We start from the raw sequence: 72089 nt of genomic DNA on the forward strand, positions 1-72089 counted from the left end.
TGTTCGTTCTTCCCCATCATTTTAATTCCTTTCAGACTTCAAGCCAGATGACTAGCATACTCCTTGTGTCTACTAACAGCTCAAGCTGCACTCAGTAATCCCAGCAGCCTCTTTCAGAGAGATTTCTGAATTCTCTCAGTAATACAAATCACTTGTATGGTCATCTTTGCATCCTGTGCTTTCAAAACAAATAAGAGACCTCTTCACTCATCTATGATGTGTCAATTCATGAGCAATAAATATATATGTAATAAAACCACTTTACTGAGAAGAAAAGTCATTTGAACTCCTAACCCTCCTTACTTCCCTCTCATGTTCCTTCTTATTCTGTTCACTGTTCTTTTTCATCTAGTGTGTCTAGTGATCTTCCTACGGTTACTGGATAGTTTCAAAATGCACTTCTTGCCATCTACTTCATCCATTATTGCCTCTGATATCACTGTTTGAATCATGGTTTTGACTATTAGCCTGGAATGGAGATGCCTCTCTCCACTGATGTCTAGCTTTCTGTTCATTTCCCAAAGGATGTGCTAAACCTTTCTGTGGTGTATAGGCTCTTCTCAAGCAATTTGAGTTGTTTTCCTCGGAGACACTGTCAAAGAACTATAAATGACAGCTTATAATAAAAAGTCTTCCTTTTTCAAAACAGTTAGTTGGTTTACCAGGAACAGCTCAGGTGCCATATCAGAATTTCATATTATGAAAGTGTTTTATTAATATCAATCTCACTTATGGTATCTGTTATCTCTGAATATCTGCTATATTCTTTGATTTGTTTTGTTTCAGAATTTTGATTTGTTTCAGAATTTTAATTTCTACATCTCAGTACCCAATCATGAGTCCCAATGTGCTTCTAGGGCTTTTCACAATTGGCCCAGGTCTTCATGCAGGTAGAGCACATATTGATCCGCCAGAATATCCTGGTATTCTCCAAGTGAGTTTACCAGTTAAATTCCATCTTCATTACCCATATGTTATTTGTTTTTATCTCTCTCTTGTCTCCAAGGGGACATGTCTAACTTTGAAGTCATTCCTGCCCTCTAAAAGAATTCTAAAAGTCATATACAACCATTGATAAACTTGCTGAACCAACAAAGGTTAATATGAGATATAGGTCTTCTAGAGCCATGGTTAATTGGATGATGATATGGTTTTATTGTTAGAAGAACATAGAATTTAAAGAGTACTTTCATAGACATTATCTTATTTGATCTTTGCAAGAACACAGCAAACTGTACTTCAGTTTACAAGGGAAAATCTAAGAAAGGCTCTAAGAAGCTAAGTGACTTGTCTATAGTCACACTTCAAATGAGTGGAACAACTAGAGTTTCTCCTCAGGCTTTTTGTCTCACATTACTGAATAATTCAACTCCTAAGCCAGGTTTTTGGGCACTAGGCATTTTCTTTACTCATTCACAGATTTCTTATTTGAAACTAGACATATATTTTTAAATCAAATCATCGTTGTCCTGCTAAACTTATATTATCAATATTCTCCTAGAAATCAGGGAGGTTTAATTTAGCCCATAACCGCCTGCCTCTCCCCATCATATACGCATTTGTCTTGTCTTAATGACTCTACTCCTAAGCATTTCTTAAATTTATCTCTCCACATAGTACCCCTCCCTCCACTACTCTTGTTCAGAAGCTCATGACTCTTCATGTAAATTACTGCACTATCTCCCCAACTTGTCATGTTTTCTCCAAGGATTTCCTGTCACCTACAGAACATGGTCAAAGCTTGTTAAAATATATGCAAGACCACCTATCAATTGACACCTTTCTACCTCTCCAGTCTCATTATGTCTCATTACCTGCCTCATAGACTGATTTAGAAACCCTGAATTGCCTGCATTTTCCTGTTTACCTGATTCTCTTGGATCTGTGTTCTTTTCATCTATTTCTCTTTCTGTTTGAAAGGTTTCTTTTCTTTGTCTTCTTCACATGCTTCATTCCATTTTGTTCACCCACTGCTTTTCCTATGCAACTTTCACAAACCCTTTGAATACCCCTAGTTATTGTGTAAGGGACATTTTGGTGTTATTACAATGCCATAATACCCTGTCCATACACCTATGACTTCACTTAGAGCATTACTTGATACAATTTATATTACCTTTTAATTGACTTACATTGTGTATTTATTTCTGTATTTGATAACTAATTACATCAGGTATCTTGTCTGTTTACATGTTCTCTCTCATAATTAAACTGTAAGCTTTTTGAATCCTATTTTCTCTAGCATATTATAGGAACTCCTTTGTGGGGATAATATAAAACCACATATTTATTAACTATTGACCTCATCATATAATTTATAAAGAAGAACCATGATCATTACTGTATATATACATATATCCATAATAAATGCATGCATATATACATACATAAACATGCATCCATAATATGTACATGACACATATATACAAAAATATACACATGTATATGATATATATTTGTGTTCTCATTCAATATTTTGTTGTTTGACTTTTTATGTGTGGAATATAGAGATTTGTAGAGGTGTTTTATGCAAAATTGAATATCTGATTCTAAAATCAACACTACTCTAGAGATATGCTCATGTGGGTGAGTGAAAATGTGTGAATCAAGAGTTAGGTAGAATGGGAGGGTGTGGAGAGTCTGCACTTGTATCTCAACTTTTCTCTGATTAATATCTAGAGTTGTGTTGTTAGGTCAAGCTGTCTACAAGGTGACATGTGTTCTGTCATCTTCCCAACACTGATATATATTGCACAAATGTAAGTGAATCCAAGAAGTCTGGAAAGGCCAAATCATTAGAAAAATATCTGTAAATCATAAGTCTGTGCATTGGATAGGTGAAAGCATAGAAGCAAAATATAATTTGTTTCCAATATTGTAAGTAATTGTTACATGGTAACTACAAATATATTCATTAAAGAGTTTAGAGAGTATAAAGTAAATAAGCCATGGTGCTTCAACTACTTAATACTATGAAGAAATATTTTGTGGATTTTTTTCTGTGAATTTTAAAATAAAGGGTTAAAATATTTAGTATCTTAGAAAATTTGTTGGGCTTTTGGATAGGGTGTGACCACATTATTTTCCCCCATTTAAAATGAAACCATATAGATTTTCACTATCTGAAATTCTGCTGATATCTTTTGGGGAAAAAATTAGGTTTGGATATTCAAAGCAATACATGCATATATATACATATAATAATAATATCATGTATATGTTATATGTCATATATGTTATGTATATAATCATACAAGGTCATATATGCACTTCACATTTGTTGGAGTCATAACACAGTCCTATTGCTTTAATACTATTGTTTTGATTATAGAGTACAAATTATTTCACTGAAAGTTTCGGTACTTGTTAGAAGAACTTACATTAAGATATCATTCATTTTTTAAAAAGATTTTATTTATTTGACAGAGAGACACAGCAAGAGAGGGAATACAAGCAGGAGGAGTGAGAGAGGGAGAAGCAGGCTTCCCACTGAGCAGGGAGCCCGATGTGGGGCTCCATCCCAGCACCCTGGGTTTATGACCTGAGCCAAAGGCAGAAGCTTAATGACTGAACCACCCAGGTGCCCCTAGGATATCATTCTATTCTACTACTATATTATTAGGAAAAAATTATAAAAATAATTTTTATAATAAAAATATAAATATCTTTATAAATTTTATAAATAAATAAAAATATAATAAAATATAAAAAATAAATATTTTATAATATTTATTTTTATATTTTTATAAATATTTATAAATATTTTTATAATAAAAATATAAAAAATATATACACACGTATATATACACAATGTATACATGTATATACATTGTGTATATATGTATATATACATATATACATATATGTATATACATATACATACATATGGATATACACATGTATATACATATATACATATATACATATATACATATGTATATGTACATATATATTATGTATATATACACATATATACATATATACATAATGTATATATCCATATGTATGTATACATATACATATATGGAAATATATATTATGTATATATGTATATTATACATACACACACATATATGTATATATCCATATATGTGTATATATATAAAATATTCTGAATTTACATTTCTAATATCTCTGTATTAATCTTCTTAGTCTGCTGTAATAACAGTATTCATGATTAAATGTTGCTTTACTAATTATACATAAAATATCCAAAACACTGTCTTTCTGAGATTATTTTAAGTCTGCAGAGTGGGGTTTCATGTTTGGGAGAATGAAAGACTTAGTGTCCCTTATTGTCTTCTGTATATGCGTGGATGGGACCTGCATGGCCTCCCAGCTTTCTTTAAGAACAGAATAATGTATATCAAGTGTCATTTTCCCCAAGTCAAGATTCTCACTAAATGCCAAGTACCTCATCTGCTAATTAATGGCATCTGTAGATACCAAGTCTAGAATTTCCTTTGATCTATTTCATGTTCAGGCTTAAGCTGTTCTTTAGGGAAGTAAGTATCCTCATTTCATCAATCCTAATAAAGCTCAATTTATTCAAATCCCTTGCAAGAATTTGAGCATCTCACATTTAAAGCATAGTGAGTATTTCAAATCCTTGTTAGCAAATCACTATAACCATCATATTGTTAACTTCTAGAAGAGCATATTCAGAGGGGAGGAAATTCTTTTTCACTAAGTTGTATCATACTGTACTAGGCCAAAGTCTAGATCAGTGGTTCTCCTACCTATTCTATAAACAGAAGCATCAGAATCACCTGGGGGCTTAGAGGGAACATGGCCTTGGAGTAGGAGCACTGTAGGCTCACCTCATCCCATAAATAGAACCAGACAACTATCATATCATCCCAAATACCCCAGAAATTGATCTAGAGACTAGCAGAACAAACTCCACAACTAAAGATGGAGAAAAGACCATAGTGAAGAAGGTAGGGGAGACATGACTTGGGAGAGAAAAGGATTATTATGGCCACTGGAGTGGGGAGGGAGCAATGATTTTGGAGAAGGGGGAGAGACAAACTAGCACATATGGGAGCACACAGGGAACACAAATCTCCATAAAAATTGTCTTGGAAAGTGAGAGGGCCCAAATTTTGTGAGTTCTTTCAGCCAGCAGGGCTTAACGTCCAGAGTTTTAAAAGTCAGCATACTTGGCTCTGGGAGAGACCAGAGGATACTAGGACAGTTCTTGGAGAAAAGACAGCAGATAGCCCACAGACATACAGCAAGGAAACAACCATCTCAAGAGTGCCTGGGGCACACAGTGGAGAGGTCATTTGCTCCTGTTGGTGCACATAAAAAAGAGGCAGAATTCACAGACAGATCTCTTTGGAACAAAGGACCTAGCAGGCATCATTTCTCTCCCAGACCCCTCAGCATAAACTCAGAGCCACCTACAGGAATCAGTACAGCACCAACACTTGCTGCGTAACTTGCTTACACTAAGCTCCACTCCCCCAACACACTCTGGTGGAACCACCCTTCCCAGTCACACTTGCATCAGTCATAGTGCTATGGGCCCGTTGCCCCGGAAGACCAGCCGCAAACCCTGCCAACACTGCATCTCTTAACCTGGAATTTTTTCAAGGTCTTGGTTCCAGTTGCAGTGGTGAGAAGCCTCATTTCACAAGCAGACTAGAACACACCTAGTTCAAATGCACCATATTTAGGCCAGGGACCAAAACCTGCCCAAGCAGGCAAAGAAGGCCTCTGAATGACTGGCCTGAAGAATAAAGTGGCCAGAATACAACAGCAGAGCTCACGCAGCACACATTGAAGAAAACCTCAGGGGGTGATTAATTCCTTTTTTATCTTGATTGTGGTGAAGTTTTTACTTGTGTGTAAATTTGTTAAAACATATCAAATTATACATTTCAAATATGTGCAGCATATTGTTTAGAAATTATACCTCAATAAAGCTACTAAACAAAACAATTAAAAAAACAAAAACCATTATGATAGGGATCCTAGAGACACTTTCAAATTTTTTGTAAGGTCTTTGTTTAGAACACTAGAACATCATTCTCTCAAATCTATAAAAAAATTATTATTACAGATGTTTAATTTCATTCTACAGAGTAGTTTTGGTAGTACAACTTTCTGTGTTATAGTGGGGGTATTTTCAGGGAATATTCTATAATATTCTGTACTATATAGCCCTCTGTCTATAGAGAAGAGGGAACACAAGAAAGAGAGGGTAAAAAAGTTAATGTACACATTTAAAATTGACATATTATATTAGTAAAAATATATTATATATGTATATACAGACTCCATGCAATCGATAGGTAGATCTAGAGATACAGAGCACATGTATTTTGGGAGTGTAGAGATGAAGTAGTAGGACAGAAATCAGCTTGTTGTTTTGTAAACTCATGCAAAAATGCATATTAAAGACAAAGGTATAACCTAGTAATTAATGGTCCTTTAATAGGATAAAAATAATTACTTAATTGCAGATACAAAAATATTTACCATAAGACCCCATTTAACATTTCCCTCTCTAAAATAATGTTTACCATTAAAACACACATAGTCTGTGAAAATGACAATGTGTGCTATTAATGGAACAGTATGTTTCTCACCATTGAAGTCAATGAATACCATGCAGCATTCAAGCTTTTTCCCAAAGTTTTTATTAAAAGTTATATCCTGCAACATAGGTGCTATGAAGATAGCAAATAAAGAAAGGGAGAGAAATGGCTCTTTGGTCCTTTATACCTTCTTCCCTACCAAGACACTAATAGGCCAGTGGAAAGAATTTTAATTAAAAGTTGGATTGTGTGAATAACGAAATGTTCATTTTCTCTCCCTTCTGCACTGAGGCATGAGACATGCTTGTCTCACTGAGGTGTTTAACACTTTTCCTTTGTCAGTATGACAAAGGATACATGTTGAAATCTGGGGATCTGTCATGGATTAAGAAGGTGCAAACCAGTGTGTGTGGGAGGCAAAAGAAAATGTCAAACTCTAAAACCCTTATTCTCAAATCAATGTCCTTTTGTTACAGATACAGAAATAGAGATCTTGAGAAAAGACTCCTAAAATCAGAGTCACAGAGTACATTAGAAGGGCATGACAGATGGAATCTATGTTACCTCTTGGAATGCACCCAACTCAGTTAAACTAGGAGAGATCCCTCAACATCAGGTCATCCAATATTCTTATCCAGATAAATTAAAGAGAAAAATAAATGCCAAGCATGAGATCTTAGCCAATAGTTTTACTTTGGCATGTCCCAACAAATGTCTTTATTACAAAATCAAAAGGTTTGCTCAGGTTGGGAGGAAAGTGCTTTCAACTCCTCTCAGTGATTGGTGATTCCTGAAAAACATGTATTAGTAGGAGTTAAATATGGTTTCTCAACCTGGAGATTATTGATATTTAGGGCCAGATAGTTCTTTGTTACTGGGGTATGTCCTGGGTATGTAGGATGTTTAGCAGCATCCTTGGCCTCTACCTACTACATACCAGCATCAGCATCCTTGGCCTCTACCTACTACATACCAGCATCCCCTCATTCCTTTTGTGATAACCAAAAGTGCCTGTAGATATTGTTAAGTAGTACCCAAAGGTGGAGAATAGCCCCTAGTTAAAAATTAATAAAATAAGCCAGTTCTATGTATTTATTCCTGGTATTGCTTATTGGTTAAGCTTAGAAATACCTTTACTTATTCTGAGATCTTGTTTTTTCTAATCAATTTTTAAATGACTTGACTCTTTTTCTATATCTGAATTTAAATTTTGGATATAAACATAAAATATTTATTTCTCTTGATCATTGCTTTAAACTGTATTATGTCCTTACCTTCAGAAAAATGGATTGGTTAAGTTAATTGTTTAACTTGGTTAAATTGGTTAAGTGCAAACATATTTCATAGTTTTTTGGTAATTAAAAAAAAACAAGACTTTTTCTTAGACCATTTTACTACCGAATTGAGGGGAAAATACAGATATTTCCCGTATACTCCCTATCCCCTCACAAGGAGCTTCTTCCTCATTATCAACATTCCCTACCAGTGATACATCTGTTGTAAGTGATAAACCTACAGTGATACCTCACAATAACCCAAATCTGTAAATTACATTGAGGTTCATTGTTGGTGTTGCATATTCTAGGGACTTGGACAAATGTATAATGACATATATTCATTATTAGGGCAACATACAGAATATTTTCACTCCCTTGAAAATCCTCTGTTCTCCACCTATTGCTACTGCTCTTCTCCCAACCCCTGGAAATCACTGATCTTTTTACTGTCTCTATAGTTTTGCTTTTTCCAATGTCATACAGTTGGAATCATACTATAATAATGTATGTAACTTTGTCATATTGGCTTCTTTCACATTGATATTCATTAAAGTTTCCGCCATGTCTTTCTATGGCTTATTAGTTCATCTCTTTTTAGTGCTGAAAGATATCCCATTGTCTGGATGTGCCGCAGTTTATTGATCCTTTCACATACTGATGGACATTTTGGTTGCTTCCAGCTTTCAAGCTGGTATAAACATTCATGTAGAGGTTCTCACTTGGGCATAACTTTTTCTTTTTAAATATTTTGTATTTGAGAGAGACAAAGCATGAGTTGAGGGGGAAGTACAGAGGGAGAGTGAGAAGCAGACTTCCCGCTGCGTGGGGAGCCCAGCAGGGCTGAATCCTAGGACCCTGAAATTATGACCTGAGCCAAAGTCAGATGCTTAATCAACTGAGCCACCCAGGCACTACTTTTTTCAATTCCTTTGGGTAAATATCAAGAAATGCAATCATCGGATTGTATGATAAGGATATGGTTAGTTTTAATATAAGTCATCACACTGTCATCCCATGTGATTGTACCATTTTGCGTTCTCACCAGCAACGAATAAGAGTTCTTACTGCTCTACATCCTCACCAGCATTTGCTGTCAGTGTTCTGCATTTTGACTATTCTAATAGGTGTGTAGTAGAACCTTACTGTAGTTTTAATTTGCATTTCCTTAACAACATATAAGGGGAAACATATTGTCATATGCTTATATGTCATCTGTGTATCTTTAGGTTGAGGTGTCTAGTAAGGTCATTGGCTCATTTTTTAAAGTAGATTATTTCTTACTGTCCAGTTTTAAGAGCTCTTTGTATATTTTGGGTTATAGTCCTTTAACAGATGTGCCTTTTGAAAGTATTTTCTCCCAGTCTGTAAGTTTTCTTCAAATTTTCTTCACAGTGTATTTCACAGAGCAAAAGTTTTTGATTTTAATGAAATCTAGATTATTATTTCTTTTTTGGATTTTTCCTTTGATATTATATCAAAAAAGTCATCGCCACACCTGGGCCACCTAGATTTTTCTCCTATTTACCTTTCAGAAGTTTTATAGTTTAAATTTCACATTTTTGTTTGTGATACATTTTTAGTTAATTTTTGTGATGGGTGTAACATCTGCATCTAAATTTATTTATCTTTTTTGTTCATGGATGTCTGCTTGGTCTAGTACCATTTGTTCCCCAATTACTACTACATTGTCTTATTTACTGCACCTTTATATTAAGTCTTGAAATTGAGTAGTGTCTGTCCTCTAACTTTGTTCTTCCTCAATATTATGTTGACTATTCTGAATCTTTTTTCTCTCCATCAAAACATTAAAATAAATTTGTCAATATCATCATAACACAATTTGCTGAGATTTAGATTGAGAGTACAGTAAGCCTATAGATAAAGTTGGAAAAAAACTGACATCTTGACAATATTGAGTCTTTTTTTCCATGAATATGGAATATTTTCCCATTTATTTAGTTGATTTTGTTCATCAGAGTTATATAGTTTTCCTTATATAGATCTTGTTCATATTTTTTAGATTTACATCTAACTATTTAATTTGGGGGACGCTAATGTAAGCAATATTGTGTTTTAAATTCCAGATTCCACTTGTTATTTGCTGGTTCATTTTGTTTTGAATTCTGACTAATATTCAGTTTCTTTCTCATATCAGATTTAAAGCTCTTCTTTGTTATCCTCAGTTCTGCAAGTCTATGGTTCCAGTTGGATAAGAAGTTCAGGGGGAGGAGCATACACAGCACTCCTAGAGAAGGAGAAAAAAAAATGGCTACTTACTTGAACAAAGACTCACTCATCAGTTGCCATATTTATATCTCAAAGAGGTAAAATGTAGTCTTGTTTATGTGTCTTAATTTCAACAAGTAGTGGCCGATTGCCTTAGCCATTTTGGGTCCCTTGCTCCCTAAATGATTAAGCCCTACTTGTTCCTGAACCTCAGCTGCAGTCCCCTTCACCAGTGCACTGATTTTTGAGTTCTTGGCCCATCCATATAACTTTCTCAGCAGGTGTTTGGTTCACATTTCCATCTTCTCTCTTTGACTCTCAACTCAGAACTTGAGGGCATATAATAAATCCATCTTCTTAGAATGCTAGATATTTAAGGGATGGCCCTACTCCTCTCTATTTGGCAGTCTCACTAGGCATATTTCTCTGACCTCTTTCTCTAAGTCTTAGAAGCATTAGGCAAACTGCCATGTGAATGACTCAACAAATTTTAGATGGAGATTATTACGACTCTCTTTTTGACATTGAAGAGGCATTTTTGTACACCTCTAACATAGAAAGTAAGTTTCTCCCCTTATTCTCTCCTCTCATTTTTTTGGTAGGGCAGTTTGATGCTTTGTATTAGGATTCAAGAGGTATACAGCCATGTTTTAAGTCACGGAATCCCTATCTCTATCACTGTGATTACCATTCTTCAAATTATATTACAACTGATTATTTTTCTGTTCTGTCTTTCCCAATAGTTTGTGAGTTTCAGGGCGAAATTTGAGCCTCCAGCATCAAATGGAATTCCTAGAATATACTAAATTAATAATTATTGACCAAGTGAGTATATGAAAAAGTGTTTGGCAAAGTGATTTTATTAATGTATTTTCACAATATGTTTAAAAGCTTATTCCCTCCTGTAACTCCTTATTTTAATGTAAATGACTTCTTAATTTTTCTTGCTCTGTATTTTTAAGTGATATGTTATATGCTTTTATTGAGTTATAAAAGTAAGCAAAAATAAAAACAACATAAGGCAGATAAGATTTTGTAATTAAGGTTCATACTGATTACTGAGTGCTCACTATGTCCCAGGCCTTGTTCTGGGTACTTTGCACTCACTAATTTGGAACAAATACTAGTAAATCCTCATTTTACTGGTGTCTAAAGTTATAAAACTCACACATCAGAGATAGAATTCGAGTTCTCCTATAAGTAGCAAGAAATGTTGGGGCACCTGGGTGGCTCAGTGGGTTAAGACTCCACCTTCATCTCGGGTCATGATCTCAGGGTCCTGGGATCGCGCCCCACATTGGGCTCTCTGCTTCTCCCTCTCTCTCTGCCTGCCTCTCTGCCTACTTGTGATACCTCTCTCTGTCAAATAAATAAATAAAATATTTTTAAAAAAAGAAATGTAGCTTTAATCACTATGCTGTAAAATTTTGAATTCATTTAAATTTTTAAATAATTTAAGAATAAATAGTCTGTTTTTAACAACAATTCTTCCATCAAGGTACATTGAATCTATCTGCATTTGTTCAGTTTGAATCTTTTTATCTTTCTGTAGAATGTTCTTATTTTTTCATATAAATGCAACATGGTCATTGCCAAATTTACTTATATTTTTAATTGGCATGTGGAAAAGAATATCTTTCCTATATTTTTTATCTTCTATTTCATGCTCTATAGGAAAGGTTTTAATTTTTTACATTTACATTTTGTGTCATGTGATCTTAATGAAACATCATTTGTTGTGAAGATATTCAATATACAAATATCTTGTATTTATTTATTTTAAGCAGTTAGACATATTTGCTGAAAAGAATATGAATTTTAAAATATATTTCCTGATAGTCATCAATCTTATTAATTTTTATTTATAATAAATACATATTATAACATATTTTGATTACTATATTTGTAAAAAGTTAAAACAAAGAATGAGTTTTACATTTTATCAAATAAATATTCTGTAACTATCTTTAAATTATGGAGTACATTATCTTGATATATTTACATAAACCTCAATTTTAAAAAAAATAAACTAATATTTTCCTTAAAATGTTAGTCTTCTATTTCTGTTTTATTAATTGTGGAAAATGAAGGAAAATGCATGAGATAAAAACAAAACAAACTATAACACTAATGAATCCCAATCCCTAAAGAACCACTGCTAATATTTTTGTTTCCTGTCTTTTATGCATATTGTTCCTCTTCTTATTATTACTTGGTATCTTTATTGATCATTATTTTGCATAAAATATGTCCTGTTTTATTAATTATATACACCTCTAAATTTTACTTAACTATCCCTGTGGAATACATATTTTAGAAAGTGGGGGATAAGGAGAGAATGGAGAGCTAAAGTAAGGAATAAATACAATAGTCGTTAAATTTTATAATATATTTGGGAAGGAAGAAGTACTACAGAACAAAATTAGTGCAAGGATAAGGGGCTCAGCAGAACTGGAGTTTGTGCTGCATTTTTAAATTGGTTGCTAAGAGTAGCTATCAGAGCAAAGAGGAAGTAAGCACAGATAATATTCAAGGCAGAGGGAACTTCCTGGGCAAACAGCCTGAAGTGGAAGTATGTCTAGTATGTTTGTAGAACAGTAAGGAGGCCAGTGTAGTTGGATCTTAGAGACTAAGAGGGAAATGAAAAATAGAAAAGGCAAGTTCTAGTAGACTCAAATTCCAAGTGCCTTCTAAGCCATTGTAAGGACATGGGGGATAACCTTTCATTCTGGGAGAAATGAAGAGTCACTGGAGAATTTAGAGTAGAGCACTGACAGGTACCCTCTTATATAAGTCTTTGATCACACATTTAATTAATTCTTATGGAATAAGTATTATTAGGGGATTAGTGGGCCAATGGTATGAATATTTCCAGTACTATTTTACATATAATGTTCAACTAACTTCCTGTCAGGTTGTACAGCAATGAACAACTCCAAGGCCGTACACCAGGCTGTTCTACCTCACTACACATTCACCAGTACAAAGCAGTGTTTTTTAGGCTCCTGCAGCTGCCAGCACTTAAGAAATGAGCTTCACATCACAATCTAGTACATAAATACATATGCACATGTATCAATAGATACAGGCATGGATGGAGACAGACACAACAATTTCCAGTTAGTCTCAATGAGGGCAAGGTTTTGAAGGTATTTTTGTTTGTTTGTTTGTTTGTTTGTTTTTAGAGAGAATGTATGTGTATAAGTGGGAGTGAGAGGTGCAGAGGGAGAGACAGAGAGAATCCCCAGCAGGCTCCACACTCAGCACAGAGTCCCATGCAGGGCTGATCTCATGACACTGAAATCATGACCCCAGCGGAAATCTAAAGTCTGCAACTTAACCCGCTGAGCTTCCTGGGTGGCCCAAGAGCAGTGTATTTTTGTTTGTTTGTTCGTTTTTTTTTTTTTAATGTTTTCTATCTCATTTTTTCATTTATTTAAAAGATCTTTCCTGGAGCTGTTGAATAAATTTCAAAACATACTTTTGAGATCATATTTTCTAGCCACTCTCTTTTGAATATTAGAGATGATCTTAATCCTTTGAGTGAGTTTTTTTTGCATATTTGTGACAGTAACCATCTGTAATATCTGCCTGTTCATGTCGTTCTTGTTGACTTATGATAGTTATTTTATTTTTATATAAGAAAATTGATTAATTCTTTTACACAGTCCTTTAGTATTTAAAATTTTAGGCATATAGAGTTTTTTTAATTGGCTTTACAAATATTTGGATTCTATATCTAATTCTTTAATCAACAGGATTATACCTTTTTGCAGGCTTTCAGGTGAGGTCCGAATTTACTTTTTATTCCAAAGTAAGAAACCCACTTATGATGATTCTTTTTTCTGATCTCTTTCAGGAATCCTTTTTTGTAGTTCATTTATATTTTTGAATAATCTGCAGTTGTCCAACTGGTTCAATTATAATAACCCTATACCATATTTATTAGTTTGCTAAGGCTACCATAACAAAGTAAAACAGAAACAACAGTAACAACAGTATTTTCTCACAGTTCTGGAGGCTGGAGATCAGGTGTCTATACTTTTAGCTTCTTCTAAGGTCTGTCTTTGCCTTATAGATGGCTATCTTCTCCCTGTATTTTAAAATAGTCTTCCCTTTATTATGTCTGTATCCTAATCTTTTCTTTTTATCAAGCCACCTGTTGTATTGAAATAGGGCCCTTCCGAGCAACCTCATTTTAGCTTAATTATCTTTTTTTCTTTTTTTTTTTAATTTTATTTATTTATTTGACAGAGAGAGATCACAAGTAGGCAGAGAGGCAGGCAGAGAGAGAGAGAGGGAAGCAGGCTCCCTGCTAAGCAAAGAACCCGATGCAGCACTTGATCTCAGGACCCTGAGATCATGACCTGAGCTGAAGGCAGAGGCTTAACCCACTGAGCCACCCAGGCACCCTTTTTTTCTTTTTTTCTAAATTAACATATAATGTATTATTTCCCCAGGGGTACAGGTCTGTGAATCATCAGGCCTACACATTTCACAGCACTCACCATAACACATACTCTCCCCAATGTCCATAACCCAGCCACCCTATCCCTACCCTTCCACCCCCCAGCAACCCTCAGTTTGTTTCATGAGATTAAGAGTCTTTTATGGTTTGTATCCCTCCTGATCCCATCTTGTTTCATTTTTTCCTTCCCTACACCCAACAACCCCCAGCCCTGCCTCTCAAATTCTTCATATCAGAGAGATCATATGACAATTGTATTTCTCTGATTGACTTATTTCACTCAGCATAATACCCTCTAGTTCCAGCCACGTTATTGCAAATGACAAGATTTCATTTCTTTTGATGGCTGCATAGTATTCCATTGTATGTATGTGTGTGTATATATATATATATATATATATATATATATATATCTCCCATCTTCTTTATCCATTAATCTGTTGATGGACATCTAGGTTCTTTCCATAGTTTGGCTATTGTGGACATTGCTGCTGTAAACATTGAGGTGCATGTGCCCTTTTGGATCACTACCTTTGTATCTTTAGGGTGAATATCCAATAGTGCGATTACTGGGTCATAGGGTAGCTCTATTTTCAAGTTTTTGAGGAAACTCCATACTGTTTCTAGAGTGGCTACACCAGCTTGCATTTCCACCAACAGTATAGGAGGGTTCCCCTTTCTCCAAATCCTCACCAACATCTATCGTTTCCTGATTTGTTAGTTTTAGCCATTCTGACTGGTGTGAGGTGGTATCTCATTGTGGTTCTGATTTGTATTTCCCTGATGGTGAGTGATGTTGAACACATTTTCATGTGTCTATTGGCCATCTGGATGTCTTCTTTGTGGAAATGTCTGTTCATGTCTTCTGCCCATTTCTTGATTGGATTATTTGTTCTTAGGGTGTTGAGTTTGATAAGTTCTACATAGATTTTGGATACTAGCCCTTTATCTGATATGTTATCTGTGAATATCTTCTCTCATTCTGTCAGTTGTCTTTTGGTTTTGTTGATTGTTTCCTTTGCTGGGCAAAAGATTTTGATCTAGATGAAGACCCAATAGTTCATTTTTGTCTTTGCTCCCCTTGCTTTTGGCAAAGTTTCTAGGAAGAAGTTGCTATAGGAAGAAATTGCTGCAGCTGAGGTCGAAGAGGTTGCTGCCTGCGTTCTCAAGGATTTTGATGGATTCCTGTCTCACAATGAGATCTTTCATCCATTTTGAGTCTATTTTTGTGTGCATTGTAAGCAAATGATCCAGTCTCATTCTTTGGTGTATGGTTGTCAAATCTTCCCAAATCCATTTGTTGAAGAGACTGTCTTTTTTCCATTGGACTTTCTTTCCTGCTTTGTTGAAGATTAGTTGACCATAGAATTGTGGGTCCATTTCTGGGCTCTCTATTCTGTTCCATTGATCTATATGTCTGTTTTTGTGCCAGTACCATACTGTCTTGATGATTACACCTTTGTAATAGAGCTTGAAGTCGGGAATTATGATGCCACCAATTTTGGTTTTCTTTTTCAACATTCCTCTGAATATTCGGGGTCTTTTCTGGTTCCATATAAATATTAAGATTATTCGTTCCATTTCTTTGAAAAAAAAATGATGGTATTTTGATCAGGATTGCATTAAATTTGTAGATTGCTTTAAGTAGCATAGACATTTTCACAATATTTGTTCTTCCAATCCATGAGCATGGGATTTTTTCCATTTCTTTGTGTCTTCCTCAATTTCTTTTATGAGTACTTTATAGTTTTCTGAGTACAGATTCTTTGCCTCTTTGGTAAGTTTTATGCCTAGGTATCTTATGGTTTTGGGTGCAATTGTAAATGGGAATGGTTCCTTAATTTCTCTTTCATTTGTCTTGCTGTTGGTGTACTGAAATGCAACTGATTTCTGTGCATTGATTTTATATCCTGACACTTTACTGAATTCCTATGTGACTTCTAGCAGATTTGGAATGGAGTCTTTAGGGTTTTCCACATAAAGTATCATATCATCTGCAAACACTGAGAGTTTGACTTCTACTTTACCAATGAGGATGCCTTTTATTTCTTTTTGTTGTCTGATTGCCAAGGCAAGGACTTCTAGTACTATGTTGAGTAGCAGTGGTGATAGTGGACATCCCTGCCATGTTCCTGACCTTAGGGGAAAAGCTCTCAGTTTACCCCCATTGAGAATGAAATTTGTTATGGGTTTTTATAGATGGTTTTGATGAAGTTGATGTATATACCCTCTATTCCTACACTTTGAAGTGTTTTGATGAAGAAAGGATGCAGTACTTTGTCAAATAATTTTTCAGCATCTATTGAGAGTATCATATGGTTCTTGTTCTTTCTTTTACTAATGTATTGTATCACATTGATTGATTTTCAAATGTTGAACCAAACTTGGGGCCCAGGAATAAATCCCATTTGGTCATGGTGAATAATACTTTTAATGTACTGTTTTATCCTATTGGCTAGTATTTTGGTGAGAATTTTTGCATCCGTGTTCATCAACAATATTTGTAATTTTCCTTTTTGATAGGGTCTTTGTCTGTTTTGGGGATCAATGTAATGCTGGCCTCATAAAATGAGTTTGGAAGTTTTCCTTCCATTTATATTTTTTGGAACAGTTTCAGGAGAACAGGTATTAATTCTTCTTTAAATGTTTGGTAGAATTCTCTTGGGAAGCCATCTGGCTGTGAGCTATTGTTGTTTGGGAGATTTTTGATGACTGCTTCAATCTCCTTACTGGTTATGGGTCTGTTTAGGTTTTCTATTTATTTCTGGTTCAGTTTTGGTAGTTTATATTTCTCTAGGAATGCATCCATTTCTTCCATATTGTCAAATTTGCCAGCATGTATTTGCTAATAATATGTTCTTATAATTGTTTGTAATTTTTTGGTGTTGGTTGTGATCTCTCCTCTTTCATTCATTATTTTTTTAATTTGGGTCCTTTCTCTTTTCTTTTTGATAAGTCAGGCCAGGGGTTTATAAATCTTATTAATTCTTTCAAAGAACTAGTTCCTAGTTCCATTGATTTTTCTACTGTTCTTTTAGTTTCTATCTCATGGATTTCTGCTCTGATCTTTATTATTTCTCTTCTTCTGCTGGGTTTAGGATTTCTTTGTTGTTCTTTCTCCAGCTCCTTTAGTGTAGGATTAGGTTGTGTACTTGAGACCTTTCTTGTTTTTTGAGAAAGTGTTGCATTGCTATATACTTTCCTCTCAGGACTGCTTTTGCTGTGTCCCAAAGATTTTGAACAGCTGTGTTTTCATTTTCATTTGTTTCCATGATTTTTTTTTCTTTTATTTTTCTTTAATTTTCTCATTGACCCATTCATTATTTAATAGTATGCTCTTTATCCTCCATGTATTTGAGTTCTTTCCAACTTTCCTCTTGTGACTGAATTCTAGTTTTAGAGCATTGTGGTCTGAAAATATGCAGGGAATGATCCCAGTCTTTTGGTACCAGTTGAGACCTGATTTCTAACCCAGGATGTGATCTGTTCTGGAGAATGTTCCATGTGCACTAGAGAAGAATGTGTATTCTGTTGCTTTGGGATGGAATGTTCTGAATATATTTATAATATCCATCTGATTTAGTGCATCACTTAGAGCCTTTATTTCCTTGTTGGTCTTATGCTTAGATGATCTGTCCATTTCAGTGAGGGGTGTGTTAAAGTTCCCTATTATTATTGTATTATTATTGATGTATTTCCTTGATTTTGTTATTAATTGGTTTATATAATTGGCTGATACCATATTAGGGGCATAGATATTTAAAATTGTTAGCTCTTCTTGTTGGACAGAGCCTTTAAGTACAATATAATGTCCTTCCTCATCTCTTATTATAGTCTTTGGCTTAAAATCTAATTTATTTGATATAAGGTTTGTCACCCCAGCTTTCTTTTGATGTCCATTAGCATGGTAAATTGTTTTCTACCCCCTCACTTTCAATCTGGAGGTGTCTTTGCGTCTACAATGAGTTTATTGAAGATTTATATATATATATATATATATATATATATATATATATATATACATACACACTCTGGTACTCTGTGTCTTTTGTTTGGGCGTTTAGCCCATTTACATTCAGGGTAACTATTGAAAGATGAATTTAGTGCCATTATATCATCTGTAAGGTGATTGTTATTGTATATTGTCTCTGTACCTTTCTGGTCTGTTACCTTTAGGTTCTCTCTTTGCTTAGATGACCCCTTTCAATATTTCCTGTAGGGCTGGTTTGGTGTTTGCCAATTCTTTTAGATTTTGTTTGTCGTAGAAGCTTTTTATCTCTTCTTCTATTTTCAGTGACAGCCTACCTGGATATAGTATTCTTGGCTGCATATTTTTCTAATTTAGTGCTCTGAATATATCATACCTGCCCTTTCTAGCCTTCCAGGTCTCTTTGGATAGGTCTGCCACCAACCTAATATTTCTACCACTGTATGTCACAGACCAGTTGTCCTGAGCTCATTTCAGGATTTTCTCTTTATCACTAAGACTTGTAAGTTTTACTATTAGACTTACAATAGTCTAATAGTAAAATTTACAAAGTTTTACTTTGTAAAGTAAATGGGAGCAAATTATAGCAAATTTGCTATAATTTGCTCCCATATGCCCTCTGCCTCCATCTCTTTTGCTTCTTCTTCTGGGATCCCAATTATTCTAATATTGTTTCATCTTATGGTAACACTTATCTCTCAAATTCTCCCCTCGTGATCCAGTAGTTTGTCTCTCTTTTGCTCAAATTCTTTACTCCTCATCTTTTGGTCTTCTATATCACTAATTCTCTCTTCTGCTTCATTTATAGCAGTAAGAGCCTCCCTTTTTTATTTCACCTCATTAGTAGCTTTTTGATTTCAACTTGGTTAGGTTTTCATTCTTTTATTTCTCCAGAAAGGGATTCTCTAGTACCTGCCATGCTTTTTTGAGCCCAGCTAGCACCTTGATAATCATCATTCTGAACTCTAGTTCTGACATATTACTAATGTCCATATTGATTAGGTCCCTAGTTGTCAGTACTGCCTCTTGTTCGTTTATGTGTGTGTGTGTGTGTGTGTGTGTGTGTGTGTGTGTTTGCCTGTCATTTTATCCAGATAAGAGTAGATGAGTGAGCGAACAAAATACTGAAAGGGTGGCAAAGGCCCCAGAAAAATATATGCTAAGCAAATCAGAAGAGACCCAAAACCATGGGGAGAAGAAAGGGAGAAATATATATATATATATATATATATATATATATATATATATATATATATGGCTGGTGAATAGAACACAGCCACACACTTGATTTAGGGTGTATTCTGGTCTCATAGAAGAAACTACCTCCTTATGTTTTAAAGAAAGAAAAACTTATATATATGTGTATATATATATATATATATATATATATACACACACACATACACACACACAAAAATAAGGGTAAACACAATGAAGTGATGGACTATGAATGTAAAGATGAAAATCAAAAAAGATTCTAAGAAAGGAATTGATAAGGGGGCACCTGGGTGGCTTAGTGGGTCTGCCTTCGGCTCAGGTCATAATCCCAGGGTCCTGGGATTGAGCCCTGCATCAGGCTCTCTGCTCAGCAGGGAGCCTGCTCCCTCCCCGCCCCTGCCTGCTTCTCTGCCTACTTGTGATCTGTCAGTCAAATAAATAAAATAAAAAAAAAAAAAAAGAAAGAAAGGAATTGATAAGAAGTTGGTTGAAAGAAGGGAAAAAAGAGGAAAGAATGTGCTCTGGCTGGAGACTACAACATAGCCATGAGCTAGATTTATAGTATATTTTGGTCTATAGGAAGAAATTGTACCCCCCCCAAAAAAAACAACTATATGTGTATGAAAAATAAGGTTAAATACAATGAAGGGATAGAATATGACTTGAACAATGAAAATTAAAAAAAAAGATTTTTAAGAAAATAAGATGAAATAGTTTAAAAAAGTTAAAATAGGAAAGAGGAAAAAATAGAATAAGAAAAAACTAATATTTAAAAAATTTAACTTTGAAAGACTAAAGAATCATGGGGAAAAAGCCATGAATTCTATGAGTTGGTTTCTCCTAGCTCTGGAGTTCCACAGTTCTACTTGATGGGTAAACTTGGTCTTGGGTGGATGTTCTTGTTGATCTTCTGGCAGAGGGATCTGTGGCAGTGATTCTCAAATGTCTTTGCCCGAGGTGGAATTGCACCATCCTTGCCAGGGACCAGGCTAAATAATCTGCTTGGATTCACTCTTGGAAAATTTTGTTCCCTGAATACATTCTGTACAGCTTTGGGGGAAGGGAATGAAAATGGTGGCCTCCAATCTCCAGCCCCATAGGAGCTGAGAGCTTAGGGCCCCACTTCTCAGTGCACTCTCAGAGAAAAGTAGTCAATCCCTCCTGTCTCCCTGGTCTCTGGCTGCACTCTGAGCTCACCAGCCTGTGGCTGAGCATATCTATCTCTGGTGCATGGCCCCATTTGGAGTCTCCAAACCTAGCAGATTCCTGCAGCTCACTCCTGTGGTGCTTCTCCTGGAGGAGGAAGGAAGGGGTCTCTCTGGATCTGCCACTTGTGGGGTCCCTGCTTGAAGAGCAGTGGTCCAAGTGTGACTTGGATCATGGTTTAAGGTAATCTTAAGCTGAGAGCCCACTGCTCAGCTCTGTGTCTACAGCAGCTTCCCTGCTCTGTTACCTGGGAGTTCTGCCACACTCAGACACCCCCAGTCCTTCTCTGACCTTGTTGGTCCTGAGATCACACTTCCCCGTGTGAGAGCTCCACTCCCTGCTTAGTCTCTGGAGTGACACCCCTCAGTGGAGCAGACTTCTAAAAGTTCTGATTTTGTGCTCCTCTGCTCTCTCACTTGCTCGGAGCCAGCCCCTCCCCTGCCATCTATCTTCCTCTTGCTTCAGATTCACTTCTCTGCATGTTCTACCTTCTGGAAAGTGGTCAATTTTCTGTTCCTAGAATTGCTGCTCTTCTTCTCTTCTATCTCCTGTTGAGTTTATGGGTGTTCAGAATGATTTGATAGCTGTCTAACAGAACTACTGGGACCTGATGATATTTCAGTCTCCTATTCCTCTGCCATCTTGCTTCCTCCGACCACTTAATTACCTTTCTAAAGACCCCATCTCCAAATACTGTCACAGCCTAAAGTACTAGGGGGTTAGTATTTTAACATACGAATTTTGAGGGAAAGAAAATTCAGCACATAGCATCATATATTAATACTATGTAGTTTCAGGGGTGCCTGGGTGGCTCAGTGGGTTAAAGCCTCTGCCTTCAGCTTGGGTCATGATCTTAGAGTCCTGGGATCGAGCCCCGCGTTGGGCTCTCTGCTCCGCAGGGAGCCTGCTTCCTACTCTCTCTGTGCCTGCCTCTCTGCCTACTTGTGATCTCTGTCTGTCAAATAAATAAATAAAATCTTTGAAAAAAAATACTATGTAGTTTCATAGTGTTTTCTGATATATTTAATAAAACAGACTTTGGAATCAGACAAAACTGAGTTCAAGTTTCTAGGTGCAGGAATTTGGGCAGGTTACTTCATGTCTCTGAGTCTCATTTTCCTTTTTTAAAAAGGAGAATAACAGTTGAATGACCTAATATATTCAGAATACATAGGACAGTGCTGGATACAAAATGGATGCTCAGTAAATTGCAATCATTAATTTCCAATTTGGTTAAAGTTATTTTTAACCAAAAGTTTTCAGTGGGAAAGGTGTTGAGGTCTCTTTGTATTTGAGCCCCCAAATATTTTCTCCTTCTCTCAAAACCTTTATGTAAGTTACTTTAGATTATTATGTAGTTGACTACTTAATACGTTTTCTTTACATCGAGTCATTTCACTAAATATTCCTGCTTTTATTACCTTTGATACTCTTTATATAAAAATGTTACCTGCAAATGTTAAAAATGATAATTCCTCCCCTGACATATGTTTATTATCTTCTTGCATTTGTCAAAAGTTACCAACAACCAATAAAAAAGAGAAGGAAGTATAATGGCAATTTTGTTCCTACCTTCAATTGTGACATCTGTTGTTTTTAACTAGCAAGTAAAATGATGACTTATATTTTTCATGTTAAGAAAAATGTTATCTTTTTGTCAGTTTTGTAAGAGTTATCATTAGGACATTATATTTTATGGAATTCCTATTGTGTTCTCACTAATGTGTTAATATAATTTGTAGATTCTTCATGTCCATAGTGAAATTAAAGGTCTTTTTTCAAGGTAGATACTTTTTAAAAAATATCCTGTTGGAATCAATTTTTTAGTATTTCATGAATTTTAATTTGTATCCATAAATGATATTTTATATTTTCAACTTTAGCATTTCCTTTTTCAGGTATAAATGTGCCTCATAACATAAGTTATACAATATTCAATTATGTTTAATTATTACAGTTTTTAGAACATTGAAATTAAACTCTTCAAATGAAAATTTAAAATATCCCTCCTATAAAATTTCTGTACTCTTCAATATTTTGAAGACATGTTCTTGATAATTTTTGCATAGTTTCTACAATTTTTATCAACCCAGGTTTTTAAATCTCTTTTAGAGTCAACCTTGGTAAGCCACTTTTTATTTTTTCATAAAAAGATGTTAATGCAAAAGTTTCTGGAACACAAATAGTTGTGCAAAGTATTATGCTATACAAATGTAGCCCTTATTCTCACATTTGTATTTCTCATATAGTTCCAATTTTCAATATTTGTTTTTTTCTCTGCCTCTTCCATTTTATAGATTTTTTTTTTTTATTTTCAAAGAACCAGCTCTGCTTTCTTTTTTCTTCTCTATTTTTTTTTTCAAATTCTTACATTTTTCTTTTTATCCTGATAACTGTATTTATCTTGCTAGTTTTGGTGATTTTTTTAATCCTTTTTCTAAGTCCTGAACTGAAATTTTTAATAATTTTACTTTCTGTTTAAATAATAAAAATGACATGGTAATAAATTCTGCTTAGGTCAAGATGAGGCATGTTTCATCTTAAGAGTTTGTGACTACATTGTTATACCTTTTTTAAATAAATAAGAGGACTATTGCTATTGTTGTGACTGCTTTGCTCTTCTGTTGGCCGACAGGGTGTTAAGGTTAAACTTTCCAGTAGTTCAACCCCTCAGATATTTATTTTTCTTCCACTCAAAACCTTTATGTGTTTTCATGTTTTGTCTTGTGAATAGATAGAAAATAACTTCAAGGAGAGGGTGATTTATAGACTTTGACCTAAACTATTTCAAGAGATAGGGAGTGGATATATGTTTGTGTCATCATCATTTAAGAGATATTATTACATGAAAATTGTAGGAAAACAGGAACTTTGGATTGAAAATTAGTGGATATATAATTGAGAATTGTTTTATTATTAGAATATACATGTGTATAAATATGTGTGTGTATGTATGTATCACAGAGATATGATTTTCCATCTGAAATTTTGTTTCATCAAAAACTGGTTGCTATATGATCTCTACAACAAAATCACCTGAAGTGTGAACTTCATACCTGACAGCTGTGAGTCCGTGAAAAAATTATTTAATTTCTCCATCCCAAGGTTTATGTCTCACATGATTAAATGAGGGAATGTATTTCAAGACCTAACACAGTGTCAGGTTCATACTTTTTCCTCAATAAATTTTGTTGACAGAGTAATTAATAGAGCATTGATTCCCATAGGTACTCCTTCTTTGTCACCCATTGCATTCCCCCACCACTGAAGCTCGAGTTTTCTTGTATAACCAAGATTGTTCAGGAGTGAAGTAGGAGATAGCCACACAGTGGGTAAATATGCTATACCAAGTCCCAGGAGCCCCCCTTTGTCTGCCTGCTAACATCTTCCATTTCATGATTATATCTTAGGGTAGGTTTTGTGTTGGATGAATAACTGGCTTTTGTATAATAAATGTGATTGTCCAAAGGATCCAATGAGGACAGAGCTGGAAGGGGAATCCAATAGGGTGGGATTCAAAGGTCAGCTTTGTGATCATCAAGGTATTTAATTTAATGTAAGTTTTTATCCTTATTTTTCAAAATATGGTAATCACAGTCAATATTCAGTGGGGTTGTATGGATTAAATGAAATAATAGAAACAGAAGGGCCCAGCACATGTGACACCAAAGAAAACAAAAAATCATTCCAGTGTTTGATGTGTAACACAACGTAATTGGCTCTACTCAGTGTACTTTGTGCTGTTCCAGTCAATCTATGAGTTGTTAATAAAAATATCATTGCATAGATTTTTACATGTTGTTTCTGTTCTTCAGTCTCTTGCACATCTTACTTTGAAGTGTCTTTGTCTTCGGGTATCTTCTCTACAGTTTTCCTCTCTGTAGTTTTTTACCAGTGTTCATCCTACACAGTTTCACTTGGGTTTTATAATCCATTTCATCTCTTCCTAATATTTCATTCCCTCTCCTCCCAGAGAACCTCTGAAATCTTACATATGGTTCAGTCATTTTACACTTCCTAAAACATTTAAACCCTTGATTAAATAAATATCTGCTCAAAAGAGCATAAAATACTTTGATTAAGCACATAAACACTCAGAAACACATACAGTTCTTATAAACACTTTATGTACTACATTAAGCTCAAAATTGGTGACACATGTTTAATGTCACATTTGAACAAACACAAAGCTTAATGTGAAAAAGATTAAGTAAATAAATGTCAGAAACATACTTTTTATAATGGAGCATGACCTGTCACCTGCCAGTAACAGTATTTATAAATTACTGGGTATGGCCTGTGTGATTACTCATTGATTATCCATTATTTTGAAAAATTTTATAAAGTTCACCACTAATTCATCATGAAAAATTTAGCAAACTGGAAAAAAAAAAGAATGTCTTTATCTTGTTAAAGGCATTTACTGAGCTTTTGAAATATCATGCTTAAATATGACATTTTGAAAATGGTCCTATTAAAAATATGCAGAAAGCAAATGTGTTCATCATCATTCTTACCACTGAATATTTATCAGAACCTCTGAGACAGTGCAAAATCTTATATAACAATTGGGAAAGAAGAGCTAAATTTGCCATTCATTTTCATGAAATAGGATTTAATTTATAAAAAGTCCAAAAATATCTATAAATTATTAAAAGCAGTAAGATGACAATAAGAATGCCACTAACAAGAAAGTGTCCAAAACAGTGTTCTCATCTACCACTAACCACTAATGAAAATAGGATACATTATACACAGAATAACAAGAACTATCATAAAGTATGTAAGTAAATCTAAAAAGTTGAGCACAAGACTATTACAATACAATCTAAAATTTATTAACCTAAATTAAAAAAAAAAAGTTAAGCTGATATTTCTGAATTTTTAGACTCGACACCATAAAGATGTCAGATAACACTAAATTAATTTGTAAAATTAATGAAATTTAAATTGGAATCCCTCTTGGGTATATTAGGAACTTGTCAAATTTAACCATAATGTTCTATGGAACCATCGGATTATCTAGTAACTAAAAGTATCTACAATATATTTGAAGAAGAACAAAGTTGGGCAATTGGCTCTCATATATCAAAGCTATTTTAACTGTATATTAAATAGGACCACATGATATAGAGATAATAACATACAAATTGGTCACTGGAACAGAATAGAAAACCTGTAGACAGACACCCACATTCACACGCGTGCACACACACACACACACACACTAGAGCAGAGGTTGCATTACAATGAAGTGGGAAGGAGCTATAGTGCTCATTAAATGATGAAAGGAACATTGATTTTCTTTATAGAAAAGTAGATTTCTGTGTCATACAATGGACAAAAAGAAATTTCTCTAATATTAAAAGCATAAGTAGTACAATGTAAATCAAACATTTAGAATAACATATAAATATCTTTACAGTAGAAGTGGAATGAGTTATTCAATGGATATGAAAAACAACTCATAAATGAAATTGATAAACAAAATAAGTAACTTCTACTAGAAAGACAATATACACAAATTTAAAAGATAAGCCATAGCCTTTGAGAATATATTTGCCATATATGTTGGACAAAGATTTAATGTCCAGAAAACATATACCACTACATATTATTTTCTTTTTAACAGCAAACACCATTCCCACATACAGACGCAAAATGGGTAGATCACGTAAATAGATAATTCACAAAATAATAAAACTGAATGAATAAAAATTATGTAAAAGTATACATCAGTTATAATCATAAAAAAGTAAATAAAAATGAAATACTGTCTCGGGTTTCAGATTTATAAAAAATAGAAACTGATGATACCAAGGTAGGTGAAAGTAGGAAGAGAAAATCCCATAAACTTCATTAATTAATTTATAGATGTGTATACCCTATAAAGCAGTGATTCTAATCCTCAGTTTAATTACTAGAAGAAGCATTGTTTCTAAACACAGTTACATTCTGAGGTTCTAGGTGGACAAATGGATACTATTCAGCCTGGTATACTACACAAGAAGAAATGCATAACAAGAAAGTTTAGCACAGCACTGTTTTCCATGGGGATCATTTAAAACAAAAAATATCTCCATTAGTATACCACTGGATAATAAACACTGACACAGACAAGCAGTGCAGTTTGCACAGCTGTTAAAATGAATGGCTTAGACCTATGAATGTCAACATTGATAAATCTTAAGAATATATCATAGTTTTTAGAAAGAACATTGTAGAATATTTAGCAGTATGATGATATCTGATGGATAACGGTGATAAATACACAAAACAGGATATCGTTGATACATATACGTGTATGTAGAGTTGCATATTGATTTTAAGGTAGTGATTATCAAGGGGTGCCTGGGTGGCTCAGTTGGTTAAGCGTCTGACGCTGGATTTCAGCTCAGGTCCTGATCTCAGGGTTGTGAGATTGAACCCCATGCCAAGCTCCATGCTGGGTGTAGAGCCTGCTGAAGATTCTTTCTCTCCCTCTTCTTCTGGCCCTCCCTTAAAAAATAGTGATTATCTCTAAAGGAGGAAGGTGGGGAAAATGAGATCAGAAGTCAGTGAATGCTTCAAATATAGTTGTAAGATTTTATTTAAATGGGGATAATTGGAACAAATGTGGCAAAATGTTAACATCTGATGTATTTGAATTATTAATATAGGAGAGAGTCTCTTAGCTTCTGTATTTTTGGTATTCTGGGCATTGTAGGATATTTAGATGTTTATCAGCCTGTCTGGCCTCTATACCCTAGATGCCAGTCAAAAGAAGAAGACCTCTCCCCATGCCCACAGTTAGGACATCCAAAATGTTGCCAAATACTTTGCTCTGGTGGTGGGGAATAAACTCTGGTCGAGAACCCCTGGTATAAAGTATTTACTAAATCCTTCTTATATTTCTGTACATTTGAAATATTTTATTATATGATATGCTAAAATATAAAAATATGTCTGTATTTTTCTTGCTTACTAAGTTTTCATAGACAATTAGAGACTATATTAGCATGCAATCATAAAATATACCATGTTATAACTGACAGATAAAAAGACTTAAGTAACGAATACAATTTTTGATTAACTTTGTGTGAATTGTTTGGGAAAGACTGCAACAAAGAAAGGATAGTTCAGTTTCACCTTAAAGGATGCATAGGATTTTACAAGTTTGAAAAGTGATGGAATAGCATGATACGTAGAATGAAGAGCAAGGAGGTAGAAACTGTGTAATAATTTTATGGAAGGGTGAATTCTTCTATGAAATCAAAACATAGGGCAGAGGTGTCAAATTTTAATGTCTTCCGTGGTGGCAGTATATATGTGTGGAGCAAATAGGTGTAAGGAAATTGGGAGTAGTGTGGCATATCAAAATTGGAAGGAATATCTAGAGTGAAGACTCATACCACATGTTTAATGATCTCTGTTTTCAAATATATGCAGGGGACTAACCTGATATGAGGCTGGTAAGGAATGGTTTAAATCACTAAAAAATAAAATTAAAAATGTATTTTATTTTTATAAAAATAAATGTTTTTATAAATGTTTTATAAAAAATTATAAATGTTTTATAAAAAAATTCCTATGGAGTGTTAACACATTAAAAATTAGCTTGAGAGATCCCCAACTTCATGGATTAGGAGTCTCAGTATGGTTAGTATGTCAGTTGTCCAGAAATTGATTTATAGATTAAATTCAGTTCCACATACATTTTAGAAATTGACAAGCTGATTCTCAAACTCCACACGAAAATGTAAAGTATCTAGAATATCCAAAGCAATCTTATAAAGAATTTATACTATATGTCTTTGAGAGTTGCTATAAATTCACATAATGAAGAAATGTGGTAGTGATGTAAAAACAGCATAAAGACCAGTAAGACAGGGAAGCATGAGTAGCTCAGTTGGTTAAGCATCTGCCTTCAGCTTGGGTCATGATCAAGTCCCACTTCAGGCTCCTTGCTCAGCAACCAGTCTGCTTAAACACTCCCCTTGCCTGCTCCACCCCCTGCTTGTGTTCTCTCTCTCTGAAAAATATATACATAAATTATTTTTAAAAAGAACAAAACACCAGTAGGATAGGGTAGAGCCCAACAAGAGGCACAGTCATTCAGTCTTTTGATTTTCTACAAAGATGTCAATGTAATCATTTTTTGTCTTTTCAACCAATTATACTGAAATAAATACTATATCTCTACCTGTACATTGTAACATATACAAAAATTAATTCAAGATGCATCATAAATTTAAACATAGAAGCTAAAAACCTTTAACCTTTTGGAGGAAAACATCAACATTTCTTTATGATTTTAGCCTATATAAAGGTTTCTTAGGCCAGAGAAAAGAAAAAAAAAATATATATATATAGCGAAAGAATAAATTGACAAATTTAGATTTCATCAACAATTAAAAACAAATTTAAAAATGTTTTCTCAAAAAAGGACACCATTAAGAAAAATAACATGAATGCCACAGATACAGAAAAAAATATTTTTAGAAATAACAAGTGTTGGGCCGCCTGGATGGCTCAGTTGGTTAAGCTTCTGCCTTCCTCTCAGGTCATAATCCAGGTGTCCTGTGATGGAGCCCAGCATTCTGGTTTCCTGCTCAGCGTGGAGCCTGCTTTTCCTTCTCCCTGCTGCTCCTCCTGCTTGTGAGTGCCTGCTCGCTCGCTCTATCTCTCTCTGACAAATAAATAAAATCTTTAAAATTAACAACTGTTGGTAAGAATCTGGAGAAAAAGGAACCCTTGCATACTGTTGAATGCAAACTGGTGCAGCCACCATGGTGGTATGAAGATTCCTTTAAAAAAAAAAAATACATCAATTGATCCATATGATACATAATTCCATTACTAAGTATTTACTCAAAGAAAATGAAAACACTAATTTGAAAACATATATGCACTCCATGTTTATTGCAACATTATTTACAAGAGCCAAGATATGGAAGCAACCTAAGTGTCCACTTTTAGATGAATTAATAGGGAAGATGCATGCACGTGTGTGCTTGCACATGTGCATGTGCATGCACACACACAGGATGTCACACTACGTAGCCATAAAAAGAATGGGATCATGCTATTTGCAACAACATGGGTGAATCTAGAGAGTATCATGCTAAGTGAAATAAGTCAGACTGAGAAAAGCAAATACCATATGATTTTACTCATTTGTGGAATCTAAAAAGCAAAACAAATAAATAAACAAATGAAAAGCAGAATCAGACATGTAAATATAGAGAACAAACTGATGGTTGCCAGAGGGGACGTGCTGAGGGATGGGCAAAATAGGAAGAGGTATGAGAGATACAAGCTTCTTGTTATGAAATAAATAAGTAACAGGAATAAAGGCATAGAATAAGGAATATAGTCAATGGTGTAACAGAGTTACATGGTGGCAGATGGTAGCTACACTTGTGGTGAGCATAGCATAACACTTAGAAAAGTTGAATCACTAATCAGGTATACATACCTGAAATTAATGCAAAATTGTGTGTCAACTAACTCAAAAACAAATTTTGGGGGGTACCTAGGTGACTCAGTTAGTTAAGTGTCTGCTTTTGGGTCAGTTATGATCCTGGGGTCCTCGCTTAGAGCCCCGCATCAGGGTCCCATCTCAGCGCGGATTTTGCTTCTCCCTCTTCTTTGCCCTTCCTCCCAATTATGCTTTCTCTCTCTCAAATAAATAAAACCTTTGAAAAATGAAGATAAAATAGAATAAAAAACCCCAAAATTTTAAAAAAGAATATATACCTAACCAAACACCAGTATTCAGGATACACACATAACTTCTATAACTTAATAATAAAAAGACTAGCCAAATAAAAAAAGAACAAAAAGTTGGACACTCCACAAAGAAATCTGTAGGAATAGCCAATGGACACTTAAAAATATGTTTACAATCACTATAATCTGGAAAATGGCAATTACAAAACAAAACAAAACAAAAAAACAGGACACAGCATACACCTGCCAACAATAACAGCAAATGTTGCGAATAGGTAGATCAATCACAATTCTCACACTTTGTTGGTAAGAGTGTCATATGATAAAACCACTTTAAAAACAGGTTTTGTAATTTAAATTTTTATTTAACCAGAAATGTGTTCTCTATTAGAGAAAGATCTAAAAATGTGCTTCATGTTTCTGCATCACTGGGAATATTTTATGTACACTATTTAAAAACTTCCCACACTAGTCATGTTGCATTTAACATGTTAATTTAATGCCTAAGGAAATGCCAATTATAAAATCATGCAAGTCCTCCATGCACACACGAGTTTTCATATAGTCTGAAGGGTGTTCCAAGATATGCACAATTAGAATTAAAATAAAATTTTGGGGTAAATCATCATATTTGTATCTTTTTAATCCATATACTCAACAGAGACATTGTTAGATACAAAACATACACTATTTTTTATATTTAAATAGATAACATATGATAATTCTTCACTTAATGATATATGCCTTTAAATACCATAAAATTCCAAGAAGGCAAAATTTTTGTCTTGCTTAAGATTGTTTCCCCAGTGCCTAGGACAATATCTAGCACATAATAAAAACACAAAGGATATTTGTTGAATGAAGGGATATGACTGTCAGAGTATAATATTTGCAACACCATGAATGTTTATGAGTATACTATTTGTGTGTCTTCATAAAAATTGACATTTTAAGAGGCTATGTGGCTTGCTGAATATCTAGAGTTAATATATATTATTTTGCTAAAAACTAAAGACTTTTTTTTTAAATCTGGATAGATTTGTGTAGGTGCTGTCGAATTTTACTTCAAATGTCCTATAAAGCATAAATTCGCATTTACATCTTTTAATAATGCTTGCCAAATTATAATTTGGGGACACAAAGGCTTATATAAATGCTTGGTGAATTTTATATGTGCCCATTTCCTATTCAAATGATTTTCACAGCTTATGGGACCTTCAGTGAGATGCAATCACTCTTTACGTTTCATGGTTATGGAATAAGATCAGAAAGAGATGCACTTTCCCCCACCAATTAATCTCTGTCCTTGTACGTTGGTGTTGTGTTTTTAATATGTTAAGACTTGTATTTTGTCATTGCTGCTTTTTCTAATACCTGTTATTTTCCACAGTATTACTATGAATCAAAAATTTTGATTCTTTTATTCAGTATTTCCAAAATTATATATTTACATATCAGGAAGCCAGTTGTTTCCTTTGTCATTTTTGGATGATTATACATTCACAAGGATTGAATCTCACTTTTCAACGTCAGATTCTGATTCTGCAAATGTGTTTGAGTCTCCCTTCTCCTGATCAGTGAAGGTTTTTGGTAGAAAGCCAAGACAGGAAATGACTGCTTTCATGTCAGATTTAGGAAACATATATCTGGCTTGAGAGGTGCCCAACAATGAATTTGCAAAGAGCTCTTACAGTTAAAAAAGAACTTAATCAGAGGGTTTTCCGTGATTATACTTCAAAAATAAAATTTAAAAATAGGATATTTCTAACAATTTAAGTTAAACATTCTCATTATAAAAAATAGGAGGTGAAAAACAATGGCATAAGGTGGTAAAAGACCTCAGGTAGAGCCACTGTTAACACTCTGGTATACATCATTCTTACTACCTATCCATGTATCTAGTAAATTAGTATCATATTTTATTTACTATTTTGCTATTTGAATATATTGTTTTTCACTTAGGAATAATGTGGGTGATTAAATATTCGTCTGCAAGATGATTTTAAATGACATTTTAGTATTGCATTTGTTGGATTTAGAGTCCCATCACTGATTATGGTATCTTTTATCAGTTTCTTATTGTAATGAGGATCCCTGTCTCTACTTCTACATCTGATAGCCTTCCCATAGAATATTCTGGAGTGAAAATGGCACTTTCCATTAGCCCAAGATATTAACAGGATATTGTTATTTTACATTTTGTTATATTTTATATGTTACAAATATATAACAGGGAATTTCTTATAGTATATTTCATGACTACAGATTTTTACATATTTCATAAGCATTAGGTTTTTCAAAGATGATACAATGATTATTATGACTGTAATAAAACAAGCTAACTCTGAGCCAATTTTGTTATAAGAAGTTAAGTAAGTTCCGTTCTCTGAGCTGTAGTGTGTTCTACTGAAAAGGAAGGATTGGGTTGGATAATTACTGATTATCCTTCAAACCCTAAAACTTTCTTATGCTTCTAGATGTTTCTTAAAGATTTGTTGGAATACAATTCCCGAGTACAAAGGAGGAGGAAGTTTTATCCATGATTTTCTAATTCTCTACCCAATCTTCACCAACACATTGTTCCATCCTTTCTGACTTTCAAGATGCTGGCAGTGATGGATTTTCATCTTTAGGGCTAGGAATGAAGGTGAACAGTAACAAGACAAGTGCATCATAGTGTTTTATTCCAAACTGGGTCACTGACCATGAGGTCCATTGCTCAACAAGGAGTCCCTCAAAGGAAGCAAGACCAGATTAAATATCTCCTTTGTTTCTGAACATTGACTTGTTTGGCCTTATCTTTCCTCACTTTTGTTTTCCACTAGTGTTTATTCCAAGTTGTTCTTTACAATGATCAGCAGCCAGGAAGAGGCAAGGCAAGCCATACCACAGTAGAGCCGGCACATACTTCACCCAAAGCACGCCTGAAGTTACCTTTATGTATCTGACAACTGTAACAACAGATCTTCCATATATTTGTAAAGCATGTCTTCTGATGACTTAAACCTAACTCCCCAGTGTCATCCTCCTTAGATAATATACTTGATTTACTGAAACTGACCTTTCTGAACATCCCATATCATCTAGTCTTTATGGGGCATTTTAGTTGAATATATGACAGCATTAGTTGAATCTGCATGACTGCAGATTTTTACACATTTCATTACCATTAGATTTTTAAGACCGATTGTGCCAATAACAAATCAGAATACCTCTGATTCTCTGTGTGCCTGCTGGGAAGTTCTTTTAAATTGTCAGGAATTATACTGAGTAACATAGATCTGTCTAGAAAGATCTGTCTGTGAGAGGGAGGTTCCTATTTCCTGCAGGACACAGGCCTTGGTCATCTCTGGGAAAAGTCTTATGATGAAAATGAACGATCGAGATGGGGTCTTTTAGAATTTTGTCTGTTCAAAGAATATTGGTTATTCTTTCCATGTAACTTCAGAAAGTAACATTTGACCTGGTAATATTCTGATTAGTGATTGAACTCCCTAAACCCTTAGGCTATCCTAATCCTTATTGATGTTTTTTTTTCTCCCATGGATGGGCATCTATTAGAACACACTTTAGTTCAGGCAGCCTGGGAGACATGACTATTTCAGAGAAACAGCTATATATCTTATGTCTTGACCTAGAGTGGCCACCTAATCAGATCTAGGTTGAATCATTCTGATCAAAACAGATGCTTAAGAAGACACTTTGACAGTTCAAAAACTATTCATTATGATCCATGTTTTATAAACATTCAATGACATTATACCATTACTCATTGAGTTTCCTTGTTTGGTAAAACAATAATTAACACCTACTCTGTCTTGATGCATGCAGCTGAAGAAGAGTGAAGAAAACACAGGAGTGAAATGACTGGTCTTATTTCACATTCATGATACCTGATCTTGGTCCTCATTGCTGTACAGGAATCAAACTCTATGTCCATTGTCTATTCTCCGCTGGCATCTTTTAGATGCTATTTCTTACCTTCTCTTCAAAGGTCCAATACAGGAACTTGTTCTTATGTGACTTAGACAATTTTAGGTATTTTTTTAAAGATTTTTTTTTTTTTTTATTGGTGAGAGAACACATGAGAGAGAGAGAGCACAAGCAGGGGGGAGGCAGAGGGAGAAGCAGACTTCTCACTGAGCAAGTACCCTGATGTGGGACTCGATCCCAGGACCCTGGGGTCATGACCTGAGCTGAAGAAGTCAGATGCTTAACCAACTGAGCCACCCAGGTGTCTTGACAATTGTAGGGATTAAAAGCATATCTACAAGCTCCCACCATGTTTACTCACCAACCTGCATCCATATGAACCCTAACCCTAACCCTCAATCCTGAGACCATGGATTAATTAGTTCATTTTTACAAGAGATTAACCATCCTATAAACACAAATACATGATTCCAGTAATTCACCCCTTTCTCCCACATCATAAATTCTTCCCTGTAATGTTACCCATATCCAAATACACTGTCATTTCTCCCACTTTAAGAAATCTCTTTCTTGTCTTGACTAACCATTCCATATATTGCCTCCTTTCTCTTCCTTTTGCATACAAACTCTCAAAAGAACTAATTATACGGATGTTTTCAACTTGCCTTTCTGAGTCTCCTTTGAAACCACTCCAAACAGGCTTGGGCTCCTACCATTTATTCCTGGGAGATATGTATTTTCCACAAGGTCATGTACTGAAGCTGGTGACCAATTTTTAGCATTTTTCTTACTTGATCTATCAGAAGCATTCAATATAGCAGAACTCTATTTCTTTATCGCCTTCCCAGGAAGCCATAGTCTTGGTTTATCTTCTCACATGCTTGTTTTTTTCTTTCACATTGCTGGTCATTAGTTCCTCAGGGCTTGCTCACTCTATCTATCTATCATCTATCATATCAACTTCTATTATCTATTGATCATCTATATATCTATCTATTCTTTAAAGTCTATACACCCTCCACAGTGAAAACATCTAGTTTCATGACTTTAATATAATTTCTCTATCTATCTACATCTACTTAGGTATCTATCTACCTGTGTACCTACCTACCTATCATCTACCAGTTCCGGAACTCCCTTAAATTCCAAATTTGTACTTCCAACTGCTATTAAAATTTCTCCATGTGAAGATCTAATAGGCAATTGAAACAAATGTATACAACTGAGTTTCTAATTTTTTCCTCAAAAACTTGCTCTGGTTCAGTTCTTCCCCATCACAGTTAATAGACAAACCACAGGCCATAATCTTCGATCCACACTTGACTCTCCTCTTAGAAATTTTAAACTTCATCCATCCACAAAGCTTATAGCTCTGTATTTCAAGTATATCCAGAATGTAATCACTTTGCTTTTCCTTCTTTCTAGAATAATAGCTCAGGTATCTATATAGCTCTCACCTTCACCTTATTGCCTTCTCTTTGAAGCCTTTCCCTACCAACCTATCTGTGGTCTTCTGTAGCTACTTTTATCTTATTGCTACTTGATTTTTCTCCTTAAGACTAATCACGTTCTCTATGCTCTATATTTTAAACATTTAATATTGTTATCATCTCTCTCCACACAAAATTATAAGCTCTCTGAAAATAGGAATCTTCTTTTTTCTGTTTTATTTATAACTAGGTACACAACCGAGGGTTAAGAAATATGAAAAAAATGTAATCTAAAATACTCTTTTTAGTTTACTAATAAATGTGTTCTTCTCTTCATCTAGATTCTAGAATGAGGGCCAGTTGGGTATTAATATGCTTATGAAGGAACTAGAAAACACTCATATTCCTACATTCAAAATTTTTAGCCTCTGTCCTCTCAGGGGAAGAAACTGAATGTTTAAGAGTTTTGGCCACCACTCTTATGTCTGCTAATTTCAGGAGGATATCTGTTAAGCTTCCTAGCTCCCTTGACTAAAATTTTCATCTTCCTTCCGGTCCTAATTCAATTTTATGACAAGTTGGACATGATTTGTCTTAACACTTACATTCCCCCGTCAAGGCAAATGCAGTCTGCTCAAACATATGGTCTCTTTTGGACAATATTTTAACTTTAATTTATTCTGCACACCCCTATGACTTGGCAATCTCTAGGGACTTTGAATGCCTGGATTGAAGGCAGGTCTGTTGAAGGCCTTCTTGGACTCAATGGCTAATGGGTGAATTTCCTACCATTCTTCCAGAGACAGCAACATTAATCTAAACTGAAAAATTCGTCACCAGCGTGTATGGTTCCGAATGGTAGCATATGGTGTTAATCTGGGAAGGTTTTACCTTTACTACTACTCTGTAGGCCAGTGACATAAATATTACTAAAGAGAGAGAAACTTGCTTTTAATTACTAATCTTATGGTGGCTCTTCTGTTTGAGAACAGAAAGGCAGTGTTTCTTCTAAATCTTAATTCTGGACATAAATATCCTAGAACATTTCTATTGCAATTTAACCCTTAAAAGAGGAAAGATAACAAGTCTATGATGAACATTGTTACTTTCGAACACTATTAGTGACCTATAGTATTTTTTTCTCCCCTTAATGGTGCCATTTCCCAAGATAAATTAAATAAACATCATAACGAACTTATCTTTTGGAATTGCATAAAAGACTTATGATACAACTGGAAATATCACTTTTCTATATATTTTTGTTTTGCTTTATCTTGTTTTTATTATGTTATGTTAGTAATCATACAGTACATCATTAGTTTTTGATGTAGTGTTCCATGATTCATTGTTTGTGTATAACACCCAGTGCTCCATGCAATATGTGTCCTCTTTAATACCCATCACCAGGCTCACCCATCCCCCCACTCCTTTCCCCTCCAAAATCCTCAGTTTGTTTCTCAGGGTCCATAGTCTCTCATTGTTCATTTTCCCCTGACTCCCCCACCTCCTTCATTTTTCCCTTCCTTCTCCTAATGTCTTCCATGCTATTCCTTATGTTCCACAAATAAATGAAACCATATGATAATGTCTTTCTCTGCTTGACTTATTTTACTCAGCATAATTTCCTCCAGTCCCATCCATGTCGATACAAATGTTGGGTATTCATCCTTTCTGATAGCTGAGTAACAGTCCATTGTATATATGGACCACATCATCTTTATCCATCCATCTGTTGAAGGGCATCTCAGCTCCATCCACAGTTTGGCTATCATGGACATTGCTGCTATGAACACTGGGGTGCATGTGGCCCTTCTTTTCACTCTATCTGTATTTTTGGGTTAAATACCCAGTAGTGTTGGGTCACAGGGTAGTTCTACTTTTAAGTTTTTGAGGAAACTCCACACAAAGTGGCTGTACCAACTTGCATTCCCACCAACAGTATAAGAGGGTTCCTTTTTCTCCACAACCTCTCCAACATTTGTTGTTTCTTGCCTTGCCAATTTTTACCATTCTGACTCATGTAAGGTGGTATCTCAATGTGGTTTTGATCAGACATTTCTCCAAGGAAGACATACAAATGGCTGATGGATACATGAAAAAATGTTCAACATCATTAGCCATCAGGGAAATTCAAATAAAAACCACTTTCCTATATTTTATGGACACATTTGAATTTAGGAAAAACCAAAGACATTCTGAATTGTATTTGGTGAATCACTGAGTGATCAATGTGGGTAATGAATATGAACAAATAGACATATTTGTAAATTTTTTTCTGCAGATGTCTCCCTAAATTTTATTAAACTACAGCATAATCATCAGAATAAGTAAACATTTTACTAATTAGCTTGCTTGGAAAAAATGCCTTCATACAGATTTATTTTCATATCTTGGCACACTTAATAGTTTCATAGTACTATATAGTTACTGTATGTTTTGGAAAAGAACACCAAAATATGTATTTTTAGGATCAATAAATGTTTTATAATAATAAATACTAATATTTGTTAGTAGTTTTCATGTACCAGAAAATATGCTAACATTTTTATCAGCATAATTTTTCTTTCAACCAATACCTGTTGAATGTATACTCTATGTCAAGTACTGTTCTAGGAACTCAGGATACATCAATAAACAAGGAAAAAAATAAAGGTAACTGCTATCATAGAGTATTAGATGAAGGGATACTTGCAGGAAACAATAGACATAGATTGTAATAAATGAAGTAAATTACAATACTCTTTGGATTGAATTGTGTCCCCCTAAAATTCATATGTTGAAATCCTAAGTCTTATCACCTCTGAACTTGACCTTATTTGGATATAGGGTTTTTATGGAGATAATGAAATTCATATGAGCTAATTGAATAGGCGCTAATGCAATGACCAGTTTTCCCTTTTCACTTATAAAAGGGAAAATTTGGAGACAGGAAGGATGGAAGGATGCCATGTGAAGATGGAAGTAGAGATTGTAGATTGTTTCTGTAAGCCAAGAAACCCCAAAGACTGCTGGAAAACCACCAGAAGCTGAGAGGTCTGGAGCAAAATTCTTTCTCATAGCCCTCAGAATTAACCAACCTTATCCACACCTTGACCTCAAGGTTCTAATTGCCATAAGCATGAGACAACAAATTTCTGTTTTCAAGTCAATGGTTTGTGACACTTTGTTATAGCAACCCTAGAAAACTAATACAATGAGACAATGCTTTTAAAAGTAACCAACAATAATTTCTTTTCTCTCCATTGGTCCATGCTACTCTTTCCATTATGAGGCGGAGTCTATTTACCTTTGATATGAACTGGTCATATGACTTTCTTTGAACAATAGCATGAGGTGAAAATGGGGCTAGTTTATAAACAAACTGCTAAGTTCTACGTTTCCTCTCTAGAAACCTGACTATCATGCTTTAAACTGCAAGCATGTCTGGACTTCTGGAGGAAGAATGATAACATGATGGATAACAGAAGCACCCCAAGTACAGCCAGTACCAATTGACAGATTAGACCAGTGAGGTGGCCTTTCACAGTCCAACCCTTAACTGACACCCCTCCCCAGGCCCCACCCAACACACACAAATGCAGCTGCAGAAGCAACCTGACCAATCCCACATGGAGCATAAGAACTACAGAGTGAAGCCCTAGCTGACCCACAAAACCATGACAAATGATATATCAGTTGTTGTTTCAGGTTTCTAAGTTTTGGGGTGATTTGTTGCACAGCACTACATAATCGAAAAATGATTGATAAGTTCCAAGGGGGGGAAAATAAATGGGAAGAAGGAACTGAGAGTACTTGTGTGTGGTGGTAATGGTGGGGTTGGTGAGCATGCTGCAATTCTCACTTAATTCTCACAGCAATTCATGAGATAGACATAATTAATATCCTACTTTCAGACAAGCTAGTGAGATTATCTGAGGTTAAGCAACATGTCAACAGTTACCTAGTAAAGTCCAGATTACAACTCAGAGCATCTTCCTTGACCACTCTATCAAATAAACTATTGGGAGTGGAAGGAAAATAGATCATTGGTGGTGGTAAAGTGTCATCAGAGTAAATTTTTCTCTTTTAGAAAACAGCCTAGAATACATTTTTAAGGAAAATATTTCAAAGAAAGTGTGATGGTTAATTTTCTGTGTCAGCTTTATGCCATCATCCAGGATGTGTTTGTGAGGGTGTTTTCAAATGAGATTAACATTTGAATCTGCAGATTGAGTAAAGCAGATTGCTCTCCCTGATGTGGGTGGGCCTCATCTAACCACCTGAAAGTCTGAATAAAATGAAAAAGCTAACCTGTTACAAATAAGAAAACTTATGGCTCATTGCTTTCAAGCTGGGACATCAGTTTTTCCTGCCTTTGGAACTAAACTGAAACATCAGCAGTTCCTGGGGCTTGAGTTTATTGGCGTTCAGACTGAAACTACCCCATCATCTCTTCTGAGCCTCCAGCTTACTGACTGCAAATCCGGGGGCTTGTCATCCTCTATAATTGGTAACCTAATTCCTTATATATAAATACATATTCTACTACTTCTGTCTCTCTGAAAAACCATAACAAAGGCTATATTTTACATTTCTTATGATTTAAAAAGAAGTACATATTGAGTTTGAATAGAATAGCAATGCTTCCATGCTAAAGATAAAATGTAGTTGATACATATTTGAGAAAGAAACATCATTTTTGCTGTTAATGATGGGTGAATATAGCATCTGAGGTTTGGAGAACAATTTTGGAAACTTAGTTTAAAACAACTTTAAAAAAGGTTGTAGGGATGCCTGGGTGGCTCAGTCAGTTAAGCCACTGCCTTCAGCTCAGGTCATGATCCCAGGGTCCTGGGATCAAGTCCCGCATGGGGCTCCTTGCTTGGCAGGGAGCCTGTTTCTCCCTCTAATTGTGCACTGTTTCTTTCTCTCTGACAAATAAATAAATAAAAATATTTAAAAATAAATAAAAAAGATTGTAAAAATCAAAGAGAAAACCTCATGGGAGCGACTTACTAATACACATATAGTATAACACACAGAGTACCTGCATGAGACTCATAATCAAACAGTTTCCCATCTGGATTTCTTTATATTTTGAAAGATTTTTAAATAATATATTCATGGAAATTTGAGAAAAATCGAGAGGAATGAACTATATATAAGCGTGCATATTAAACATCTTGCATTTTTTGTTTCAAAGCTTACTCTTTCTTAACATGATAGTTGCATTTATAAGTACAATTGCATGAGAAAAATATTTAAAATATAGTAAATGAAGAGGTGCTTGGGTGGCTCAGATGGTTAGGTGTCTGTCTTTGGCTTGGGTCATGATCTTTAGGTCCTGGTATTGAACCCCACATCAGGCTCCCAGCTCAGCCAGGTGTCTGCTTCTTCCCTTCCTTCTGTCTCTCCCCCTGCTTGTGCTCTCTCAGTCTCTCTCTCCCTCAAATGAATAAATAAAATCTTAAAAAAAATAGTAAATGAAAATTGTTTATGGAGCTTCAGACTTAATAACAAAGGCATATGTCACACCTTTAATGAATTTTGTTATGATACGCAAAAATAATAATTTGGTTAAGTAAAATTCAACCAATAAATAAATAGAGTTCTTTTCTTAATCTTTCAATCTTCCAGACATTCTCAGTTTCTGCTGTCATCTTTTACCCTGGTCTTGTAATTTTGATTATTGCATTGGCCACAGCCACTAAAGCTAAAAGAAAAGTAAAATGACATTACAGGTTTAAAAAAATAAAGATAAAAATAGAAAGTTAATGCTAACAGAACAATAAGCTCAAAAATACCTCTATATTCCTATGGTTCCTAATGGGAAAATAAATTTATTACTCTCATGTTCCTTGGATCGAGATCTCGATTATATTGTAAATAGTAATAGTCTGTGTAATGCAAGTAATGTTTTCATATTAATCAAATTCCAATTATCCTGTTTGCTCTTTGAAAAGTCACACTGTAGGAAACTACCTCTACTTCTATTATACAGCATTTCCCTTAAAAAGGAAGCAATTTTTCTCCATACATTTTTAAATAGAATTAGAAAATATATGGTTTGTGGTTTTTGGCCAGCGCTGTTTTCATAAATTGCGTCTTACTGAGTGAAAAAACCTGAAAAAACCAAACAAAAAAAAAAAAATCCCCACTTTCTAACAGAGGTTTCTCTTTGATGAAAAATGTATTCATTTTGTCAGCGATGGAAGGAGTGTGGGTGATGAAGTAGGGTAGATTCATGCAGCTTCATTATTAATTTGCTGCATGACTTTGGTCATGCCATACCAACTTTATGAATCTCTCTTTCTTTTTAATAGTAACAATAATAACAACACCTAATTAGAAGGGGTTTTGTGACAGTTAAACGTAATTTTAAAAAAATAACTTAATCTCAAATATTCTGATTAATTTAGTTGTCTCTGATATTATTGTTCTTTTTGATATCATTACTATTTATTATTACTACTCTTTAGGCAAAAAAAAAAAAAATTGTTATTCTGTTTTAATGACCTCAGTAGTGAAGAAAAGGAGCAATTCTCCACTCCTAATGTTGTAGGTACCACATGTAGAAACAGACCCATGATAGAAGTACAAGTGAGCTTAAGTCCAAGGAGATTCATACTTTCGTGATTATAAAAACTGTACTTTAAAAAAAAAATATATATATATATATACACATTTATTTATTTATAGAACATGAGTGGGGAAAGAGGCAGGAGAGGAGGGAGAGAGAGAATGCCAAACAAATGCCATGCTGAACATGGAGCCTCACCCGGGGCTCAATCCCAGGACCCTGAGACCATGATCTGAGCTGAAACCCAAGAGTTGGATACTTAACCAACTGAGGCACTTAGGTGCCCCAAGATTGTCTCTCTTTGGAAGAATTAACACTTACATAAAAGAATAAATACCGTATTTGATTTTTCCCATGTAGCCTGTAAGTAATTGAGCCATAAAATTCTAATGTCATGAATGTGTCCTCTTGGTCCTGAGAAAGCCACTTATTCTTTAGAACTTCAGTTTCTTCATCTGAAAAAAATAGATGATAACATTAGATATATTAATATGCACTTTGTAAGACTGCTATAAGCAACTGGAAACTTTATAAATACCCATACATATACAAACAGGCACACACATACAAATACATATGTGTGCTTTATCAGTTGTAAAAACAGTTATACAAATAATTCTAATGGAATATTCCAGTAGCAAATCATATATAACACATGAAGTTATTCATATAATATGAATGTTCAATACATAATGTTATATAAGTTCAAAAATATAAACTGAATTTAATTAACTATAAAGTTAGAATTCTTATTAGGGATAAACATATAAGTTTTCCAACACATTACTTTTTTGTAAAATTGTTTTGGGCAATACTCTGGTTTTCACATTATGTTTGTAGATCCTTATATTTCAATCCATTATAAAATTACACTTCAACCCAGATACAATTTTGTAAGAGTCATTAATTTACCTTATATACCCAGCCATGTGTGTAGAGACTGACATTTTTTCACCAAGATAATCTTCACACTCATGAGCAGTGATAGCTCTTCAAAATGACCCTACTGTGACATTGTTCCTAGCCAGATACTAATTCTTACCACATGGACAATTTCAACATGACCAAAGATTTTATCATTAGTTACTGTCTTACTGGGAAAGCCAGATTTGAGAAAAACATATAAAAATTCTGACACCCATCTAAATAAATTATACATATATGAACAAATGTGGAAGCCATTATTCTACTACAAAAATCATCATAACTACATCCAGATAGAATTTTAAAACCTCATACCAAAAACCTACCATATATTTTACCTGGATCATTGTTGTTGTTGCTGCTGTTGTTGTTTGGCTTATTAACAAAGATGATTTCTGTTTTTACATGTAACTTATTAGTCCAAACAAATGTATATCCTGCTCTTTGAAATTAACATTTGAATCAAGTTTTCTTAGCAATTTAGTTTGATCTAAGTAATCATGGTAGTAGTTGTTAGGATTAAAGTAGTGAGTTTGTAAATCACTTAGAACTGTGCATGGCACATAGTAAGAACTTGATACATTATGATTTTTTGTTATTGTTAATAAAACAAACTATGCTGCAAAGACTAGGAAGGTAAATTTCCTTGCTTCTACCAGGAATTGCTGTTTTTCTGATAACAAAATATCTTAAACTATGAAATGAGGCTCAGTTTATTTATATGCAAAATGTTGATTTCAGTATTATCAAAGTGACTCTAGGAAGTGTGTACAATAAACATTACTTTTCAAAAAAGAAACCGAGGTGCGGAGAAGTTAATTTTCCCAAGAACTCAAAGTAAGAGTAATAGAGTTAGAATTAAACCCATATTTTTCCATTTTATATACAATCTCTGTGAACAGTTGATTCAAAAATAGGTATTACTTATGGATTTGACCCAAATTCCTAGGCAGTGTGGTTTATGCAATGGGATATTTGTGTGATGATTTCCACACAGCAAAGATAGCTTTATAGAGAATAACTGAATTATGCTTCAGTCCCTTTCTTGAATAAAACAGGATAATAAAGTAGATTAGTGAGTTTATTGTAGGTTATACTGTGTAACAAGCAACCCTTAAAATCTCAGAGGCTTGGGAAACAAAGATCCATTTCTTGTGAATTGTAGAGTTGACTTTAGTTTCATTGCACATGTTTACTCCTTTTACTAGCCAGGTTAAAGAAACCTTTTACTGGACTTTCGTATCCTTGTGGTAGAGAGATAGAAGGCCCTGATGGAGATTTGTGATACTTCATACTGCTTCTGCTGGACATGGGACAGGTGCAATCTTTTCCCATTGTGTTGGCTACAGTATGTCACATGATCACACCCAAAGTCAATGAGTCCTAGACTTACATTGCTCCCATAGAAGGCATGTTCAGGCAAATGAAAACAGACAGGGGTATCTAGTTCTTTTACTAGGAGGAGAGAGGAAAGTGGATATGCACAATGAGGACAAATTAATGTACATAATAACATAATCTATTGCAGTGTTTATTACAACTTGGATTTTATTATTACATAGGTGGACAATGTTTAGAAAAAACTCATTGTTTTCCTTTACTCTCATACTACTATCACAGTTAAAACACTTGTGACACCAGATGTGTGTGTGTGTGTGTGTGTGTGTGTGTGTGTGTTTCTCTTCAGCAAGCAATGATCTATGACACCATCTGGGTGTCCTATAATTCAATTCATCTCTGACACTAACCAGAGTTAGCATAGACCCTAAGGATTAAGGGCTCAGCCCCTTTGATTTTGAAATTTGTTCTTATTATTTAATGGCATTACTGTCTTCCTTACATCCTGAGTGCTTGAACATCATTCAGTAAGGGCTTCTCATAAGATGAAGGTATTTTCGTAAATCAGTGAGGGAATTGATTTGTGTTTTCCACTCAGATCACTTGTGATTTTCATTTTGCCTTAATGTGGATTGAGATTATGATATCCCAAGTACTGTTTTTAGTGTTTCATTGCATATTTTGTCCTACAGGGCTCACAACAGCCTGCTAAAGAAGGTAAAGTTTCACCAGTTCCTAAATGACAAACACAAGAACATTTACTATTCACAAGGTCACAGGTTCAGGATACCTCAGAACCAGGATGCAGGACATGGAGCCTGGTCTTTCCTGCCGTTTCTTCTGATATTCACATTGGCCAGAAAAATATTAAACCATCTGAAGAGATATCAGTTAATTTAACTCTCCTTCACAGCACAATATAAGTTGCTATCTACCCTACTTGGGTAAATGGACATGTAGCTCAACAGAGACCAGAGTGATACCACTGTTCTACCGAAAGACAAGTTGGAACATTCCACCCTCATTCCCCAAAACACACACATAGAATCACTCTTATTACCCAAGGGTTACTGGCTGGAACTGGAGTATTACCCAACTTCAAGAAGCATGGCACCTCCATTGTGTTTTTGAAGATAAGATTTAGGAAACATCTATGATTTGTGTTGCACGACACCTTGCTTAACTGGTCCACCACTGTGCTTCACAATCTAGTACAGTGACTGAGCACACAACAAGAGCTCAGTAAGTGTGTATTGAGTAAGTTTGTTGAATGGGCTTTGTTTGATAGGAAAATTTGCTAAAGAAATGTCCCATTCCATGTCTGTGCCATACAAATGATATTCGCTCACAAAGTTAATCATTCTTATGATTCAGTATTTATTGATATTTTCATGTTTCAGATTCTATACTTTTATGGAAATTATCTTCTGTGTTTTCTTTATATCCTTAGAATTATCTAGTTTGTTGTGACCCAAAAATCTGTACTATGTTTAGGATTTTCACCATATCAATGTTTTTCTCTTTATATCGAATCCCTTATTTATTTATTTTTTATTTATTTATTTATTTATTTATTAAAATTTTATTTATTTATTTGACAGAAAGAGATCACAAGTAGACAGAGAGGCAGGCAGAGAGAGAAAGGGAAGAGGGAAAAGCAGACTCCTGCTGAGGAAGGAACCCAATGCTGGGCTCAATCCCAGGACCCTGTGATTCTGACCTGAGCCAAAGGCAGACGATTAACCAACTGAGTCACTCAGGTGCCCCCTTACTAGTTTTTTAATATTGACAAATTCACTTAACTTTCCAGGCCTTCCATGTATATGTCTATAGAATGGCACAATAATACCTACCTAGAGGCATAGTTGTGGTCATTAAATAAAATATTTGATGCTGGACATTTCAACAATATCTGGTATAAAGTAATTGAATATGTTGAGTATTAAACATAGCAATAAGAGAATTTGATGAGTGCTACTGATTTTCTTTCCTAAAAGCTACATGTCTGCACATAAAAATAAAAATTTTGAGTATAAATGTCAGAGTTTTCTCCAAGCTCTTGAACTTTAAGTTTATAGCTTAAGTAAGGGATCTATTGATATTTTAATGGTTCAAGTAATAGAGGAAAATAATTGCATTATTTCGTCTAATCTTGGTTGTTGAAAGTAAATCAGTCATTAATTTTCTAATTCAACTCAACAAACGCAACAGAATTTGAAAAAAATTGTAATATACTGAGGGGAAGAAATGTTACTACAGGAATCTTAATGATACAATATTACACACACACATTTTAAAAATACAGGATTCAAGGACACTGCAGATAAAAGAAAATATATTTATTTGGATTATTGAGAACAGGAATATAGAATGTAATAGAAATGAAGAGTATCAATGAAAGGTGACAGAACGTTTCTGTGTGCTTAGCAATTTGCTAGGTGGAGAAAATGACTCTAACAATTGGAAGCTCTAGTGCTTCTCTTGCTTGTTTACAGTGCTGTTGCATGATTGTGGAGAAGTTTTAGAAGGGAAATAAGTACAGTGGATGTGGGAGACCGGATTCTGAAGCCAAGAGGCTTCTATGAACCAAAATTTACGGATGTGCCCCTACAGTGATAACAGACATGAGGAAGAGATACTAGAGGATGATGATAGGAGAGTGACAGAGTTAGGAAGAAATGTTGACAAAGCATAAGAAGGTACCTAGTGAATGGAAAGAAGAAAGAGAAGCCCTCTTTAGACTAATGTTCTGAGGACAGAGGAATGCCAGTAGACATAGGAGTTTTGGAAAGACCATTTAGTGGGGAGAGAAGAGCTGACTAAGACAAAAAAAAAATCTAGAAAGTTCTCAGTGTACTTCATCCAAACCACAAGACATCCATAGACAAAAAATGAAATGGACTTAAGTGGAAGCAGAACTCAATGTGATAATCTTTCTCTATCAACTGTTGGAGCACAAAAACAGGCATGGTTTTAGCCAGACTGTCAGGTGCACAGAACTGAACAGGAGACAGAGTGCCAGTCCATAGATGGACCAGACAAGGAAGGAAGACATTTAGGATAAATTGAAACTGAAGCTACAAATATAAGCAACATGGATTATGAATTTGTCTAAATATTAAAATAAGCATACAGTTATTAATAAATTTTAAAATTCATTAAAAATAGCTAAGTATGTAGAACTCAAATATACCAAGATAAGAAGAATTTAAGAGAAAATAGACAACGTGAATCAAATCAGAGAATACAGACATACCTCCTTTCTCTTCAAATATTGTTGGCTTATGTGTTTTTCCTACTTCCCATTAAAGTAAACTCTTTAATGATAGAGTAATGCTGCCTCAACCACAAATTTCACTTCATGTGGGTAAAGGATATAATTCTGAAAATTTTGTTTGGCAAATGTGAGAATTTTGTTTCCTTTACACCTAAGATGTGGGCTGTGCCTCTTCAGTATAATTAAATGGGGGAAAAAGTGGAAATTATGACTAGGAGAAGGAACTAAACAGCAGGCAGACAGAGTGAAGGTTTTGTAATTCTTGATGGAAGAAAAATGGAGAGAGAAAATAAATTCAGCTTTGAACTAGACTGTCCCACGTGCTAAGAGAGGAGGGCACGTATGAACAAGAGGGTCTTAAGTAGGCGGTGCTTTTGTCCTGTGTCTCTGAGACCATAGAGGTCAATATTCTTAAGCATTATGTCAGAATGCACTGGATGTTTTTGATGGACAAATAAATGTAGAAAAATCACACCTCTCAATAAAGTGATATCAGTGACAGAGCTCAATGACTTGCAAGCAACATATTACAACTGTGGGGTAAGGAAAGCCTGCAATTGTTGTTAAGGAAAAAATAAATGGAAATTAACTGAACAGTACTCAATTTTTTGATTAAAATATACAAGGTCTAATTTATTTTCTCTTTACTTACTATGCTTTTTAATATCACTGGGTAATTTAGATAAGTAAAGGACAGGGCTACACAATTTTGATATATTATTTCTTAATTTTAAAACAACCATGAGGTAACTTAAGCTCTAGGAAATTAGATGACATATTAAAATTATAAGTTGACAAGTAACAATAGCTATTATCATTAATTGAAGTCATACTGCATGCCTGGTACTCAGATAAACTGATTATGTATATTGTCTCATTTAGTCCCTATATTAACCTTGCAAGGGAAATATTGTCATTCCCATTTGATATATATGGAAATTGAGGCTCATATATGGTAAGTAACTGGGGCACCTGGGTGACTCACTTGGTGAAGTGGCTGTCTTTGCCTCAGGTCACGATCTCAGGGTCCTGGGATAGATTGGGCTCCCTGCTCAGCGGGGAGCCTGCTTCTCTCTCTCTCTGCCACTCCCCCAACTCATGCTCATGCAGGCATGTGCATGTGCATGCTTTCTCTGTTGAATAAATAAAATCTTAAAAAGAATAAATACATGGTAACTTGCATGGATCATACAATCAGTAAATGACAGAGTTTGTATTTAAACCCAAAACAACAGAAACTGTAATCCTACCTTTAATATTTTAGTTTGAATCAGTAGGGTTTCATCAGAAAAGTAAAATTACCATGAGTGATAAAGAATATGGAGTCCATTTAGGAACTAGACCATATATAACTGTGGGAGATAATTAAAAGTCTATGTAAGGCCATTGCCTTTGAGTTTGGTGTTGGGTAGGAGTGGACAATCCACAGGTTAGCACAAAAGAAAAGCTCAAGGGGAGGAGAACAAAGACCAGCAGAAACTCAGAAAGAGCTCACATCTGTCTCTCACCATCTCCAACCTTAAAGATACAGGTGACTTGCAGGAGAATCTGTCACTTGTGCCATGGAGCTGATCATGCACCTGCTCCAGGATCTAGAGAAGTTGAAGGGCAAGCTGTGGGAGTCAGGAAAGCTGTGGCCTGGGGGCTGCCCTACCAACCGCGTGATCTGGTACAGCAGCAAAGATGTGAGCAAGGCACCATTGTTTCGAGACCCCTGTGCCTACCTTCCAAGTGTGAAACTGACTCTTCCTTTATTTCTTTTCAAACCCCATTCAAATCTCTCATGTAGCCAGTTTTCACTTGGAACCAGAGAAGGGATATATGGGAAAATAGTTCAGCTGATCTAAGGGGAAACCATACAAAGTCTTGTCACCACAGGGATCCAGTGGGAGTATTCTGCACACACATACACACATGGATACATACATGTAGGTGTGTGCCTCTGTGTGTGTGTGTGTGTGTACACATGTCTGTTCACTTCTGATACTGGTCTTTGTGATTTTTTTCCCAATTAGTTATGAATCTCTTCAACTCTTACCTTCTTTGAGTCCCTCAATTCTTTTCTCATGGTGCTTTTCAAAAACTCATGATGAAACTGGGGCTGTTGGTCGTAATTGTTTTTTTAGAAAAGCCACATTGCTGTGTTATCACATTTATGTATTACATTTTAAAGAAAGATTAAACTACCAATTGTTGTAAAAATTACCATTAAATCATCTAAGACAAATCTCTAACCCAAATCATAATAAGTAAAATGGTAATACAGTTCACCTACAGATCCCAGACGTGAAAATGCAACATATTTTATGAGAAACCCAGTCTGTCTGCAGTGGCAACCATAACCGCTGCAAGAAGCTGGGAATTCGTGGGTTTTAGGGCCATGATTGCTTATGGTGTGATTGATGGACTGTAATCAAAGAGAGCAGGATATATGCTGCACATGAGATAAGACCACTGAGGTTGAGAACATCACTATACACAAATAGCTACCAGCACAGATCCCATGCCCTGCTCAGTAGTGATCCAAAATCTCACAAACCAAAATCTCTTTACTACTGGAATTGTTTTATGTGATCTACAGTGGAATGTAATAAAAATGTTGCTTCCTATAATCTGGATACTTTAATGCATCCTAAATTTGTCTAAACTGCCTTTTTTAGCAACCAGACTACAGTCAAATCTCCAAGACTGTGACTTCATGTTCTGATTTTGAATAGGGACTTTAGTATCCTGCAACCCACATATTTGAATTTCTGAAGAAAAACGAAGGACTCTGTACTTGGTATGTTTCCATGTGTTTGTTTTGACTCTTTTTTTTCAGCCAGTTAGAAACCTTTTGAGTATCAACTTTGGCATTTTGTTATTTATTAGATGGTCTAACTGTAAGCTCTAGACCTGCTAAAATGGGTTTTTCTTTCTAAGAAAAATGGTTTTAAGTAGCTCTCTACCGCTATAAGAAGAGCGTTCTCTAGCTTGGCTTTCCCACTTCTTGGTTGAACTCTTGCATGTCCTTTACGAAAATACTTAAGAAATTTAAATAAACTTTAAGTGCTGTCCACTTCTTGAGGCTTAAAATCAACTTAATACTCTGACATCCCACACTATGTATGAATCTTTGAAGAGCAAGGCCTTTCTTTCTCTTTTGTTCTGTAATGCAGTTCCTTCCTTCTTACCTCTGTATCTTCTCTCAGTTAATTAATCTCTGTTAATTTAAATTAACAAAACTGAAAAACAACTAACCTATCCAAATACTATGACATCATTCCCTGATCTATAGACTTAGGGTATGAATATTCACCACACAGGTTTGTTGTGAGGATACAAACACAGAATAATCTATATCAGACACTTAATGTAATATCTGGTATGCAGGAAATGTTCAATATAAATTACTACTAATTTTGGCATCTATTATTATTCATGTGGTTTGAGCTGTCCTCTAGGTTCCTCTCTGAATTTTTTCCCCAGGTCTTAGGCTCCCCCTTACTTCCTTTACTCCCTAGCAGATCACTTCCTTCTGCACTCATCATGTTGAAAGGTAGAGTAGACCCGGGTGGGCATGCTATCAGATGCCTTTTGGCATCCAATGATTTTTAAAGGAAGAGATTTTAACTCCCTACCTAGCTTTATGAAATGGGTACAGGCAGTTTCATCATCACAATGTCTGAGATTACTGATGTTTTTGCCCAGAATTACTAAACGCCTTGCACTAAACAGGACATTTTGCCCTAAATGTCACAATGCTCAGATGAAATCAGTGCAGTGAGTAACACAGCAGAAGAATCATGAGACGAACTCAAAGGCAATATGGAAAATAGCAAAGAATAAGCTCTTTGTCCCAGTCATAAATGGTATAGAAGCATTTTATATGAAGCTGAAATATAATCATGTAATGTGATGTAAAGATAGAATTTTATGTGACTAACTTGAAATTATGTGATGTTCTCCAAATATTCAAAATTTATCAAGAATCACAGGACTTCTGGGGCACCTGGGTGGCTCAGTAGGTTAAGCCTCTGCCTTCAGCTCAGGTCATGGTCTCGGGGTCCAGGGATTGAGCCTTATATCGGGCTCTCAGCTCAGCTGGGAGCCTGCTTCCCCCTCCTCCTCTGCTTGCCTCTTTGCTTACTTGTGGTCTCTCTCTCCCTGTCAAATAAATAACTAATTTTTTTTTAAAAAGAATCACAGGATATTTAAGCTTACAATTTTAGTAAGTAATATATTGTACCTTAATATCATCACAATGAAGTGCCATTTATGTGTTAAAGAGAAATGCCAATTAAGCCTCATTGGTCTTACTTGGTCCTCATGGTGATTTACCTGTACTGAAACCTCTCCAAATGCTTTGGTGACTCAAGTTTCTGAGCTTACATTATTTACTGTTATTATAATTTAAAATCTTTTAAAAATATCCTATAATAGTGCCATGTAAAAGCTAGTGATGATGCAGTAAAATGCACTAAGAAATCAATAACCTGGAAAGGAAGTTAAGTGAGATAAAAATGCCACAAAGAAGCTCAAACAATGGCCATTAATATGCCATACATTTAATTTAAGAGTATTCTGAGAAATATTAGAGATAATTCCACAGAAACATAAACATAAACATTAAAACACTACACCTTTAATTTTCCCCAAATAGTCATACAAATGGGCAAGAATAATGAGAAGATGCTTGCTGTAAGAGCAATGCCCCTGAAATGTGCTTCTAACCCAAGTCACCATCTGCCCTAAGGCATAAAGTATTCTCGATGATTTTAAAGGAGATGGTGTATTTCAGTATAAATATTTTTGCAAACATTTGTGCTTAGGAAGTATGTCCATATGCAAATATATATTACACTGCTTGTAGATGTATGTGCTTCAGAAGACATCCCACCTTATTTACATTTATTCAATGAGAAAAATTGCCTTAAATCTTTTCATTCTGCTAGTCTATTATGAATTTAGGAGCCTTCTGACAGGCTTCTCCATCTTACCACTGTAAAACATGGAGCTATAAATCTCTGAGATCTTTCTCCTCAAATACAAAACTCTCCAGAGTTGACTGGAAAGCAAATGAGATAATGCACATTAAGTACTTAATATAGCACAGGCTCTCAACCTTTGGCACACACCATCTCAGTAATAATAGAAGATGTTACAGTAGCATGAACTACATGCGAGGCTCTGCTTTAAATGCTTCATGTGTATTAACTTGCGTAGTCCCCAAATTACTTCTCTGACTTAGATACTTTATATCATCACTCCCATTATACAGATGAGGACATTAAGCAACATAAAGCTTAAGGAACTTGTCATTTCCGATAACTGGAGCATGGCTAAATCAGAATCTGCACCCAAACAACACTGTTCTAGAAAGCCTCTGTGATTCTTACCTAGTGCCTGCCATTGACAGACACAAATCCTTGATTTCATCTTGATAAACAGAATGTCACTTCAGCCTCAATTTTCACTCATTATGTATTAGTTGCCCAACCAGAATTCAAGATGAGACCAAATTAGATCTTCAGTGATGACACTGATGAGTAATTGTCAGCAAATCAGTCACTAGTTTCAGTTTGGGATGATTTCCTAGCCAGATGCATGCTCCAAAGATAACCATTGATTTGGTTGTTAATGGAGAATAGGAAAAAACCCAAACATAAATTGATGAAATAGGCTGTAACAAGAAGTACTCCAAAGGAGAAGGAAAGACCCTAGTGGTGGTAGTGGTTGGGGGCAGGGAGAGGCTGCAGTAGGCAAGGGGCCCAGGAGCATCATGATTCTAACAAAAATTTAAGATAGCTAAGGGAAAAATAAGGCAAGAGTGATATTATCCTTGAAAACAGCTTGACATTTCACTGGAGGACCCTTTCCTCCAGTTGGAGAATATGAAAGCATGGAACAGCTGGCCCAGAGCCAAATGCACAGGATCACCCCATGCTGTCAGGAATGGTAGGGTTGTTGTTTCTACCTGGGGTAAAGCTGACCAGAAAAACGAAATCCTTTAACCACTTTGCTCTTTAAATAGTGTTTTGGGGTTTAGACTCAGAGTGAACTCACTAAACCACCTGTGTTTTATTTTACTCAAACAGAAATGCTCTTTCCAAATTCTAATTAAAATCTGCTATTTACACTGGTCTTTAATGTGGTAGGTACAGCCATGGAGTATGGGATCCTTTCATGTCTTGGTGAGCAACTGCTGTTGTTCAGAAAGAGCAGGATAATAGAAAGCAAAAAAAAAAAAAAAAAAAAAAAAAGAAAAAAGAAAAGTTAATTTGTTTCTGCCTGGTGGTAAATATTTGAAATCAGGGAACTTGTATTTCAGAAAGTAATTTAAATATGGAATAAATAGATATGAGTTTGACCTAGTTCAGACTTGAGAGTTGTTGCAAGCATCCTGCATTGTGATACTATAGAAAGAAAATGCTTTTTCTTTTCTAAAACCTACCGGTATCCCCCTAGCACAATGCCATGAGCATTCTAGAAATCTTTCATTTCCTTATTAGGCTTATGACTGCATGATATGAAGTAAGAGCAACATCCCTAAACATGACCTGAGTATTAATGAGATGGATTGATGAGAGGGAGATAGAGCTCCTGATATCAAAAGGCAATAAACTTAAGTCCCAACTTCCCCAAGCCATTCAAATTCAGAAGGCTAATACCGAAACAAATGAGAGGCATCTGAGTTGAAATCTTGGTTTGGCCCCATTTCTTGTTAGCTCTGGGATCCTTAGAAAGTTTCTCAACATCTCCATGGTTATGGAAGTGCATAGAAGTGTCGGAGGACATAATGACACAACATGTATAGAGCTCTTAGTGATTCTAAATAAATTACATCTTTTAGGATTTAGCTGGACTCTGCCTCCTCTATGAAGTCCTCATTTACTTTTGGCCATTCCTTCTTCCAGTTCTGCTTCCTGAATTATTTATGCTGCACAATTAAGAAGAGAGCAAACACCATGCTAGGGTCTAAGAATGCTTGCTAAAGAGAGCAGCCTTATGATCTCTTTTAACTTCTGTGAAGTAAAAAGAAAATATGGTCCCCCAACCCTCCAAGAAAAGAGATTAAAGTAACAATTGAAACCTGGCATTAGGCAACTAGGGCTTTTGGGCTAAATCCAGCTGCCACCTGCTTTTGTCAATAAAGTTTTATTCATATACATGTTGTTTATGACTGCCTTAGTGCTACAATGGCAGAGCTGGATAATCACAACAAAGATCATATGAACTACAAAGCCTAAAGTAGTTGTTATTGGGTCCTTTATAGAAAATGTTTGCCTCCTCCTCCTACTCAAGCAGAGTAGATCATTCTGCTTCGCATTCTACTCTATGAGTGTATGTTCTAGGGCAGGCCTATTAGATTATAAAAATCTGTAGTTGGTTTCAGTTCTATTCTATGGCTCTAACTGGATTCTGAAGTTGAAAGGCAAAGCAGAGTTTTTTTCATACACCCCAACTCTTAAACAAAGGGCTGGTCCTTCATCTGGTATCAGCGAAAAACAGCAACCTATTCACAGTATAGGAAGGATTTATTGATCATTGATGCATTGGTTTACAGTGTGCCATTTTTCTAAGGAAATATAATGATAATTTATAATTTCAGCACTGAAGTGGTTTCACCTTAGGCACTGATACGTGAACCTGACCCAGGTCCTGTCCCACCAATTTAAGCTGTGACTGGCACAGCTTAAAAACACCTGAAAAACACCTTTAGCTTTTTCACTTTTTAAAGATTTTACTTATTTATTTGACAGAGAGAGATAGCAAGAGAGGGAACACAAGCAGGGGGAGCCAGAGAGGGAGAACCAGGCTCCTTGTGGAGCTCGACACTGGGCTTGATCTCAGGAAGCTGGGATCATGACCTGGGCCAAAGGCAGACACTTAAAAGACTGAGCCACCCAGGCACCCCTAACTTCCTCTTTAGATGTCATGCAGGATTTTGATTGTTGTTGTTGGTAGGTTCTTCTCTCCTATGCAGCCACAAGGCCACATGCTTCTGGTCAAAACAGATAACCTGTTCTTAATTCACTCATTCAATTCAGTTCTCTACAAGCACACTGGCTGTCATGCATATCTCTAGCTCTGTCTTCTTTGTTTCTCTTGCTTGGTAGAAGATATTGCCAGGTATCTCCCAGATCTGCCCCTTCCTTTTTTCATGCAAATAGCGTTTTTATTAGGGCACACCCCTGGCCAGCCCTCCTTCTAGTTTAGTGTGGTCATGGGATTAAGTTTGCCTAACAGAATGCGAGGGGAGTTGATGCATGTTACTTCTGGATTCTGACTGTAAAAGAGAAGGCATGTTGTCCTTTTCTTGATCCTGCTCATCTTCCCCTCTTTGGCTGACTGGATTGCAAATATGCTGATGAAATATCTTGGCCAGGAGAAAAGTACTCTAGGGGCACCAGGGAAATAAAATAGAGACTCTGGGTTCTTGACATCATGGAGCTGCCAGACTCATCATAACAGTTATACACAGAAGAAATATGCTTTGGTCTTTTTTGAAATCACTGTTTTTGAGGTCTCTCTCTTATGCAGCAAACCTATTTCTTTTTTTTTTTTTTTAAGATTTTATTTACTTATTTGAGAGAGAGAACATGAGAGGGGAGAAGGTCAGAAGGAGAAGCAGACTCCCCGCGGAGCTGGGAGCCTAATGCAGAACTCAGTCCTGAGACTCCAGGATCATGACCTGAGCTGAAGGCTGTGGCTTAACCAACTGAGCCACCCAGGTGCCCCTAGCAAACCTATTTCTTAAGAGAAAACTAGTCACTACCCTCATAGAATATGTAGTCAAGTAGCTGAGATTACTGTGTATCCACCTACCATGCCAGCAGATGTACAATTCACATTTGAATTTATGCAGGGAACTTCATCTTATAAAGACACTTAAAAAAAAAAAAATCTGACCAATACAGGGTGAGAGGAAAGTATGAAATCCTTTCCTGAAGTAGTAACATGGAAAGTTCTAGAATTTTATACTCATTCCTCAAGGACTTTGCACTTGCTCTTTCCTCTGCCTGGTGGGTTCTTCGCCTATGTACAGCATATACAGCCATTGTAAAGGAGGTACACCCTTACTTCCTTTAGGTATTTGCCTAAATGTCCCAGGGTTAGAAAGGACTTTCTAATACTGCTATTGCTGAATGTGAAAGCATTCTTTACAGCACTACCTTGTGTCTTACTTAGTGCCTGTCCTTCCGCATTTATACACTAAAAAGAAAACAAAACACCATCCTTCAGGTAAGTATATACTGCATCTGTTTTATTAACTGCTCTTTCTCCGGAGTGAAGAAAAACTCTTGGTGGAAAGTAGCCCCTTGATGAAGTTTTGTTGAATGAGTGAACAAATCAGTGAAAACAGGTCAAGAAGACCAGAGCCACTGTAGAGCAGACAGTAAAGTCGTGCTAAGCAAGATGAGCCCGGAGAGGTAGCCCAGGACTTCATGAAGGACCTTGTATGTCACAGAAAGGATTTTGTCTTTCTCCCAAGACACACAGAAGATGGTGAAGAGTGCCTCCTGGTCAGGATGGGGGATTTGAAGAGATCAAACTCTCTGCAGAATAGAAAGTAGATTAGAGAGAGATCAGAATTCCTTCAGAGAACTGCAGTGGACTGCTGTAATCATTTGGGAGAGAGATTATGGGTGGATAGCAAGGCTAGTCTTTGGAAATAGCACTGGTCTTTTTCCAGGCTTTTCTCACCTTCCTCATCTTTGCTCTGCCCCACTCTGCCCTGGAACAGACCTTCTGTCTACAATTCTCCATCCCAGCATCCTGTGGTAACCAGTTCCTGGCTGGTTTCACCCATGGGAAGCAAGGCAGGAGACTTGAGAGTGGGAGGAAGGTAGCCGCAAGATATTTCTCCCACTTCTCCTGCCTATGGTTTTAATGCAGTGTCTGTGTTTCTTTAATGGTTTCTGCTCTCACTTTTCTCAGCCCCTCTTTCCATGGGGGAAAAAAAACAAAACAAAACAAAACAAAACAAAACCTAAGTTTACCATTCACTTGGGTCCAGCTTGCACAGGGTGTCCTCAGCTCTTAGTGTCCGCCAATCCTTCCTGCCTTAAGGGTGGTAGCTGCTGTTTGCAATTGTCACCCTCTGGGTGGCTAGCCCCTTGTTTGGTTTGTCACCATCACTTGATCAATTATTCCTATTTTATTGCTTATTTTGGGGGAAAAAAAAAAAAAACAGAAACCTGTTTTACTGGACAACCACTAACAGACACAATCCTATATATTCTGCCATATGAATATATTTGTCTATAAAATCAATTGTAGAAATGGCTATTATTATATATTTTTAATGTAGCACAATTTCCCCTAGAAATAAAAAAACCTACTTTTTAAAAAATATAAAAAACTACTTTTAAAATGATGCTTAGATTGCAAGCTTCTTAGAAACAAGGTTTGCATCCCTCTTATTTTCCACGCACCAGGTCCCAGTTTGCATTGGTTAAAGACCCAAGCCCTGGCAGAGATACATGGCATTGTGCATATGGATGCTTGGCAGTGAGGATTCTCATTGTTGACTTTCTTTTGCTGTCATCTCTCTGAACAAAACGTACCACATCATCTTTTTATTTTTTTTCTATTTTCCATTAAAAATGATAGATCTTATTACATCATATTTCTTTTGCAAATGAGCTATTATAATAGCAGTTATCACAGTGTATCACTGGTGTGGCCCAGCTGCTCTTGCTTTTATTGCACTATCCCATTGCCTCGGGGTAATTTGAGACCTCAAATGCATTCTCATATGTAAAACCCATTCTTTACGGTTCAGTATTTTGAGGCATATATCCTCAGTGTTAGTTTTATTTTCTTTTATTTATGCATCCACAATGACCATTTCATAATCAGCTTTCGATGTTCTAATATAATCCTCAAGAAGCACATCCAAGGGCACAAAAAATGAACTCCGTGTCTTTCAGAGCGGGAGAGGAATTTAGCACTTTGGCAGGAGTTTGGGGCTGAGTGGGAGCCATGAGTGATGATTCTAGCTCCTGCTTTTGCATGCATTAACTGCTGGTCGCCTCTGAATAATTGGCTAAGGATATTGGTTAACACGTCAAGTGAAAATGTATGTGGCGGTGCCTGTCTCCATCATCCCAGGAGAACATCTGTCCACTTCCCAAATCCACGAAATAATTTGGCTCTCGTCTGCATGACTGGCAGCCTGTCCCAGGGAGGCCCTTTACTACAAAGCAGGGAAGGGGGAAGTTTGGGCTTGAGTTGTGTTGGCAGGTTTTGTTGAAGCACTTTGGAGAGTAATTTTACAAAATTTGCCCGCTGGTGATATTAGCCCTTTATTTTTGTGAAAGTCAGAGAAAAAAAAAAAAAAAAAAAACCAACCCACAACTCTTTCTGTGCATAGAAATTGCCTTAGGAAGTAGTTTTTTTGTTTTATTAAGGTTATTCTGTAAATGTGTATTAAGCCCCTCCAAGCTGAAGGCATGACCAATGTTCTACAGGAATTTGGTTTTGCACAGAGACCAAAACAGTAAAATAGATAAATAAATAAAAATAAATAAATTTTTTTTAAAAAACATGCTTTTACAGTAAAGCATATGGAGTATTTTGAGGGAGGAAGTCATTGTGTCCATGTGGACAGAAAAGAAAGTTACAGGGAAATCCAACAAGTTAAAAAATATTGTAGCACAATTTGATTAAGAGGAACTAGAAAAAAGGAGAAGTTGTTTTACCCGATTTGAGATAATGATAAAATTTAGACTTTATAGCCCAAAGAGCCCCATCCTTTGTTTTGTTTTGTATATTCCAAGCTATACATGGGCATGCTATAATAGTATTCATGAGGCTATTGACTCCTCCTTAAGCTACACATGATGCCAAAAAATTGCCTTCGTTGCTAGAGCTGGCATGAGGAATTTTAGCTATTTCACTGCTGAGATCACTCACCTGTATTTTCTACTAACACTGTTAGCTTCTTTTGTATCCCACATTTTTCCCCTTCGCTAGTAGTCTATTCTGAAGTTTGAAGTTCCTATATAGCTCTCAGAAAGGAGGAAGGTACTGGTCACTGACTAGATTTTCATAAGCCTTGCTTGAAATTTTAATTTCCAACCCATATTTCTGTGGTTTTCAAGACCTGGCTTTCTGATACCCAAGCCTTCCAAAGGTGACTTGGTCTATGTAACACAGAACTTAAACATTTCTCTTCGTGATATGAATTACCTGTTGGAACTTTCAACTTATTGAGGATTTGGCCTTTTCTCTTTATGGGGATAAATTTCATGTCTCAGGGTAGGTAAGTAGTGGGTCATACCACCACGATTTAAGACTTGGAAGTCAGATGATTCCCGAGAGGCTGCTCTTCTAATTATATCAAAAGTCTTAAAGTCTTTACGAGGAAAATATTTTCCACATACTTCTCCCATTTAAGAAAAGAATTTGATAACGATTTTGAATGAACTTAAAGGCATACAAACTTTGATCTGGATGTATTAAAATTATTTTAGGCTGATAAGATTGGTTTGTGAGTGCATTAATTTATAAATGTAATTGATTGTCCAATTTTAATATTTGTGTCTTTTTTATTAGTGTTGCTGTATAACACAATCTAGTATACAGCTCTAGCTGTATGTGACATCGTTATTCCTACTAAGCTCCTTTTGCAAACATCCCTCTTAAATTATTGGGAATGCATTTTTCTCTCACTCTCTCTGCATCCTTGTACACTCACTGGTGGGCTGCTTATAAAATGTGTTCCTCCCTTACCACTTTCCCAGAACTGCTGTTTCTGAAGGATGAAATATTGTTACAATCTCAGACATTCTCGTCATTCTTGAGCTCTCTCCAGCTTCCAGCACTTGTACTCTTTCTTTCCTTCGTAAACTCACTCCTCCCCAAGTCCTCATTTTTGGGCCCCTTTACTATAGGTCCTTCCTTAGACTCTATTTGAACCCCCTCTTCTTATCTTCTTCTAAACTCTCCTCCTCTGGAGTCCCATTCTCCTGCGTTCTTCGATATTGCTTACATTGACAGCTCCACATTGACTCCTCTGCCAAGCAACTATTCCTCATTTCTAGCTGGTTGCTGATCATGTCTTCCTAAAACACCCTGCTTTGTCTTTAATTTCATATATCAAAAACTGAACCCATCTTTCCCGCAACCAGAGTAGCTCGTCTGCCTGACCTCCTTTTTGGTGAATATTATCATCTTTCTGCCACCAAGGCTTGAATCCTGTTCTCTTGGTCCAACCAGGTCACTGGGACTGAAGCTGTAAGGACGTTGTCACCTCTATGGAATGTGTTATCCCTTCTGCCTCAGCCCAAGTTCCAGCACTTACCACCTCTCTTGTGGATTATCCCAACAGCTTTTGAACAACAATCCTTTTTCTATAAACTCATTCTGCTACCATCTCACCTAATGCTGACAGGTTAATTAAAGGAAGCTCAACACATTACAATGACTTCTCATCACTCTCTAAGTTCCATCTTAAGGGCTTCTACCTTTGTGCTCAACTGGTCTACTTACTGAACCACAAAAATGCACTTTGCCCTGCACCTGTCTTATTCATGCTCTTCTTCCTACTCGGTAAGCCTTGCTTCTTATCCTGCCTGTCAGAGATTATCCACCCTTCAAGGACCAACTCAATGTTACTTTGAAGGCTTTTAAAGAATTAATTTATTTGAGAGGGAGAGAGGGTGGTGGTGAGGAAGAGGGAGGGGAATACAAGCAGAGCAGACTCTGTGCTGAGTGGAGAGCGCAACCTGGGGCTGGAGCCCAGTATCCTGAAATCATAACCTGAGCTGAAATCAAGAGTCAGAGGCTCAACCAGCTGAGCCACCCAGGTTTCCCAACCTTGAAGCCTTTTAAATGTCAACAGTCTAATAGTGCCATGGTACTCAAAACACTTCCATTATTATCCTAGTACATTTTGCAGTTACTTGTGTACTTAACTTATTGACCCAACGGAATCTTGTATTCTCAAGTTTGAAATATCACCCTGTTCACGTCCATATGATTAGCAGTATTTGCACATACCCAATCTGTGAGTTCAATGAGGGAGAAAAGTTCCTGCTACAAATAAGACCAACCACTACTGTTATGATAATACTATTTTTAAATTTTAAGTTTAGTTAGATAATGATTCTAATACTTTAAAAAGTTATTGGACTCATTTTTGAGCTTAAATATAGGATGTAATAATTTCACGTGACATAGAGGAACTGTCTTAGAATATGAGTAATTTAACTTAGTCTTTTAATTTTGTCTCATTTCTCTGGCTAAGTAAACTGAATGTTATTAGCTGTTCATGCGCAAGAAATAGAGGAGGACAGAGATAAATAGGTAGGATAACATCGATAACACTATAAACAGGATTTATAAAATAAACAAGATTTTTGTGTTCTTCAGAGGAAAATTACAGATCTCATTTAATGTAATCCCTCACACAGCAGTGTGAAAGTAACTAGAAGTTAAGCCATCTCTTAGAGCTTATAATTTCACTGCAAAAACCATTTCAGGAGACAACCATTCTTATTTCAAAAGTAAAATAAAAAAAAAAAACACAAAACTATTATCTCATTGATGAATGCCTACTATTTATACTTTGTATTTTCTGCCTCTTGTATTAGATTGGCTTGGTGTAATAACATTTATTCAGGGTTACCTTCTTGTTTTTTTTTCCTTGACAGTAAAGCCAGTTTAAGAGATTTGATGACAGGGCACCTGGGTGGCTCAGTCGGTTAAGCACTTGCTTTCAGCTCATGATCTCAGGGTACCTGCTCAGGGTCTCTTTTCCCTCTCACCTTGCCCGTCCCCACTCGTGTTCGCTGGCTCTCTCTATATATCAAATAAATAAGTAAAAATCTTAAGGAAAAAAAAAAGAGAGAGAGAGAGAGATCCACTAAGTGGTGCTTTCCTACCATGGAAATTTCCTTGTGCTCTTTTCCCATGCTTGGAGCCCATTCCTCTGACAATTCTCAAATCAGCCTGTGCAGCCTCCTGGGTTCTGCCTTGTGTTGTGGGTGGTGAAGTCCTATGACTTGGTATAAGCCTTCTGACAGACACCTCTCTGCTTTACTTCCTTATTGGAAATCCTCAATACTTCATAGCATCTGCTTGTCTTGCTTAGATGAGGATGAGACTGGCTACTTCAGATTAAATTAAGTAATCCATAAGAAGCATGTAGAACAGCTCACAGAGTAAACATGTGCTATGCGGTGCTTATATTTAACATTCTTTTCTTCTTCTGCCTCCTTGAATTCAGGGTGCAGCTGTTATCTCTGGCATCTGACCCCAACTCCCCCTGGTTAGTCTGATGTTGCACTGCCTCCTACCTTTTGCAGCTCTGAACTGCCCTGGGAGTTAAAGCCCCTGGGAAACCGACTTCAGCGTGGGATGCTGGCCTTTCACCCTAACCCGTTATATTCTCCCTCCCATTCTTCATGGGGGATGGGAGGATTCAGGCGTAGTTGGAGGGAGGATTCAGGCGTAGTTGGAGTTCAGCTGCTTCATAAATCACACTGCATTTCAGCTTATTCAATACTTGCAGGAATAATTGTAGAGACAGGAAAGAAGGGCATTTATATTACTTAGGTAGCTTAGAAGGATCTGTGATGTTGGTGGTTGCACTGTATTCAGAGAGAGTCAGCTCTGCTTGTGTATGTCTGCCAGATCGGGACAAAAGACGCCTGTCATCCCCATCCAGATGAGAGAACATCAATATCAACAATACGTGCAAATTTGGAGTTATCCAAAGCCAAGGCATCCTGTCTTTTCAGCCAAGTTTGAGAGAGTAGGGGCATCTGCTATGCCAAACATGGGGGACACACAAACATTCTCCACGAGTCCTATCTCCAACCTGCTGCAATCTGCCCCCAGCCTGAACTTTAGACCAAAGCTGTGCAGGAGTGTCCTCTACAGGCTCCCCTGATGCTTCCTGGCATCAGAATTGCAAATCCAAACATCCAGCACAGAGCAGCGGGCAAGTGTTTAGATGTCTGTTCTGGGTTCCACCAGGCTTGCAGGGGGAGCATCTGACTCTCAAATCCTGACTCTGCACATAAACCTTCAGAAAACTTCTCCATGCCTCAGTTTCTTCATCTGAAAAACAGCTACTTTTTAGCATTATTGTGAAGAGTAAATCGGGTAGTTTACTTAACATCCCTAAGACAATTCCTGGCACCTAGTGAGAGCTTCCTAAATTGGAGTCACTGCTAATTTTTTCTACTCTGTGAAGGGTCTACAGCAATAATACTTGATGTAATTCAGAGCTGTGTTATTCAGGCAAAACAGATGGGAGAAAAAGGAATCAATGAGTGGTTTTGGGGACCTGAACTCTCCCATTGCTTATTGCTTTCTCCAATTGATTCCTCAGCCCTTAGTACTCTATTTGAAACATCTCTCAGGAAATTACCTCAAATTCATTTGTACTAATATGAAAATACTACTAAAAACAGCATAAAACCTCTTGCAGAAGGATTATTTCCTCTTTTGGACAATGAATATGAACTTCAGTTAAAGGGAAAAAAATTTCCGAAAGGAATTTCATTTACTCATGCATTCATTCATTCATCAAATCTTTCTTAACATCAGCCACAACAAAGCACCCTGTTAGGTCCTTACTGATACAGAGAAGACTAAGACAGAGTCTTTCAAAGTCTGGTAGAGAACTTGTGTCTATAAACACCTACATTCTGATATGATGACCACTACAATTATTTATGTATAAAAAACTTCAAAAGAATAGAGGAAGGAGGGTCTGCCTCTATTTCCAATGAAGGAAAGGAATTGAGTTAGAGGTAATAATTTGTATATTTTAAAGAATATGAAATCAAGCCACCTGGGCAGTCAACTGTTTCTGTTAAGTAAAGGTTGCCTTTAGATATCTAATAGGGGCAGTCAGCTGTTTCTGTTGAGTAAAGGTTGCCTTTGGATATCTAATAGGTGGCGGGAGCACCCATACACTTATGTAGTCAATCAGTTACAGTGATGGCTCTAGAATTTCTCTAATTTCTCTCTCAAGGGGGTTTGAGGCATGACATCATGTTCGAAAAGTAGGTTGGGGCTTAATGTGGAAGCCTCATTTGCCTACCAATCATACATTTTATTTAGATAGTACCTTCATCTGGGCCCACTTTGTGATGTTGGAGGTGCCACAATTCTAAGTTTATGATTTCTTCGCACATGTCCCTTTCATCATCCAGATTTGGAATTAGCAAGTGAAAACCAGACATTCCAGCTTCAAGCAGCAAGTTAGATAGAGAAGCTGAGCAAACAGCTTCCAGCTGGCTGATTTTTGTTTCTCAGTAATTAATAATTATATTTTATATGATTTTACTTAAAGTTAATTATATTCCATGTGCTTTTTTCTTAAAGCCTACTAATTATGCCGGCTATTGAGATAGAAAGTTTGTTATAAAATGCTATGTAACTTAATAAATACAATTTCATATGTGACTTCATTGTTTCTTGCTAACATAATTGTAACACTGGTATCCTGCCTTCCATTTTACATAGTGGGTGATGGAGGACCTGAGCAAATAACTTTTGTATCCAGAGATGTGCAGCTGAGGAATTTGAAAGTAGGTTTCAAACCTAAGTTTTCTGGCTCCAAATTTTCTATTCCTTCTCATGAAACGATTGAATTACATTTTATCAAGGAACAGAACTCCAACACTCAAGAGTTATTAGACATTACGGAGTCTAACCTATTAATTTTACATATGAGGAAACGGAGTTTAGGTGACCAATGTCATAAAACTGCTTGGTATCGGAGGTGAAATGAGAACTCATAGCTCCTGTCTCCATTATTACGAGCTACCCAGGTCTTTCTGGCCGCGAAATTGAGAAACAATGAAGACAGATTTCCCTTCCCATGCTTTTTATTCCACTTGATTTCCTCTCTGTTTGAGTGAGCAACAGCTTAAGTAAGAGGAAATTCTGGAGCCAATTCAAGTCTGCTATTAATTATTTCTCCGAATTCATAAGAAAATTGAGATTAGAAGATATGAAAGATGGTTTTCTTTTTGTTTAAATCACAAACACTCCCATTTAATCATCTGCATTTAAAAGGGGGGAATTTAGACTATAAACTACAACTGGAAACCTGTGGCCCAGGAGAGATTAGCCTATTTATTTAAGATATCGGTGCATATTCAGAGTTACAAAACTGAGTTCTAAGGAGGCCTAGTATCCTGCAGCTGGGAGGGGAAGGGCAAAAGGTGAATTGTATTTTTTAAGCCTGTCACTTTGAAAACTCCCTGCCTCAAAATGCATTTCCAGGATTGTCGACTTCACAGCAGCAGTGAAGCGGGAGAAGCAAAGGCATCTTTGGAAGTAGCTACACATAGCAGTACTTAATCTCTCCCCAGGCTTGTGAGAACTTGCTTATGTGGCAGGTTTTTCCAAGCACGCTCTGCTCTATGGACAATGGAGTTGGCAATCTGGAGACTGTAGCTTCATAATAGAGAGGCTTTGGGGAGAGACGCTTCCTTTTAAAGGGATCTGAATGGATAAGTATTAAATGACTTCCCTGCGAAGAAGTTCAAATAGTTATTAAATATATTCAAGTTCCATTCGATTTCCTTCTTTGAACACTTGAACCCTTTTTCATTGGGTATTATGCTGCAATTTTATGGTAGGTTAAATGATGCCACCGTGCTCATTGAAGTTATTCTTAAAATGGTTATTATGGCATTTCTTGTATAGCATTGAATAGTTGGTCAATGAATGACATCTCTATTTTCTAACCATTTTTTGAAATAGCATGTGGGCCATAACCAGGAAGGCTGTCATGGCTATCTTTTATTCTGGTTACAGTTGCATCACAATTGAACTCTGTTGTGATTATAGTCAAAGCTCTTAACTTCAAAAATGTATTACGGAAAACCTGTGTCAAGACCAATCCATCTGCAAGGAATAGAAACACATGTGTAGAAATTAGAAAAGGAGTGGGGGGCTTGTTTTGTAAGAAGATGAGAGAAAGTCACATAAAACTTAGGTTCATCAGGACCATGTGGAGATAGATTCACTTGAGATGTAAAGATCAGGACATAAGACAACCTATGAGTTCAGTTGCTTATGGTTATTCAGATATGCCCAAGTGGGCATGGCATATACCATGGCTGGAAACATAAGGCTATCCTTTATTATACATATCAAGAAAACTAAAGATACATCAGTTATAGATAGACTGAATCAAAAGTTAAAAATCACCAGAGGGTTCTTTTCTGCTTCCACTCGACTATCTTCAGTATATAGGCTGTGGTCCTTCTCTTTATCAGGCCATGGTTACAAGATGGCTGCTACTGTTCTAGACATGATATCCTTACCTCATACCACCCAAGGGCAAGAAGAGCCATTTCTTTTCGTATGCCTCTTTTTGATCAGAATAAAATCTTCTAAAGAAGTTCACCACATATTTTCTTTTGAGGTTTATGGGCCATCATTGGGCCACAGACCCACTTTCTAGATAGAGAAAAGGCTGAAGAAGTGAATACCTTGCACCATCAGCCTCGAGAGTAAGCAACTGCTCTGCCAGAATGGGAAAATAGAAGGGAGACAGTACTTCAGAAATCAACGGGCAACGTCTTCCATTGCTCCTCTCTCTTTCAGAGGTCACCTCGCTGTGATCTGTAGCTCTATTTCAATGAACTTTTGAGCACTTTATTGTGCTTACTGTGCACATAGCTATAAACAGATAGTCTCTACCTAGACTCTTCAGGAAAGACCCATTCTTACATAACATTTTTTTCCTCAGTGTTCAACTTCAAATTTCTGAAATTCTTGGTAGAAAAATCTTAATGACTCAACTTCATTATTCAAGCTAGCAAATAAGTGATAAGTGAATGCCTTGATTAGGCCAAATTGGCTGAAGAGGTACAGAGAGTGGAGCCACATGATCCATTTGGGCTTAATGGAGTCACAGATGGTGATGCTGTATATGTCTAGAGCTTTCTGGATATAGACTCCCAAGGTGCACAGACCCACTTCCTCTTTTTTATATGCTGGTGGTTTTGTAGCATACTGTGCTGGTTCTCAACTACTTCCTATATTTATTAATATTAGCATCAGTCAGTCAAAAAAACTCTTTATCTTCCTTATAAAATAACATTTTTGTTATGTATAAATATCTTTATAAATATAAATATAAAGGGCAGGATTAATAATGGATGAGTATACTTTGAAAAGTTAAAAACAAGAAACTGCTACAATTATAAATTATTATAATTGCATAATTACAGTAACTAATTCAATTATCTCAGATATTTTCTAAACTACAGGCTTAAATATATTCCTTAATGCGTAATAATATACAATGTGCAAGATCTGCTACTTCTGCATCTTTTAGAATATAGAATTTTGTTCTTAATGAGGAGGCATCAGTGTCTATTATATTTATTTGCAGATTTCCCAGAATTCAATCTGGACTATATCAGTAATATAATTAAAAAGTGGTCACAATAATGGACTCATTATATTGTATACTTAAAAGTTAGAGTCGTACTTTAAGATATTAGGGAAAAGTCATTCAATAACTTCGAAATGTATTAATTCCTTCCCTGTTTGAAGAAGTCTCCTCTGAGTTATTGTTAAATGTAAACAGCTTCACTCTGCTATGAATGTTATCATCAACACCTCACGCTTGAGGAAACCATGACCCCCATAAAAAGTGTTTCTAGAGAATAAAAATGAGGTGAATGTCAACGTAAAATTATGGAGTTTATTAAGAGCTATTTTAAAATGAAATCATCAAGCACCTCAAAATCTAGAATTGTATTCTAGCCATCTTAAATCACCAGAACCTAGCACAGTATATGCAATACACATTATTGAATGGAACTGAAAGTAGTCCATGATTTATACATTAAATCCACTACTCATTACTTCTGGCAAGACCTAATGCTAGACTATATTTGTGCTACAAAGGATAAGATAATATTTCTATTCTTAATGGTCTTCCCACTTGGGCAAAGGGATGTATTATGGATGAATGGAAATATGACCACAATCAAGGTGGTCTGTAAAAAGAAACAGATTTGTGATGCACAAAATAAGTATGAGAATTTCAGAAAATTTATTTCTTGTTCTCTGAAGAACTCAGAGAGGTATAAAAATAGAGTTTGTCTCTTTTCTAGGAAAAAAAAAAAAAAGAAAGAAAGAAAGAAAGAAAACCATAGTAGGACATTCTAGGAGAAAATAGTTACGCAAGACACATGAGAAAGAAAAATAGGAAAAGTTGGCACCTTATTTCTGAACTTCTCTCTCACTCATCCCCTCCTACTTCTGTCCTTCTATCCAACCATCTACTTGTTATTATTTGTTTTTTTATAGCTAACAATGACTTATCTATCCTTTCATTTTCTTAGGCCCCTGTCTATTTGGGTTTGCCATGACTGTAAAATACCTTGTCATCAGAAAAATGTGCATAATTGCATATAAGAGAATTGCATTGCTCTAGAGTCAAGAACGATTCTGAATCATACTCATGCGTCCACTTAGACTTTTTCCCCTCAGTTGGAATAACTTGGGTAGAGTAGCATTTTTATTGGAATCATTAGTTCCAATAGCTCTGAGCCTCTTACTTTTAAAAGCAAAAGAGAGTAAATGATCAAGAGATAATAGGAGCCAATCTAATGTAGTCTACTAGAAACCTGATGTTTTTAATCTTAGTTTTTTAAAGAAATTTTTTAAAAATGTGATACATATCACAAACATCTATTTATTGCTACATAAAAGTCATACTGTGAATTATTTGTCATCTGAAAGTACCACGCTTATCTCATGGCTTTACATAGCATCTTCACATTAACGAATATCACATGTTATGGATGTGAGACCTAAGTTGAGAACTTCAACTGGGCCTTGAACAACATGGGTTTGAACCGTGTAGGTCCACTCAGATGCAGAATTCTTAGAGTATAAATACAGATTAGTACTATAAACATATTTTCTTTTATGATTTTCTTAACAAGTTTTTATTTTCTCTAGCTTACTTTTTTAAGAACACAGTATACAATACCTATAATATACAAAATATGTGTTACTTCGCTGTTTATGTTATGGGTTCTGGTCAACAGTAGGCTATTAGTAGTTAAGTTTTTGAGCAATCAAAAGTTACAAGCAGATCTCTAACTGCATGGGGGGTTGGTGTCTCTAACCTTCATGTTCAAGGGTCAACTGCACTTGATAAGGAGTAGCTTCAGATGATACAGAAGTTCTCCTTAGGCTGACGGACAGACTTCTACTATTTGAGCCTGCTCCAGTTATATCTTTTGCCCATGTCTGCCCAGCACTGAAATATCTAACTCCAGCCTCAAAGAACTCCATACATTCTCTTCTCCATGCCTTTTTCCACACTGTATCCACTGCTGAATGTCCTTGTTCCCCTCCCTGTGTCACCTTCTAATCATTCTTTCAGATTAATTTCAGTGTCTCTTTTTCTGGAAGATTTCAGCAACGTTTCCATTTACCCCTGACATTATTTTACCCAGTGGACATTAACCATCTCTTTATGAGTCTATTTCTTCTGCTAGCTCCGTAATCCATCTGCATGTCTTCCATATGTCCCAGAATAGTATCTGGAACGTAATGGATGCTCAGTAAATATTAGTCTAAGTAAACGTAATTGAGCATAGCAGAACTCACCTGAAAATTTCCAAAGACAAAGTCAACAAAAGAGAAGTAATGTTTTTAAAATTGTATTCTGGAATTTTGGTATATGAGTATGCATAGACGCCAGACAAACCAATTAAGAAATTACTGCAATTATCTATTATCAATATGGGCCGACACTAAGGTAGAAATAGGGGAATGAAATGGAAGAGCAGCTGTACGAGGCAAGCTTTGGTTAAAGGACAGGGAGGCAAGAAGAGGGTCAAAGATGTCCTTCAAGTTTCCAGACTGAATGATAGTGAAAGAGGAGAGGTCCTTAGTTTTGTTCAAAAGATCTCCTTGACTTGTCACTTTGGAGCAATGGGTAATGGGCAGATAGCATGTCAAAGGGGAAAGTCATGCTCAGAGGGCATTTGCGAAATAACCAAGCAGGTGACATCAACCCTAGTGGGAAAAATGAAGGCCACTGGCTAAAACCAGTAGTCTTCTATCAGGGAGAGCCAACTTGAAGGCGAACTTATAGTGATGGTAGGAGAAAAAACAGGTGTCCTCTTGGATCAAGTCCCATTAGGCAATGTAGCACAACCATTAACAACCAGTGAAAATGAGTCTAAGACAGCTTGGGGGTGGAACCTATAGAAGTTTCTTGTCACACCCACACTTCGAAGGCACAGCTCCACAACAAGTATCATTTCTAAGTACAAAGGTCCTCGTATTACCACCTTTTTATGTTATAACTTCTGTAAAATCTAAGTATTAACTTCTCTTTGTTTCAATGCCAAATTTTTTGAAGACCAACTTAGTTGTATACTTATTATTATTACCTGTGTTCTCTTTCCATGCCATGATGCCAGGCCACTTCAGTTAACAAGAAGCTCATCTAACTAGACATTTAAATTGAACCAGTTTAACCCAGATAAAATTATATAGAGAGATAGATAGATAGATAGGTAGATATAGATATATAGAGATAGATAGATAGATGATAGATAGATAGATAGATTTTTTTTTTTTTAATGGCCAGTATCTTTCTTAACTGGAAACTAAATTGGCTGAGGTAAAGAACTAGCTGTCTCCCATGAGTTCATTCTGAATGGCAGCTCTTACTTATTATGTGTTAGGACATCAGACTCTGCTAACAATCTCCTAAGGGCCCCTCTTTTACCTGTTTCCTGATCATGTCTTCTTCCCTCCTGGACTTATTAACAACACTCTCAACTAGGGTTTTTCTTCAGCAAGTTTGTGCCAGTGCTGGCCTAGACCTGAGGCTGGACAGTCTCTAAATATGACGGAATGACAGGAAAACAAATGCTCTTTGGAGAGACTTATATTTGTTGGTTAATTCATTTACTTGTTCATTCATACATTCATTCTCTAACTCATGGCATCTCCTTGAAGGATTGTCAAGGGAGAATAAGAGATG

The sequence above is a fragment of the Martes martes genome (genome assembly GCF_963455335.1).
Source record: "Martes martes genome assembly, chromosome: 2".
NCBI lineage: Eukaryota > Metazoa > Chordata > Mammalia > Carnivora > Mustelidae > Martes > Martes martes.